Raw genomic sequence first — 72,089 nt, forward strand, 5'->3', positions numbered from 1 at the left:
ATTCACCAGAAAAAATTAGTGGCCAAGAAGAATATTATTAAGAAATTGGTGAAATTGTAAACTGTAATAAGGTCTGTAAAATAGAAGATACCATTACAGCAATGTTAAATTTCCTGATTCTGATAATCATATTTTGGATGAGTCAATGGGTGATGTTATATTATTCTTAAGATTTCCATGCTAAAGTATTTTGGGGTAAATGTACACATTAATAATGTACTCTCAAATATATATATTAAATAGCTGAGGGAGGGAGAAAGAATGATAAAGAAAAATAAGGCAAAAGTTAATAATGGGTATCTAGAAATTCTTTGTAATAACTTTCAATTTTTCTGTAAATTTGAAATTATTTATGTACAAAAAATAGTCTCAGCCTTTGATATCAGATTGCCTGTATCTAAATCCCAAGTACAGCCACTTACTAATTGTGTGTTTATGGGCATGTTATTTAACCTCTGTGTCCCTCAGCTTCCCCATCTGTAAAATGCAGATGTTAACAGTGCTGTCCTCAGGGTTACGATGATATTAAATGTTGATGCATGTAAAACACCTCAGAATGTATTGCACATGGCACATACTGGAGAGGTGGTGGCTACTGCTCTCTGTGTCTAAGAGATGAAATCATGACCACTAGGAAGGTGAAATGAGGAAATTCTCCTGGAGACTCTGAATGAGTCTGCCTAAGGACCCAAGCAGTGCTCGGGGAAGCACCTGATACCCGCCCCCCGCCCCACCCCAGGCCTCTGCCCCACCTTACACTCAGCACTCAGTCTGGGAGTGAATGTACGACTGAAGTGGGACCAACATCCTACTTACTGCTGTTCCAATGAGACCCTGTGTCTATTTCAGAGGACCAGGAAGGCCAGCCAGCTGCTGAAGTGCTGTTCTGGAACGCTGCTCGTTTAGCCCAGCTGGTGAGAATACAGCATGTTGTTCCCTCTGGTACTGGCCCAATGCCTGATCTGCAGCTGATGTATCTGGCACCTGAGCATGACCAGAGCAGGGGCTTGTCCCTAGCAGTGCAGAGTGGAGTCCTCACTGCCTTTGGATCTGCCACCATCTAGCTGGAGACCTGACACCTCTGAGCTTCAATTTCACCACTGAGGAAGACCAAAGTTTGTCACCCCAAATACGCCTTTTGGGATGTTGATTTTAAGCAGGTTGTTAAGAAACAAAAGACTGAGAAAGAACCTTTGACCCTTCCCCTTTACCTGCGGAAAGGAATTCAGATAGAAAAACCTGCTCAAAGGAAAGCAGCATCACTTTATCATATTCACTTTATCACATATGAATTAAGTGCAGCAGACCGGGAGAAATGTAGCACAGTCTGTTTGTTGGACTCCCCTCTGTGTTCCATGGTTTCTGAGTGACCCAGCAAGAATTTGTTTACCACATGTTAGCTCTCTCTTATCTACCTATGAATTGCCTGCTTTTCCTTTGAAATTCCAGACCCCTGACTCCCTCTTCTTTGTCCAGAATGGCATATAAACCTCAGTGGTCCAATGTGTACTTGTAACAGGGCACAACCAGGGCTCCCCCAAAGAGGGTATTTGTAATGAGGTCAAGAACTTGGGATGTCCAAGAAAAATATAGGATATTCTCCCACCATCCCCCACAAGGTGAACTGCCATGGGGGATGGGAGACATGGAGCATGGCCATTGAGAGTTACTTTGCATGTCAGTAACAGCAGGATAGCTTCATAGCTCATATGCAAAGGTAATTATTTTGCATATCAATAAGGTTAACCAGGAAGGTTTGCATAACTTGAACCCAGGTTGTAGCTGGGAGGCAGCTTCCTGGGTTACAGTGCCAGAGAGTCAGAAATGGGGTTAATGGGGAAGATTCCCGTCAGGATTTAAACCCAGCCTTAGCAGCCAAACTAGAGGCTTTTGACTACATGGCTTAGGAAGCAGGGAAGCAAGATGTAGCAGCCATACACAACTCCTCCCTTGGTTACAGCACATGTGCGTGAGAGCTTGGAGATGGTTTGCGCCAGGTAGCGATGCAGGAAGGAAAAGGGAGAAAGGACTCTTGCTAGTGGGCCAGGAGAAGGTGCCACATGGGTTTGGATTAAGAACTGGAGATTGTGGTGACACAGTTGATGGTGCTGGGAACTGTGAGAGGCCTGCCTAGCTGAGCAATGGACTTATGTTCTTTTTCTTCTTAAGGACGGTACCCCTGACTGGCCTGACTGGGCAAAGAGGGGGAAAGGCAGGACTGTGTGTGTTGGTGGATGTTTTAAAAGTATTTTGAGATTTAACCATTTAACCAGTGACATTTAACCATTATTCAAAACTTGTATAACTTTTGAGTGAATAGTTCCTTTCCTTTTCACCATTCTCTGCCATTGAGAGCCATAATTTTTAAGGGCAGCCGGCAAAAATCCTATAACAGAGGGACCCTGGGGAAGAAGGGGGCATTGTTCCAGTAATAGCATCTGGGGCTCCCCCCACAAGGGGTCAATTATTTAGTAACATTCTGGGGTCTCATATCCCTATATGTACATACAAGTATGTAATAAATTTTGACATTTTCTCCTGTTAATCTGTCTCATGTTAATTTGATTAGTCCAGCCAGAAAAACATACAAGGTAGGAGGAAAATTATTTTGACTTCCATAACATCTACAGTAAGGATTATAATACCCATATCTAGCTATGCACTGTAGCAAATAATAAACAAGTAATATTTATGGAGCATGTTGATTGTGTTGGGCATTTGGGGTGGATTATCATTTAACGTTCAAAACAAACCTCTGATGTAGATATTATCATTATCCCAATTTCAGACACAGGTCCTTAAAGCTTAGAGGAGTTAATTTAAATGCCCAAGGTCAAACTATTACTGAGCGGATCAGGGACCTATCCATGTAGCTCCTTGGTGAATGACCCAACAATTAATGCTGGAAGGAGCAGACCTTTATTTACAACATTCCAACCTTGAGGGGGTGGCTCAGAGCATCTCAGCTCAGAGCCCTCCTTTCCCATGAGACCCAGTACTTGCCATGGTTCCCACAAGTCAACTAGCCAAAAGCATCCCCAAAAGTTTCTCATGCCCTTATCTGTACGTGATCCATCAAATGGTTGCCATCAGCCTCCATATAATAATCCAAAAAAGCATGTACTGTGTTACTCTGGATCATGGTGAAACTCAGGAAAGGCACAGGTCTTAAAATCCAGGTAAAATCCAGGTGCAGCAAGACAGGATCTTGCAAGGGAGTCCTTCGCAGCTCTGGAGTCAGTTAAAGCAGGCACCATCACAGCAGCAGCATGCCCTTTCTTATTAGTCCAGTCTCACGGCCTCCCTCCTCACTACAAACTACACAGCTGCTTGTTTACTTCTCCCTCCTCACCGCTCTTTTTCAAACTGCATGGCAAAAATCCCTTACTACAGACAGCATGTCTCTTCCTTCATTACTACTCCCCACAGAGCCAAACTGCCTCCCGGCTCATCACGGGTTAAAGTCATGCCCATCTCCCTCACCCAAGCAGACAGGCTCAGCTATTTAACGTAACTATGAAGCTAGCCGCATTGCCAAAGATGCGCATAATAACTCCCCAGTGCTGGGCTTTTCCATCCCCTAAGCCAAGTTAGAGGGTTTTTTTTTCTATATTCTGGGGACTTCTCAGTCTATACCCCATTCTGAACCTTGTACCATACCCATTGCAAAACGGCTAGTAAGTGGTGACTAGATCCAACCCAGGCCTGTGGGGGTAACTATTACGTTATCATCACTGAGAATAATCTTTTCCTTACTTCTGAATATTTTTATCCCACCTCTTTCTTTTTCTTTTTTCTTTTTTTTTTTTTAAGAAAAGAGGAACAATGTCAAGAAGGATAAGTTACTCTTTTAAAGTCACAACTGTTCAGTTTTGTCTCAACATCGGCCTGCTGGAGAATGCTGCAGGGGGTCAGGAAGGTGTCCTCTGACTTGGCCAGAACATCAGTCCTGTGGTCCAACATGTGGTCTAACCATCAGTTCCCTGGTGGTCAATCTCCTGTGACCTCACCCCTGTGAGGTAGGTGGTAGGTTGGAAACAGACCCCCTGGAGACTCTCAGCACAAACCAGAGCTTCCCCTACCCTACCCTCAGAGAGAAGCCTTACAGTTGGAGTAACTTCTGAGGTCCACATAAGCACCTGAGTGAAGGGCACCAGGTTTGCTGACTCACCCGATGGGCATTAAGGCCTTGTTCTTCCATACCCAAATCCAGACAAGCAGCTTAAAGAGGAGCTGAGCAGTTCTCTGCCCCCGGAGCCGGGCAGAACAGGGAGGGATGGCATTTCAGTTTGGCAGGCCCTTGGCACTCCAGTGCTCTGGGAGAAGCTCTGAGATCAGGGGGGTGAGTCATGTAGGTGTTCAGGACGCACATACACACCTACCCACTCTCCGCACTAGCAGACAAGATTGCTCCTTCCTTCCTCTCATGTACTGACAATGCCACCACAAACCCTCACTGCAAAGCAGCCCCTTCCTACCATGAGGACACAAAAATCAACTTCTTCCCACTTTTTTAGAAAGTAACAATATAAATAACATGAGGCAGATTAGCAGAAGAAAATGTCCAAATTGATTACATATGTACATATGGGGATATGAGACCCCAGAATACATTGGACTGTTGAGGCTTATATGCCATTCTGGACAAAGAAGGAGTAAGGGGTCTGGAATTTCAAGGGGAAAGCAGACAATTCACAGGTAGATGAGAAAGCACACACATGTGGTAAACAAATTCTTGCTGGGCAACTCAGAAACCATGGGACACAGAGGGGAGTCCAACAAACAGCCTGTGCTACATTTCTCCCTTCCTGTGATAGTTAATTCATATGTGATAAGGTGAATGTGCTAAGGTTTTTCTATATGAATTCCTTCAGGTAAAGGGGGGAGGGTCAAAGGTTTTTGCTGCATCTTTTGTTTCTTAACAACCACCTTAAAAATCAATACCCCAAAAGACATATTTGGGGTGACAACGCTCTGGTGTTCCTCACTACTTTTCAGTTTGGCCTGGGAACAAGGATGTTAATTTCTCTGTGGGGTCATCTTCTTCCATCATCTGTTGAGGGCAGGGCAGTGTGGGAAGTCTTCCCACCCAGGGCCCAGGGTGGCTGGCTGATGCTGCCTGCTTGCCCCCAGTTTCTGTCTCATGCTGGGCAGGGCCAGGGAAGAATGTTCTCCAACTAGTGGGGAAATTGCCCATTTACTTGAAGACTGTGATGATATTTCTTAAGGGTGAGAGTGACTGACACCCAGGGGTCCAGCAACTGAGCCAGGGGAGCAATGCTGGGAAGAATGGTCAACATTTGGGCTTCTTGAGAGTGTCACACACTGAGCCCTTGATTAATGTCAACTCCTTAAATCTTATGGGTGCTGGCTGCTTCTTGACTTTACATAGGAGGAAGCTGGGGCTCACACACTTTAAGTGATTTGTTCATGGCCATCCATTATCAAGGGGACCCCAAAGTCTATTTCCACCTCTAGACCTCCTGAGTTTGGGAGGTAGGAGTGGGGTGGGGAGAAGGGTACACACCATTATCCTCCACATCTGAACCCAGCAGGAGGCCCAAGAAGTAGATGGAGGGTTCAGATGGCAGCGAGAAAGACGTTTGCCACATTTAGAACTTTCCAAAAGAAGTGACTGCCTCTCTCCACCAGCATTACCTGGCCAGAGGCTGGCTGGTTAGGTATGAGGGATTTACGAGAAACAGCATCTACTGGAGGGTAGCATGTTAGACACTCAGTCCTTTATATTTTCATGAGAATTTGCTTATCAAACTGCAGGTCCTATTGGTTTTCCCTCCTAGATATCTCTCACATCTATCCTTGTTTAATTCCAAATTCACCTGCTCTAAGGGGAGTGCTGGCCCTGTGGTTATGGTTTCCTGATTAATCTCCCAGGTTTCTGCTTGGCCCTTTCTTTGTCCATCCTTCTCCATTCTTCAGCTGGTGTGTTTGCTTCAAAACATGGAACTAATAGTGTCCCCTTCTCCTTTCCCTGCATGACCTCTTTGCATGCCTCTTTGTCACTCTTAAAGTCCCCACAAGGCTCCTATGGCCTCATCCCCTGAGCAGCCTCACTCGCACGTCCTCCTGTGTTCCTATTCTTCCATGCTGGCCTGTGGGACCAGCTGGTTCTGGTGCCGTCTCACCACAGGGACTTTGCACATGCTGCTCCTCCCTCTACCACCTGCTCCCTTTCCATTTCTCTTGTTAACTCCTACCCAGCCGTTAACTCTGAGCTCAGGCATCACTTTCTATGGAAATCTTTTGGAATAACTACACCCCCCCAACTCCATTCTGCCCTTAATTTTACTCACATCTTGTTTTAATTACACACTGTTTATACAATAATTTTCTCTCTCTCAAGTCTGCTCTCTCTCTCAGGTTGTGAGCTCCATGAAAGCAGCCACCAGGTCTGCTCTGCTCATCACCTCTCTCCTGCTGGCAAAAGCTTGGATACCCTAGACATACCTATTACATAATTAACTGGAAAATCCTTGGGCAATGACACTAAAGAGAAGGGAGTTTGAGAGATGAAGGGCTAGCCTACCCATGCTGACAAGAAGGCTGTCCAGGGTGCATCGGGGCTGGCTTCCAGCAGCCAGTGATGGCAGAAGAACCCTGGCATGGGTAAGCCTCTAACCTGGGAAACACCTCTTCCCTGGGAAATGACTCTCAGCTCTCTTCAGTGTAGATGTTTGTGAATGCTAGGAGTAAAATTACAGGAAAAAGAGGGTGGGCTCAGACCCAGGGACCAGGCAGATGCGTCAGACTCTGCACAGCTTAAGTGGCTTTGGTCTCCCTGGGAAGGTGTTTACTGATCGACACCTGAGCAAGCTTTAATTCTTGCTCTGCAGGTCTTTAGTATTTGTGTAACCATGTGTTCCTTCATGTGTTTGGCCATTCATCAGTTTATTCCTTCTTGAACATCAATTATATGGCCAAGAAGAAAGAACTGTGTTTATTGAGACAATATGCGATACATGTAATGTTAATTTGGATAAATATTGTTTCCTTATAAGAATAAAACAATAGTTTGCCCTTACTAAAGATGGTTTGATATTCAGCCATAGTTAGAAACCAAAAACCTTGTTAAACTGTTTCCCTTGAACTTGGCACCTTATATGTCTGGCTGATAGAAATGTGGTCTCATGAGTTACCTGTGTTAAGACCCCAGATTTACTCTGACTTGGCTGGTCTACCCCAACTAAATATTTAATGCCCATCTAGCTCATTTTATCTTCTAGACCCCAATATTTTACCTCCCATTACAATATAGTCCAAACCTTCCTTTATTAAAGGGGCTTCCTTACAGAGCAGAATGCTTGTGTGGACCAAGTAATAAATACAGAGCAGTGCTTCTCAACACTGTCAGACCCACTACCACCTTCACAGAAAATGTGTCACACTTGCTTCAGTTTACTGAAGTGAAGTTCAAAGATAGAATGACTTATCTGTACACATGATATTTTAAAAAGTCCATAAAGCCTTAACCATAATAACTGTAGTAAAAAGGAGAAACAAATGAAAAGATATCTATAATAAAATGCTATATATTATAATATGTAAATGTCAGGCCTCGCTCTGTTAAAAAATATAATTAAATTATCAGATGTTTGCGCCTATTTAAAATGAATAAATGTGGATGAGGAGAAAGCAGACACTGATTTTGTTAAAGATGCTTCTTTATGTTTGACCTTTGAAAATAAGGGCTATAGAAGAATACTTATACATGGAATGTACTTATTCATGAGGATGCTATGACAACCACAAATTCAGATGTATCCAGGTGTTTTGTGCTGGAGATGACTCAAACACATTGAAGGGCATTGCCATTGTGATAGAATTTACCTAAAAGAAGAGCAAGGGCAAGGAAAATAAATGAAAAGTAAAAATGGGACTACACCAAACTAAAAAGCTTCTGCACAGCAAAAGAAGCCATCATCAGAGTGAAGAGGGAACCCACTCTATGGGAGAACATATTCTCCAATGATACATGTGATAAGGGGTTAATCTCCAAAATATATAAAGAACTTATACAACTCAACACCAGGAAGATAAACAGCCCAATTGAAAAATGGGCAAAAGACCTAAATAGACACTTTTCCAAAGAGGACATACAGATGGCCAATAAACATATGAAAAAATGTTAGGTGTCACTAATCATCAGAGAGATGCAAATTAAAACCACAGTGGAACATCACTTCATACCTGTCAGACTGGCTACCATCAATAAATCAACAAACAGTAAGTGCTGGCAAGGATGTACAGAACAGGGAACACTAGTGCACTCTTGGCAAGAATGCAAACTGGTGCAGCCACTGTGGAAAGAAGTATGGAGTTACCTCAGAAAATGAAAAATGGAGCTTCTTTTTGACCCAGTGATCCCACTTCTGGGAATATATCCTAAGAATCCTGAGGCAGTGATTGGAAAGAATATATGCACCCTTATGTTCATAGCAGCATTGCTTAAAATAGCCAAGATATGGAAACAACCTATGTGTCCATCGGTAAGTGGATAAAAATGCTGTGATGCATTTACACGTCGGAATACTACATGGCCGTAAAAAGGAAGGAAATTTTACCTTTTGTGACAGCATGAGTGGATATGGAGATTATTATGCTCAGTGAAATAAGCCACTCAGAGAAAGACAAATGTCATATGAACTCACTTACATATGGAATCTTATGAATAAAATTAACAGATGAACAAAGTAGAAATGGAGGATGGATACATGGAACAGAGTGACAGCTATCAGAGGGGAACGGGGAGTAGGGACTTGGTGAAAGGTGAAGGGATTAGCCAAAGAACATATATGCATAACCCATAGACACGGACAACAGCGTGGTGATGGCCAGAGTGACGAGGGGCAGTGGCTGGGTAGAGGTGGGAAACATGAGGGGAAAATAGGGGCATCTATGATAGTGGCAACAATAAAAATAAATAATAAAAAAGGAGAGCAATTCCTTCCTTGATTCACATGATGATTGCATTTGAGTATTCAGTATATATATGAAACTGGGTAAATGTACTTTGTGTCCATATGTAAAATGATGTAAAGTTCAAATAAAAACAGGTCTATCATGTATAGAATGTTCAGCATGTTCAAAAGTGGGTTGGGATCTGTCCATATACTGCAGAAGGGCCACCCATCATATCGATAACCCCAAGCACCTCCAAAGTTCTAAAACACTCCTAGGGGTAGTAACCCCTATGTGTAGAACCACTGATGGAAAGAATGGATGTCAGTGCTGCCCAGAGGAAACAATGCCGGGGCAGGGGGTCAGAGTTTCTGCCTCTGCATCTGTCTTTGCCCCTCCTGCTCTTGGACAACCCATGTGAGCAATGTCAATAATAGGATTCAGAGCACTCAGTACCTGTTGGCCACTGTGGTAGCCACTCTACATGATGTGGGTTAAGCTACATGATTAAATCCCTTAGGTTTGTGGTGTTATTCCCATTTTAAAGATGGAGACACTGAAACTGATGTTGGGCAACCTGCTTAAGTTCTTAATTTCTTACCTTTCCAATGTATCAAAAGAGGTAAATGATCTTTATGTATTTTTAACAGAGGAGGAACGAATACATAGGTATAAATGCTTTTATCCCAACAGGCTGTGGAAGTTCTAGTGTAGGTTGATATACAGGGTTCAGCACAAATAATGCCCTTTTCATTACAAAATCATAAGCATGTAATTCTGTAACATAACAATATCACACTCAAGCATACCATATGCCACTTTAGATGAAATGTTCAAATTAAAACTATAAATTATTACAACCATATTTTCACCCTACCACCCACAGTTAAGCAGGCATTACTTCTGCTGGACCCTATATTTTAGGCATGAAATAATTTGAAAGTAAGTAATTCCCTCCCATGTGCAACCACTGGAGACATCTACTAGTAATCAAGAAGAAGCATAAAAAGATTTACGTTTCCTATTATAATCAGGAAATGATGCTTGTGACCATTTGGAACTTAAAATCCTCTCCCTGTTTTGAGAGAAGCAGACGCAGTGGATAGTGCCAATGGGCTGTGGAAGAGTGAACCATTGGTTTGAAGAGACAGGGAGCCACAGTCTTGCGGAACGATGCCCTTGTGAAGACAGCAGCTGGCTGCACATCACAGAGCCTGCTGGGGGAAGGTACCCTGACAAATCCGATTGATCCTTCAGGCTGTGTTTTGACCAAGGACATAGGCAAAACCTAAGAAGGCTCCTTGATTTGTAACAGGGATAGTAAATTAAAAGTAGATGCTCAAGAGGTTACCACCCAGAGCACACTAGGAGTCAAAACACTCTTTATAAACAAATGCTCTTTCTTTGGCAGCCTCTGTTTAAGTGTCCTTATCAGGTCTTTGGGTACTGGAGGCCCATGTAAACTAGTGAAAGTCATTATTGAATGTGTGTGTGTGTGTGTGTGCATGTATTAAATAAGATATTCTAACTGACTCAGGTGAGGATTCCCTTTGCTGGAAAGACAGAAGACCCCTTCTTGGGGTATTAGATGTGGTTTTGTTTTCCTCTGCTTACTCTTCTGGTTCCAGTTGAAGGCGCTACATGGAAGATTCAAGGATAAACAGAAAACATATTTATTATCAGCTGGATAGCAGCCCCACCCCCCTGCCACCCCATGCTATCCTCCTGCCATTCCTCCAATGCACGAGCTTTGATTATCAGGGCCAGAGCACAGGGCTGGGGAGGACCCAGCCCTGACAGGAAAACATGTGTCCTGTAAAAGGGCTAATGGTGAGCCCTAAATCTGTCACATTGGAATCCCAGGACCACTTGGACATGGGACACAAGAGCTAAGTGATGTCCTGAATGAAGAAATATTCCATCACAGCCCAAAGATCCTCCTCTGGGATCTGAGTGTATGAGTGTACGTATACCCAGAATGGACAGCAGTAGCAAAGTTTTGATTCAATCTGAATGAAGAGGCTTAGGGGAAGCCTTGTTTTCTGCTCCAAGGCCAGGTTGGGACAGCTAGACTTTGAATTTTAGATGTGAGGGATCTGTTCTGGTTTTCTGGGGTGACAAAAGAGGAGTCTCAAGGTATATTTGGACTTGGAGGAAAAAAGAAGTAATTTCAGCTGTGTGAAAAGTAAAAGGTGGCTAAAGTGTTTCATTACACATTGAAGTCTGGGAGGTCTGCCTATCTTAAGCATCCTTGGAGATCTGTAACGTTGGCAGGAACCTCTTGATCACAGGATGGCCTCAGAAAGAGAAGCTGGAAAATACTGTCCAAGATCACTGCCAGGGCTCTGGATTGATGAACTCACCCATGCACTATGACTTACCACAGGGTGTGCCTCTATTGTTCCTATGATTGCAAACCAATAAAAACAACCAAACCTCATGCACTAGCAAAGAGATGCGAAACTTTCACCTTTAAACTCCTCTGTGTGCCCCAAGAAGTAGAAGGTGCTTTTTAATTTGCTGGTGAGAAGCAGGGATACTGTAAAGGGCTCTGAGCTCAGGTGTTTAGTGCATGGCTAGGGTTTCATGTCTGTGCACACTTATTCGACAAGCATTTATTCAGCACTCACACTACCAGGCATTGTGTTAGGCAGTGACTTCTTACTTGGGAGATAATTCATATTTCTTCCATCTTGTGAGTGAGGCATCAGTTGTTCTTTGTTCTGGACAATCTTTTCTAGGATGTTTCTATAGCAAGAAGCCCTGGAAGATGCAGAGAGTTAGTTCCTCCTGAGAAGAGGGCAGGCACCCTACTGCCTATCAGAAGAGACTCTGGTTCTCTTTGTACAGGACTCCTCTGCTGGAACTCAACCCACCATGTGGGCAACTATCCACCTAGGATCATCTATAATGTCCTCCAGGACTTGGGGACAAGGGGAACAGATCAAATATACTTTTATACTTTTGCTGTGCTGTGAGTGATAAAGTCCTCTGTCTCTGAGCAAAGAGTCCCTGTCTTCTGTCATCATCTACTGAAGGGTCACAGGCCAACTTGTTACCTCACAAGTGGAAAAATCTTAATGCCTACAAACTTCCTGACAAGCTTATATCCTTATTGAATTTTATACTCAAAACACTCTAAAATTCAAATATTTTATCTCCATTTGTTGATTACAACTGAAGCAGAGAAGTTAGGTAAATTTTCCTAGGTCACAGAGCTAGTTAGTACCAGAAGGGATATTTTTGTTCAAATGTGTCTGATTGCAGAATCATTCTCCTTCCACAACATGTGGACACATTAAATTGTAAACAAGAAAGTGTCTGTAGTTTTTTTTTTGTTTTTTTTTTGGAGAGTACACTTTATTTTGCACTTAATTGAATTGTTATATATGTGAGGTCACCGTTGTCTCCTAGCCCTACGTTTTGGTTTCTGGCCATTGAAGCTTATGTATTTGTTAAAGGCGAGCAACTAAGTCTACTTTTGCCATTGGCTTTCCAAATGCAGCCAGAAATGTGTGGGCCACAAACCAGGGCTTCATGAATGCTGTTAATATCTCTCATGACAGATTCTTTTTTTCAAATTTTATTTTTCAATTGCAATTTACATTAAATATTATTTTATACGAGTTTCAGGTGTACAGTGTAGTGTTTAGACAATCATACTTTAAGGTGTCCCCCCTGATATTTCCAGTACCCATCTGACCCATGCATAGTTGTTACAATATTATTGATTATATTTCCTTTGCAGTACTTATATCACCGTGACTATTTTGTAAATATCTATTTGTACTCCTAATCCCTTCAGCTTTTTCACCCAGTCCCCCAAATTCCCCTCCCATCTGGCAATCATGAGTCTACTCTCTGTATCTATGAGTCTGTTACTATTTTGCTTGTTCATTTATTTAGTTCTTTAGATTCCACATACACGTAAAATTATATGTTATTTGTCCTTCTCTGACTTATTTCACATAACATAATATCCTCTAGGTCCATCCATGCTGTTGCAAATGGTAAGATTTCATTCTTTTTTATGGCTGAGTAATGTTCCATTGCATATATGTATCACACCTCTTTTATCCATTCATCAATTGACGGGCATTTGAAAGTAACTGTAGTTCTATTTGTGGCATTAGGCCAGGTAAAACCCTGTTGATCTCTAAATCATCTCTGGTGCTATGATGATAAAACAAGCTCAGGCAAAGAATGAAAAACAACGGAGCATTTTCTCCTCCAAAGTTACAAAAACAGGATACACTCATCTGTAGTTCTTTCCACTAAAGAAAAGTTCTCTAATGTGAAGGTTGGCTTGAAGCCTGACCTACTGCCCTGTGTTCTGGAAAGGATGAGATCTCTTTCTCAGCAAGCAGGATGGGTTGGGTAATGTGAAATCCAGACTAAAGGACAAGGAAACTAAAGTAAGGGGTGTGCCCCAGGATGACGGATGTCTCCACCCCTTGGCAGGGCCGCCACCATGACACACCTTTAGCAGCCCCCTGTACATTTCCACAGTTATTTTCATCTTGTATCTTGTCTAACTTGATCATTTCATAGTTTTATGATAGAGATTGATCTGTTCCTCTAGTGGCTCCCTATAGCCTGTAGGATAAAGTCACATTTCTTAGTCTGGGGCTCAAGACCCTCCATGGTCCTGTCCTAGTCTACTGTGAAATGATGCAGGTCTCCCTTTCCCTCTGAAGTCTTCTCTAAGTCCACCTCATCTCCTGGTATAACTGCCTCTCTCTCCTTGATATTCTGCACTGAACTGTGCCCCTACTCACACAGCATCTATAAAACTGCAGGGCCATGGACTTGACGCATTTACCTTCTCCACCAAGCACAGCGCCCTTGAGGCAGGGCCTTTTCTATTCAGTGAAGCCACCCCCAAACTCAGATATGTACGTAATACATGTGTGTGGATTGCAGCTGTATAATCAGACACATACAGGCATATGGTCTATCTGTCTCTGGATCTGAAAATTCATCATTAAACATTTTTATTTTGGGGTTAAGCACTTTCTTAAAGCACAAATCATCTAAGAAGGGTCATCTAGCCAATCATTTTCCTTCTTGATAAGAGTGACTGGGTGGCCAGGTCATGGGTTCTTGAGATGTGGATGAGGTGTGACCTAACTGAAAATATTTTACCCTGCTGACCATCCCACCAAAGGCCAATGGCCCAGGACTCTACTTGGGCACCCATTCCCACCACTCTGAGCAGCCTCTGCCCCAGGCCAGCCCTCAGAGAATGGGGATGTTGGCACGGGAACCCAGGTCATTGTTGGCCAGGTTTGGGGTGCTCTGATCCCGACACTCGGTCATTCCAGTGTCCCCGAGTCCTGGTGCACTTGATCCACTCCCATGAAGAGCTCCTGCTGATTTCACTGCAGACTGTGGAAGGAAGAAGATTCATCCCACTGGTCTCTTAGAAGGTATGTGACCTCCAACAAGCCCTTCAGTCATTCTGAACCTCAGTTTCTATAGGTCAAAAGGGAGGCTAAAGTCATCCACTTGTGAGGGTTACTGAGAGGATAAAAGGAGGAACTGTGTGCAAAGAGGCTGTGATTTCACCCAGAGGGTGCCAGTTCCCTCCTGGGTAGCATAGGACTAGTCACCTGGGACAATTCAACCCTACCGCTTCCATGTCACACTGCCTCTGATTCTGGCTGGGCCTGGGGACCCAGTGGGCTGGGAGAAGGCTGTACTTCCATAGAGTTTTTGTACTTTCATAGGGCAGGTGAAGGAGATGAGGTAAGGGGATAGAGAGTCCATCTCTCACGGGCCAGGTCTCAGATAGAGGGCTACTGGATGAGCGGGGGGCGGGGGGGAGGGAGGAAGGGAGGGAGGGAGGGAAGAGGGAGAAGTGGCCTCCTTCCCCACAAAGATACTGGCCCAGGGGCTCTGGGCTCATCGTCTCTCCCTAGAGCCTTTCTTAAAGAAAGGCATGTCTGTGTGTGGGTTCTGGGTGCACTAGACAGTGATTTATGCTTATAGTCCTTGAAGACGAGGCCATATGCCCACTTATTCTCAAAAACCTAAAGTGATGTCGCAACAGGAAGGATTGCTAGAAATTGTTTAGTGTTTCCCAAACAGGTTCTGAGGAACTCTTGGTCCACAAATTTTTAGTAGGTATTTGGAGAAGAAATGGGGTCTCTGGCCAAAGACATTTGAGAAAGTCTGTATTAGGATCCCTACTCCTCATACCTCAAGTTCTAGCACGCACTGGAACACTAAATATCCTGGGAAGCCTTCACTGCTTTAACTTAACTTAATATGTCATTTTCCAAACCTATTTGCGCCTGAAGCATCTTTTCTGTTTGGGCTGTTTATTACCATTTTGCCAAGCAGCATTCAATAGAGTGGTTTGGGACATGTAGATAGAGCCAAGCCCTTCGTTTTATAGATGAGACAATGGAGGGTCAGCAAGCTTGGGTCACCGAGAGAACTGCCTCACCTTTTGGCCAGCTTAATTTCTTCTCTCTGTCTCTCTGCGCTATGACAGCCCTGGGACTTCCAGATCCTTTGGCTGGTGGTTGGTCAGTACTGACTGAGTTTGGATCCATCATCTGCCTAGGAAGAGTGACTGGGGACGTTTTTGCTGATTCCCAGTTGTAGATGGTGCACCCTTCCGAAATCTGTGCCCTAGGGAATTCCCAGTGGCCAGGGAGCCGTCTTTAATCTCGGATGATTTCTGGGTGATTGCTGAGCTGCTGGTGGTCTTGGAGAGATTCTCATGAAAGAGGGTGGTTAGTAAGTTTATCTTTCTTTTCTGCTATTCATTTTAAATTATGATTGCTATTCAGGAAGCATTTAGAAGTGGTGCAATGAGGAATTTTTGTAAACCTACACATGCACAGATTATATCCAGTACCACATAATGACATTAAAAAACAACACTGAGCACTTGGCATATTTGTTACTGCCATCAACCCTGAGAGTGGGTACCATGGGTTGTGGGATGTCCACAAGAGGGACAAAAACGTTGAGGCCATAGAGGTCAAGCCAGTTCCAGGACCAGGGAAGGGGAGCCAGAGTCCAAACCCAGGGAGCCTGTACTCCAGGCTCTGTTGTTATGGGAAGGATGCAGTTCCCTCATATTTGTTTAAGAGATCCATTTTTTCTAATACTGTATTAGAGAATCAATGCTTCAACCAGTGCCCTGGTGGCATGGACAATCTATTTCTAAAGGGACATCCTGCCCTTACATTTGTTTCACGAAGCTAGTGCCTGTGTGGGGAAACGGAATACTGGTCATGGTCCCTCCCTCCCCTGATGTGCCCAGGAGCTCTGTGCATCATCTCTTCTGGGACTGGCAGTGGAGCCAGGAGTGGACTGTGCAGCCCCATGCACACAGGCATGCATGCAGACTCTACCAGAGACACACAGTTGCATTGGTGAAATGCCAGTCCTAGGTGGCGTTTACTGTTCCCCAGACAATTATGGTAATGCTGTTTGACTCTGAGTGCTCAGTTACATTTCAAATTTATTTCCATTCATTTACAGCTGGATCAGTGGAAGACTAAGGTGTCTTTAGCCCTGTCACTTGCTGTTCTCCTGGATGTCAAGGACTGACATTTGATGCCATTGTTCCAATCAGCATAGTGCCGACTTCCTTCCTTGCTTCCCCAGCCCCCAGGCCCACCCACCCCACTCGGGCCCAGCAAGGACTTACACACCCCACTGAGGACAAATTGCATTGCCTAGGAAGACCCAGACTTTCTCCCCCTGGCAGAGCAAAGGCTGGCCTCATGAGTGGTTAGTGTGTCCCTGGAGGAGGATTCTCCACACTGAATTCCTCCTTTCCTCCCAGCTCCCTGGCCCAGCACCCAGTGTTCCCATGTCTTTGGCTGAGGTGGGTGCCCTCACGGTCTGCTTGGTGGTGCAGGTGGTGGAGTGAAGTCATGGAGTAGGAGGAGGCGTTGGGGGAGGTGAGGTCTCGTGCCCCTCAAATAAAGTACTCCTTTCTGCTGTTGTCACCAGCATCTTGGAGAGAAAGGTCGTCCTGCAGGGCTGCGTCTGCGGTCTCAGCAAACTCTGTGCCCTTGTCCTCATTGGTATGGTAAGTGCCCTTGTGCCGGTACATGTAGTGTAGCATGAGGAAGAGGAGGCCAACCAGGAAGAAGGCCACAGCAGTGATCACTCCTGCAGGTGGGAAGAAACGCAAGGCTCTGGGTGAAACCAGAGCAGGGGACCAAGACATGCGGGGGTTGTGGCAAGGCAGACTTACTGCTACATGAACACTCTCAGATGGGCTTCCCTATTCCTGCCACTCTTCTCCCTGCCCTGTGTATGCTCACTCTCGTCAGTGCTCATCTGAGTCCCCCCTTCTCTCCCTTCTTTCCCTCCTCTCTCCTCCCTCCACACTTCAGCATTTGGCAGACACAGGCTGGGACAGTATTCCAGACTTGATCCCTGCTCAGGAGCAGGTGCTCACAGTGTACCGACCTACGTGCATTATTTGTAATTTGTATAATGCAACTGTGTGGGTTTGCCTAAAACTGAGGGGTTCAGGGGACTCAGAACTTTCAGTTTTAAAACAAGAGGTTTCCTGGGACATGAGACTTAAAGTACTAGAACCAGAAAGATGCTGGAAAATGGGGTGGAGTTGCCTGCCTGGTGTGCACTATTCAGGGGGAAAGAGCAGGCCGATGGACTGGGCTGAGCTTGGGCCTCCCAGGACAGGATGGCTTGGGTAAAGCATGGCTTCACTGCTCATCGCCCCACCCAACTTCCCTGAACTGCAGTAGGGCAGGGGTTGGTCAAGCAAAAGACTAAGGCGGGAGGGGATCCTGAAGGATGTGTGTGAGGGTGTGGGGTATGGGGAGCAGCTATTCCTTCATTTGGAGTCAGGATGGGTTGAGAGATGAGGTTTGAGGGCTGGTCAGTAGATCCAGGCCACGGTGGGCACTGGGGTGATGGATGAAGGGGGAAGACAAAAGAGTTTGAACAGGGCTAATGGGCAGCCCCTTGTAGGGTGGGGAGAAGGTTTGTGAATACAGACATTTGCTTTGAAGCCACAGAGCAAGCCTTCTGCCTTAACTTAGAGTATAGGTTTATTTGTGGGCTTTGAGGGATGTTAGTGAAACTATTTCCAAGTCCCACCTTTGAGGAACAATTTCCTAACCTTCCTGCTGCCTTCAGAACAGCACTTTGTCTTCATGATGTTAATAATACTGCCCAAGGAAAAGAAGGGTTCAGGGTTCCAATGAGCTGGAGAATGTCAATTACATACAACCTAGCAGGAGTCCGAGGGCCTGCTTTTTCTTATTTATATCTAATAGTGAAGTCCCGGATCTACTAACGAGCTGGGGAGATGTGTGAATCTCAGAAAGAAACAACAGGCTACCCCTCCCAAACCTAGTCCTTTCTGAAGCATAGTTTCGGGTCATAACCATGACCAGTGGGACCAGGGCAGGGTTTGAAGCAAGGCTAGATCAGGGTCACATTTATTTATGAGGGAAGGATGTGAGTGTGGAACCACGACAGGGGATGGGGTGAAATGAGGACACAGAAAAGAGTTCAGGGAGCCCTGGTCCATCCAGGCCACCTCCCCAAGGCAGCAGCTCTATCTCCAGCCCCTGACCTCTGTGAATCTGCAGCCCCGTGAGGACCCTGACATGGTGCCCTTGGCACTGCTATTGTCTTACTCTCACCCACTGGGACACTGTACTGGATGCTTTTACAGGACCAGACTCTTCCAGTCTACATTCAAAACCGTCTTTCAGAGAAGGAAGGCACTGGCCATGCCCTGGCCCAAGTCCTCAGATGAGCTCTCCTCTGGGTATTTTCTCTGACCCTCCTGACTACTTGAAGGGCCCCAGGACAGCTCACCTGCAATGACGGCGATGTCTCCTGTTGTCCAGGCCATCCCGGGGTCAGGGTCTGTGAACAGAACAAAGGAGCTCCAAGTTGAGAGAGGAAGTTCCCCTACACTGGCAACACCTCAGTCCAGCCTGCGCCCTCTGCTCACATGTGAGTAGCTCTGTGAAAAGGCCCAGAGTGGACAGGAAACAGCATGTTGCATGGGCAGTCCTCTGGCCAGGGGTGCACAGAGAATGAGAAACTCCAGTGAGAGCCAATGAGAACTTTTCATGACAACAAAGGTTCTTGTTCCTCCCCCCAGTAGCAGTGCTCCTCCTGAACCAAAATCAGTCTCACGCAAAGGCATCGCTACCTGAGATCACTTGGTAAGGTGACCTTTCTGACCAGACCTGTGGGTTTCTTGGCAGATCACCACGTGCCAAATGTGGCTGCCACTGCATAGCTATCATGGACACCGTGTCACAGAAGGAACTCTCCAAGACCTCATGATAATCCTCCATTTCCCTTCATGATTTTAAGACTAAAATTATTTTCCTCTTCCTAGAACACCCAGACCTCCTAGTCTGAAGCCATCTTCACTCTCGACTCAAAAGAGCTCACTCTCCTGAGTCCTTGGCCCTGTGCTCTGGCTGGACTGCGTGGGCAATGGGAACCAGGGTAGTGGGGACCTCCATCTGAGGCAGAAGGAAGAGCCATTAGAGGTGTGTGGGAAGTGTGAATATAGAGCCTTGCAGGAAAAAGGAGAATTTTCTCTCACAGCTTCATCTGAAAACATAAGAGCAGGAAGGGTCAGTTTGCATCCCTGGGACCAGGGCCTGATCACTGCTCTGTCATCATCTGACAAATGCCACTAACCCCTTCCCCCAGGCCCCAGCTGCTGCTGACATCTCGCATCCTGTCAGCTGCATCTATGCTTCCAGCTGGAGAGGAAATGTCGCCTACATGGGAGGACAGCACTGTCTGCCCTGCTGCCTCCAGGAGCTGTTTGCCTTTGACCAGAAGAGAGGCAGGCACTGGCCACCCTGTGAGCGTGGAGCACCAGGAGAGATCTGACTGCAGCTGAACTACAGATCGCACAGGCAAAAGCCATCCCCAGCCCTGGCAGTGGGTGCTATTGTGCTAGGGAACCTCAGGTTAAAACACAGGCTCTACCCTTTCTTGGCTGTCAAATTTCAACAAGTTACTTGACCTCTTTGGGCATGCATTTTATTATGTGTAACTTAAAGAAAGGGAACACTTCCATTTTCCTGGCTTGCTGTAGGACTGAATGAGGGAGGTTAAACGGCAGCTTTACCCAAGGCCTGTGTCTACTAAGTGCACAGAGAACCAATGCAGTACTCCTCCTCTTCCTTAGCCCCCAGGACTTCCCACACTGGAATTTCCTGAGGCCTCCATGGTTGTACCGGCCTGCCTCCACACTCTCCTCTGCACCCATGAGTGTAGGAGCAGGACAGTCCCTCCCCATCTCAGCATCCACTGGAAGAATCTGTTGTCCCTGCACTTGGCCGTGTGGCCCTGGCCCTGACCTTGTGGTGAGGTCTGCAGCTGGATGTCCAAATTGGGGGTTCAGAATCCCCGAGCCGTGGCACAACTCAGCCACTCTACTTCCATCACCCACATTAGCTTTCTCCTGCTTTGTTCTCTATCTCCCTGCTCATTGCTTGATCTCTTAGTTGGGTTTCCCTTGAACAAAATGCTGTAGGACTAAGGATTTGGTTTATTCCCTCTTATAGTGTTAATGTCTGAATCAGGGCTCCAAACATGATGGCAAGTGTGCTACTCAGAAACACCATTTGCATTGTTACTCGGGCCCCTATGCTTGTGGTCTGTGTGCACAAGTAAAATCAAAGCTCTATCTAACTGTCCCCCAGCTGCATGAGAGGGGTCCTAATGCTTTCTAAACTACTCTCTCTGTCTCTCCCTCTCTCCCTCTCCATTCTTTGTATCTCTCTCTCTCCTTCCCTTTGTCCCCATTCTTGGGCTAGAGTAAAAAACAATGGAACCATGGCAGCATTTGTAGCAATGTGCTGAAATATAGTAAGAATGGCACAAATTAACATATTTACCATCACTGAGTACAAAGCACAAGGCTCCACGGAGCAAGGAATTAAATACCATCTGTAGACTGATTAGCTTCCTTGAGTGGCAGCGTATTCCACCTTACCCATCTTGAGGTGGGTTACACCTATGGTGTCAAGAGGAATTTCTCAGAAAAGTTACCTCAACTCTGCAGCCTCCCTTTCTTCATGTGCAAAGCAGAGACACACTCCAGCCTAACAGCGTTCCTATGAGCTGACAGCTGAGGCACTGTTCTCTAGCTTGAGGGTGCATCAAAACTGGAGGTGTCTTACACCACTCACTGGACAACTGGCCCCACTGCTCCAGAGTCTGAGTCAGCAGGTCTGGGTGGGACTGAGAACATGCATTCCTAACATGTTTGCAGGTGATGCTGCTGGTATAGGAGCCCCCTCAGAAAATTATTGCACTTGTGGCTACAAGAGTGGCTACAGGCCACATGGCTCAGTTCAACTGCTATTACACAATATCCTTTGCAAGAACTGAAGGGCTTGGTACCCCTTCATCAATGACATTAAGAAGTGACAGTCACAGCTGTCCCCAACACAACTCTGAGCTGTGTCCTTTCTTTGGGAGTAGCTGATATAGTTGGAGAGCTGGCACAGTGAACGCCAAGCACTTATCATCTCTGTTGACTCCCCTGCCCAGCTCCAGGATCAGTGGGTGAGGGGGGAGGGGACCCTTCACCAGGGTCTGATACGGGCACCTGCCCTCTGATCAGTGACTAATCAGGGACTGCTGTCATCACCAGGGTATCAACTAAAAGATCCTAATGTTTCCAATACCTAAATTATGTCATGAGCTATGCCTGCTTACAGGAACTAAAAAGGATTCCCCACCACAAAGACCAAGGTGCTGAGTGCAAAAACAAAAATGGCAACAAGGGCATTGTGTGTAAAAGGACCATTTGCAAATTAGCCAGGTGCAACAGAAGAATAACTAGGCATGTCTAAAAGAATTTAATTGCTCCATAACACAGGCTATAAAAACAGAAGGCTCTTTCCAGTGTAGGAGGTGCCATTGGAGCATGAGCTTACCCTTCTCCATTCCTTGATCAAAGAATAAAGTTTCTTCTCTGCTTTACTGAACTCAATCTCCTTCTATAAGTGCAAATGACATTGGGCAGAAGGACCTTGTTTTGGTTCCCTGACCTGGAAGGTTGAGTAACACAGTCTCCTCAGCCTGGATCTTTGGAAATCCTGAATGGGTTTGAGGTGCTCTCAGATGACCCAGTGTTTGCTGAGTGATTTCAGTGAGACTGTGGAAGGAGGAACAACCACTGCTGATTTAAGCGTGCCTGGGCTCTGATGGTGCAGCTGGAAGTGCAGGAAAGTGCTTTTGCAAAGGAAGATATCAGGGGCACCAAAATGGCAAAGCAAATGGATACCTGAAGATATTTTGGGGATCCAAGTGTGGGGTTGTGTATCCCAATCAATGTTTGCTTGGCTTCCCAGCTCTGAGCCCCACTGGAAGTGGCTGTAGCACAGGACACCCTGGACGTGCCTATTTCTTACCTCGGCTACATTTCAATGTGGAGAGAGTGAGGGCATACAAGAAGCCCCGTCTGCCAGGCTCAGGGCTGGGTATCTGCCTGCATATCTGTGCACCTATTGTTGGCCAGGTATGGAGTGCACGGGAGAAAAAGTGAGGGCAGAGAAACCCAGCTCCTTACCACCCTGGACTGTCTTCGGGAGTGCCGTAGCCTCTCAGACCTTTGCAGCATTGCTACTATGTTGGGTCCTTATGAGTATGTGGGAGCATCTAGTGCAGTGCCCACATAGGCTGGCTGTTTGGATATTACTTACTCATATTACTGTCATTTTTGACAGTGTCAGCCTCAGTCAAAGTGGGATTCTCAAAAATGGGTACCTTTAATGCTCCGGTACACTACTTGGCATATGTGTCACCCTGAGAACCAAACATTTTCTTTCTAGTAATCGGTTCTAGAGAAATAATCTGAAGTGGAAAGAAAAATTCATGCTAAGGCAAGTATATTGCAAAATGGTTTAAAGTAGAAAATAAAAGGAAGAGAAGAACCTAAACATTCCACAGTAGGGAACTGGTTATATAAATTACAATATGCCTATATGATAGAATATTATGCAGTTATTGAAGCGAGGCATGGGGAGTCTTAGTGACAAGAGAAAATGCTTACAGTATAATTTAAGGGAAAGAAATAGGGCATTGTAAATATAAGTTAATTATTTAAAAAAGCCTTAGAAAAAAGAATGAAAGGAAATACACTTGAGATATTGAGGTGGTGGATTTGAATGGTGGATCGCGGTTATTGTGGCATTGTTTCCTTCTAAGGTACAGTTTTATGTGCTTTCCAAACCTGGAAACATGTGTCCCTTTTAAGGATGAGGAGTAGGAGTGGGACTTCAGAATTGGCTCTTAGAACTGACCTCAGACTAGAAGTCTATGCAGGTTCTGCCTAGTCTGACCTGCCTGCCCAATCCTGTGCCCCACTGGCTGTCTCGCACAGGCCATCTGGGCCGTCACTGGACAGTGGGACTGTGGCTGCATTCTCTAAACGATCCGAGTCTTGTTTTCCCATACGCTTTGCCTGACCTGGTAAAGAGAATCTTCAAGTAGACATTTTCAATTCCAGTAACAAAGTGCACAGTGGGGAAAGAACTGGTGCACCCAGTGAGCAGAACTCCTCTTTTGTTTCTCATGGGCTGTAGTTGTGGATGAGGAAGTTGAGCTGTGGTCTGACTCCAGCAGTTCTGACCTAGATTCTTGTTTCTGCAGGTGGAGACAAGGGGAGGATCTGGACTCTCAGGAACCAGATCCAAGGTGCATATTAGAAATCACAGGGCTGCTGGCCACAAGTTTGCTTCTCTGGTAGTTCCTAGAGGTCATCATTAGTATCCTGTCCAGTGGCTTCTTAAGGATCTCCAGGTTTCAGTATCTTCCTACTGACACTAGAAAGATCCATCTCATTTCCCAGACTGGTTGAGAGCCCTGTGGCTAGAATTCTCTGAGGGCCACACTGTCCTTCTGATTTCAGTGTCAGGAGAAAGAATCTTATAGTGGGAATGGGCAGATTCAGTTTTTCTCCTCCTGGCTTCCTGTTTCTTCATTTCCTCCATTTCTTTTTTTTTCTTCATCCCTGCGACCATCTTCAATCTCTTCTTCCTTATCCATGTAGGGGTTCAAAATGAGTCATTCTGAGATGTACCTTTTTGATATGCAGATTATTACCAAGCCAAAGGCAACCCAGATGCTGCAGGCTTAAGAGAAACTTCTGGTCGCTTTAACTAACCAGGAGAATTTAAATTAGGGACCTTTCCCATAATAAGAGATTATCAGTGATAACTATTTTGACCTATCTATATAGGGCAGGGCAAACTCCTAATTACTGAACATCTGCTCAGTAATTGCAATCAGACTTCCTTCTCTCTGAACCCCAAGGTGCCTTACATCAACCTTATCTCAGAATTCCATATATACCATTTCCCCTTTTTGTCTCTGAACCCCTATGTATGTGGGGTTCCCATAAGCATATATGTAATTCAATTTGGTTATTTTCTTTTGTCAATTTGTGTCATGTAGAGTTCATTTTTAGAATAGCCAAAAGAACCTTGGAGTGTAGAAAAAACGTTCTTCCTCTCCCATCAATGATTTTTTCCCTACCGTTTTTGAGTCTGTGTCTATTTCTATATTTATAGAGAAAAAGCTGTATTTGGCCTCTAGAAGCAATGACCTCTGCATCTCTTGCAGAGAGGTGTGCTACGCCGAGTGCGTGTCAGAGAAGTCAGGTTAGAAGGGTCCTTGCATGCCCTGAAAGCCAACCACTGTAACTTTAGTTTAGTTGAGTTTGCACCTTAAGGTCACAGGTTTGGCTTTTCTCCTCTTTCAAATGTCTGCAGGAGAGGGGTTGGAGGAGTTAAAACCACCTGTTGTTAATGCTGTAGTGAGCATGTGCTTATCAGTGGCTGAGATCAAAGCAGCTTTGGGTTGGAAATGACCTTGAATGCTCATTCTGGCCATCCTTGCCTGGTTCTTCCATTGCTCTACAGCCTTCCTGACCACAGCCTTACACCAGGTCCACAGCTTCCCTGAGGTTATCAAACCAGCCCCGAATTCTAGCTCTTTCCAACCATAGTGGTTGCTCTGTGCCCCAGAGACCCAGCCCTCCATAGGGCCCTGTCTGAGTTACATTATCTGTCTACCAAGGCTCCATGCACTGGCTTGGGGCTGCCACCGCTACTTTTCATGTTGTTTTTGGGGAAAATAAAATACAAATGGATGAAAGCAAGGCTTTATTAACAAATTTATTTTACACATTCCCTTACCAAATTAAGGGCATGGATATGCAAAACAATTATTTGTTCACAGTTTCATTTCTATCCTGGTCTCCTACAGCCATGCCTGCAGAGGGGAGGTGCTGTGATGAGCAGGAGCAGAGAGGAGGGCTCTGTGGTAGGGGAAGCAGCTGAGGAAGAGGAAGAAGCCCTACAGGGGGGCTACAGCTTCTCTCTACCCCTCCTTGCTGTCAGAACATACTGTGTGTGTCTGTCCTTGGCAGAGAGAGCATGGTGGCCAGGTTCTGCCACTTTCCAGTCCCTTTCAGAAAGAGAAAAGCCTAGTCAAAACAAAAGCTTTGGCCTCAAACCATTTTATAGCTCCTAAGGGACAAGCTAGTCATAGAAGGAGAAATGCTGCATGGTTCCACTTTGATGAAGAACTAAAGTAGTCAAATTCATGGAACCAAGGAGTGGAAGGGTGGTGGTCAAGCGCTGGGGGTGGGGGAGGGGAAGGAGAGTTGGTAATGGAGGGGCAGAGTTTCAGTGAAGCAAGGTGAATAAGCTCTAGAGATCAGCCATACACCACGGTGTCCGTATACAGTCAAATATAATGGATTGTACACTGAAACATTTGTTAAGAGAGTGGATCTCACATTAAGTGGTCTTTTCTTACCACAATAAAACAAAATTGAAAGAAGTCCCTCCTGTGCTCAGCCCGTCCAGCAGAGGAAAGAGGGTCCGGCCAGCATTCCTCTCCTCACCCCGCCCTCATTGCCAGCTCTGAGCTCAGGCCCCTCCTGGGCTGCAGTGGGAAGGGGACACCAGGCAGGAAGGAACTTTCTTTCTACATAACTGGTGACATGGTTATCTCATCTTGGAGGGAATGCCCTTGGTGTGCAGGCTCTTTCTGAAGGCACAGCAATGGACTCTGGAAAGAATCAGCATAGGAATGCCCATTCTGCACCGTCTCTGTCCCACGTGGCACTCAAGCTGCCTGAGCCCTCACTGGCCCCCTGCCCAGCCCCCAGGATAGAGGACTGGGCTCTATCGAGGCTGTGCTCTGAAGACGCTTCATGCCCCTCTGGACCTGCACAACAGAGGCTGCTTAGGGTCTGCAGCTGCTGCCCTGACCCAGTCTCCTGGCATGTGCCTGAGAACTTCTGACACCTCCCAGGAATTTCCACGCATCTGGGCACTCCTTGGCGGCAACAGGAACAATTACACACTGTGAATGGAGAGCCATTCTTTCCATTCCTGCTTTCTCTGGGGGCTCTCTCAGGTCCTTCTCACTTGTTTTGAGGTGGAGAGAGGCCCAGAGCAACTTGGAGAGGCAGGGACAATGCAGTATTGTCTTTCCTACCATTGCCCTCAGGAATGCCCTGTGTGGCAGCTGTCTAGGACAGCTTATGGTTGATCACAGTCGAGCCAGTGTGAACTCCACTCAGGACATGTCTAGTGTCTGTTTTGAATGTGAGTGTACTTACTGCTTATCTCCATCAGCTTTGAGTCTTTCACTGACTTCCTACATCAGAAGAGACCCATTCATTTTCCATTTTGTTCACACGTACATGCACACATTTTCACACACATACATATATGCATGAACACATATGTGGCCTTCTATATCCTGCAGCCTTGACAATGACTTCTCAGGGCTGAGGCAGGCGCATCTCTAGGCACAGCCTTGGCACTTTTGGCAGGATTGTGAGTACCTCAGGCCCATGACTACTGTATCCCAGCACAGGGTCAAGCCCATGCATGGTGGGCAAGATCCATGCATGTCAGGAAGATACTTCTTTAAGGAGCTGCTGTGCCTCTCAGTGAGATGTGGAGGCCTAGAATGTCTGCTTGATCCAGAGATGATGGGCTAGGGTTGTGCTCCCCAGTACTGAGTTCTGGGTGGGGAGGACCTCTCTAGCCTCGGATAGAACAGAGGTCAGTGTTATTACGCATCTCCCCGGGGTGACCGTGGACACCTGGCTGCCTCTGAAGCTTTACCTGGAGACAATTTCCCCTCTACCAGACTACCATAAAAGCAGGACCTCCACCCCTAAAGTTGTCTGTGTGCCCTTTGTTTACTTTCCCATTCATAATAACCTGAGGCCTTGCAGCTCTCTGGCCTCTACTTCCCCAGTGATCCCTATTGCCTGAGGATCTCTCTTCCCACTGAACTCCCGCTTTCCTGGTGGGATAATGATGCAATTGCCACCATTTAGGGCTCACTTTATAATTTTACGTATTGCTCCAATTTGTCAGAAGAAAAATTGAGATGGATGTTGTAATGCCTTTTACTTTACAGTTGAGGAAGCTGAAGACTAGATAGGTTGGATAACTTGCCTGAAGTCACACAGTGGTTATGGGTGGGATTGAAATTGGGTCTGATTTTAAAGCTCATTCTAGAATCATCTATTCAACAAAAGTTCTCCTGGGGCCTATTTTGTTTTGATTTAGAGCCTGAAGGTCTTACAGTGGACAGTACAAAGCCCCGTCCACAGGGGCTTCCATTTTTAATTTTATTTTTTTTCAGTTACTGATGTAAAGTACAACATAAGGGAATATAGTCAATAAAATATTATAATAACTATGTAGGGGCTTCCATTTTTAGAGGAGGAAGCAAGCAACAGGGAGTAAATAGTGTGGACCCATGATGCAGGCCAGGTGGTGATAAATGCTATAAGACATTAAAAAAAGAGAAGGGGAAAGAGGGGCTTGCTTTTTCAGAGGATGACCAGGGAGGCTTCTTAGAGGAGGTGCCTTCTGGGCTGTGTTATAGACTTAATATTTGTGTCCTCCCAAAATTCACGTGTGGAAATCTGGTCCTCAATGTGATGGAATTAGGAGGCCATTGTGAGGTTATTAGGCCATGAAAGTGGAGTCTTCAAGAATGGGATTGTGACCTAGTAAAGAGGTTCCAGTTACCTTACCCCTTCTACCATATGAAGACAGAGTGAAGATGGCCATCTATGCACAAGATACTGAATCTGCTGGTGCTTTGGTCTGGGATTTCCTAGCCTCACGAATTGTGAGAAATAAATATCTATCATTGAAGCTACCCACTACAATATTTTGTCACAGTGACCTGAAAGGACTAATACAGGCTGAAGTGAGGGAGGGAATGAGCACTGCAAACTTCTGAAAGAGGAGGTTTTGGGAAGATGTCCGCCAGTGGGGAGGCAGTCAGGGTGGGCTCTTTGTGTTCCATGTGGTCAGAAGACCATGTGGCTGGAGCTGAGCAAGTGAGGGGCCAGGAGCTACACACTTCATGAAAGCACCGCAGGCCGAATGATGTAGGCCTGGAGCCACAGTATTGAGTAAGCTCTTAATTCCTCTGGGAGGCACGGGAGGCCAGGGACAGTCTCCAGCAGGCACAGTATGAACTGAGTGTCCGAGCATCACTCTGGCTGCTGCACTGAGGACAGACTCTGGGTAAGCAGGGAGAAACTGTGGCAATGGTCCAGGCAAGTGCATGGACTAGGGCTGTTGTGGTGCTGGTGATGAGGAACAGTAAGGCTGTGGATTTATCTGGAAAGTGAGTCCAGTAGCATTTGCTGGGGAAATATATGGGAAGTACATACAGAGACGCTTGAAGGTTTTGTCCTCAGAAAGAAGGATGGGGTTGCAGCTCATGGGGAGGGGGAGCCTGGGAAGGAGTCTGCTGGGGACACTGAGGTGGGGGTCTCTGCTGGGTGCAGGATATGTCATGCTCAGGAGCTTGTAAAATGTGAAGCACAGGTGCAGTGCCGGCCACCCAACATCAAGTCTGGAGGTCGGAGGGGAGGGGAGGGCTGGACACCTGGCTGGGGGTGCCCAGCATCTTCATGGCTCTTACTACCATGGGTGGGGACAAGACCCTAGCCAGTATGACTGGGGAAGAGAAGCAGCAGAGCTGAGCCTTGGGCCTTAGATACAAGGGACCCAGGAAATGGAAGGCCAGGTATTGAGACCCAGCCAAAAGAGGCAGTGAGCCAGGATGACACCAGAGACAGCGGTGTTTGGGGGACTGCATTGTGCATCCCACAGGTTTCCCGCTGTTCATGGTTTCTCTGTGCCCCCAGGACCTCAGTGTGTACATGGGGTTCCATCTCCTCTCACATCTTCATAGACCTCGCTACTGAGGTTGCCCTCTCTCCTGTATCACCCCTGACAGCATTCTATTCTCCAAACTTAAAGAAAGAAAAACCTCCCTTGATGCCTTGTCTCTCTCCAACTCCTGGTTCCTTTCTCTGCTCCCCTTTATGGGAAAGCTTTCCCAAAGGATTTCTGTACTCGCTATTGTTTCAAATGCTTCTTTTCAGTGAAATAAGCTGACACGAAATCTTCTTTGGAATGCTGGTGCTCAGAGAGAGGGGAGCAGGAGGATGAATTGAGCAGAGAAAGGTGGTAATTTGCTGGAGAGTATGTTTGGGTTTGTGATCATGGCTCCGAGGTAGGACCAGTCAGTGTAAGTATGAGCGTGCGCGTGTGTTCACGAGTGTGAGTGGGCTGTATGTCCAGGCCTGGTTCATTGTTTGAGTTCAGGTACATAGGAGGAGAGACAGGTGTATTTATTTATCTAAGCCTTGGGCATTAGGAGAGTGGGAGAAGTAGTTAAGAGAGTTCAACTATCCCCAACCCCCAAACACACGCACAACACAACACACACACACACAAAAACACCTAGGGACACAGAAGAAAGTAGAGTGGAAAGTCCTGGTGCTCCTGGAGTTTACAATAGAAGGAAGGAATACAGAGAATAAAAAGGAGAAATAAATAAGCTATGTAGTATTCTAGACATTGATAAGACAAAAAAGAAGCAGAAAAGAGGACAGGGACCATGGGTGGGAGATGCAGAATCACAAAGAAGGTGGCATTATACGAGACCTGAAGAAGAAGGCAATGAAGTATGTGGATGTCTAGGAAGAAGTGTTCCAAGCAGAGGACAGCAAGCGCAAAGGCGCTGGAGGGGGAGTGGCCTGGTGTTTATGGAGCAGACAGAGGCAAGGGCGACGGAGTGAAGTGAGCGTGGGGGAAGTGTGAAAGACACAGTCAGAGAGTTACCTTAAGTGCGCTGTCTGAGCTCATTTCTAACGCTGAGGTAGACAGGAGCAATGATGGGCTTCTGAGCAGAGTGACATAAACTGATTGACTCATTGACAGGATTGCTCTGGCTGCTGTGCAGAGGAAGGGGACCAGCTTGGGGGTGGGGGGGGGCGGGGTGTCACAGTAAAATTCAGAGAAAAGAGGATGGACTTCAGTGGAAGAAATGAGGAGTAGTGGGTTTTGAGTATATCTCCAAGGCATTGTGGACAGGAGATGAGGACATATGAGGGACCATAGCGATGGACTGGGGAATCAAAGGTGTGCAGGGAGGAAGTGAGGAAATGTGGCGTGTGGGACGGTGGGATGTGGCCAGACTACTGGATTTGAGGTACCCATGGGCTGAAGAATCGCAGGCATAGTGATATCGGAAGTTGTCAGAGAATAGGATGGTTGAAATGGAGACTGTGGAAGTCACAGGCAATGTCTTGTTCTAGTGAGACTGCAGGAGCTGGTAGCTGGTGGTAAATGGAAGAACTGAGATAAGTCCCATGTGTGTTGACAGGTCAGGGTGGTTGTGGAGGTATTTTTGAGAGAGAGAGAAAGAGAGAATAGTAGACAAATTTAGAGGAGGACACAATGTGTGCTTTTGGAAGGAAGCTGCTTTTAAAAGGAAGGAGTGAGTGTCTTGGAAGTAGCCACTATCTATTCTGCACCCAGTGATACCAGACTGTGGGTGGGAGAGGAACAGCCACCATCTGAAAGAGTCAGCAGTGTCCTCAGAAGCCAGGCTTCCACCGTCAGCAGAGGATACCCTTTCTGTTCAAAGAGCTTGAGGTAAGGGGGTTGGTGAAATGATCTTGGTCCCAATGGGCAGAGCTTTTAGGGGCCGAGAGACTGGGTCAACTGGGGATGAGCTAAGCTATTTGGGGAAGGTCTGGGGATGAGAGTGAGCAGAAGGCTTGGGTGTCCAGGTGTCATTGGAGTCTTTGTGCCAGTGCCCTAGGAACTGTTACAAGTTGTCTGTGTGATCTTTCCCCGCTTCATTCAGTTCACAGAACAGACCACCTGGTAATTCAAGGGCTAAAGTCATTGGCATCTAGGCCACAAGGGGCCTCGCACATTGAGTTTTCTGTCCCTTCCCACTGTCTTGGTGCTTTGGGGCAGGCTAGCCGCATCTGGCCAAAGGGCTGTTGGTCCTTCTGCGAAAGATCTAGCCCAAGTTCCAGAACCTCAGGCTCTCATAGCTCTCACTTCCGGCATCCTCCAAATTGACCTTTCGTCATTGTTTCTCATGTGCTGGGCTGCTGCTGGAAAGAAGCCCCTGGGAGGCAGTGGTGCTTCACCCTACTACAGAGACTCTGGGCCTTTGTAAACTCCTGATCTGCTATCGAGTTCAGGGCGCATTACCTCCTTCAAGAAGCTTTCCCTGACTTACGCACAGGGCTTGCATGTTCCTTTCAATGTTTCTGTAGGACCAGCACATTTTTTCACAAACATTTTAGGCTTCACAGCCCACATATGGTCTCTGTTGCATATTCTTTGTTTAATTGTTTGTGGGTTAGTTTTTACGACCCTTTAAAAGTGTCAAAACCACTTAGTTAATTGACTGTACCAAAAGAGGCCACAGGCTAGATTTAGTGAACTGCAGGCTACAGTTTGCTGAAGATCTTGTTCAAATCACCATTACAATGCTTTGCATACTAATTTTTGTGTTCCTTGAGGGCAAGGACTGTATTTTATACCTCAATATATGACATAATGCTATGTCAATGAATTAGTGATATAGAATAAAAAATCCTCTCACATGTCCTAATTTTATCATTATTTTTTCTTGATACCCACATCTCACAAGTTAAATAAATACCCTAAGACCTTTCAAGTCATCCATTAAACAATTGCACACTGGACTTCCAAATATATTGATGGTTATCATTTATTCAGTTCCTGGTACATGGCAGGTCTTTTTAGGTTCCTAAGGATACAGAAGTAAAGTCAACATTGTGTGTGTTGCGTGTGTGGGTATGTGTGTGTGCACTCACACATGTGGCTCAAGTACACACCACTCAACCTCTGTGTAGCCAGGGTCACACTGACATGCTTTCTGTGGTCTCTGCTCTCCGGCTGGCTCACATGTGTTAATCCCACTTCTCTGGTGGACTTAATTCATTTAAACGATCAAATAATTACATTTTCAGCATAATTAGGTACCTAATTACGTGACTACCTCAGTCAGGCCGTTTGTGTAAATAATGATGATTTAGATAGTCACACTTTGTTATTAGGTTTCCAGAAGGATTACCAGTTGGCAAATGGGAGGTGGAAAATGTTTTTCTCCTTCCTTCAATGAGTTTGACAGGCAGGATCTACAGAGCCCTGTGTCCTGTTGGGAAAGCCAGCATGATGGTGAGGGCAGCGAGAGGTGGAGGGGACTGTGCTGCCTTGGATACTAGTTCAAAGCCTCAGGTAGCCCTTGTCAGATGAAGGCAGTGAGTTGAGTGCTCTCATTCTAAAGACAGACATGGCACTTGCCCACGGGGCATGCTAGTCCCGCCTGAGTGACCCTGAGACAGCAGGAGCCCCTACTTAGGACGGTAAAGATGCGCTGAAGGGTCCTGGCTGGAAGAAGAGCCAAAGGAGCAGGAAGCCAGTGAGGGGCCACATCAGGGATGCTGCCTTCTCTGTTCCTGGGAGGAGGGTGCTGAGCTTCACCATTCCTCTATGTGCAATGGAACAATGCAGGAACTCACCTCACAGGGTGGCTGTGAGGCTGTTATGAGATGATGCATATGGAGGGAGTGGTAGAAATTTACACACAACACATGATAGCTGATCTTGTGAGGATACTACAGTGATTTGGTTTTTCTGCTGGAGTCATGTTTGAGAAGATGCTAGGAAAGAGAGAGGCATTTTGATTTACATATTGGGAGCATACTGCTTGGGGAGGGTGGTGATGAGAAGGGAAGATGCACATTAACAAACTGCTCTTCACAGAAATCATCCTAAAGCACTGCCAGTAGCATTCTGATGTGCAGCTTGGGGAGCACAGGTTGTAATGTCAGAGAGATGCCTGTGAATCTTGGCTCCCTGCATCCCAGCTGCCTTCTACCCTCTCTAAGCTTGAGCTCACTCATTTTTAGAAAAGGATGCACCTGAATGGCTCCCAGAGGGCAGTTCCCAACCCATGAAAACTCTTATCCTCAGGTATTTAAGGACAAGCACACCCCCACTACACCATATCCCACACACAATACACATACACTACACACACACCACCAGCACCAGCACCTGCACCACCTTCCCCCACACAGGGCCTCTGAATTCTGGGTCTCTGGAGGGGAGGTGCAGGCAGCCAGTTCCTGTAACTTGGGGGCAGGGAGCACTTGTTTATTTTCTGGAACAGCTGGGCTTCCTGAGCACTTCTCTCTGTGTTGTTAGCCCTCCTTTGTTCTCTCGATATCAGGACAGGGAAGGAGCTTCAGGAAATCACTTGCTCACCTCGCTTTGTATCAGTCAACAGAGCCAGGAAGTTGCCTGGTCTTGGTTCAAGACCCTGTGCTGTCTTTTTCCTTGGGGAGGAAAAACTATTTCTCTTCACTGCTTCTGCCCCGCCACCCCTTGGCCCCATCCTTCCCTCTTTTCCTGGCCAATGGAGATACTCTATAATACGTCCCAATCCATCACCCAGGCACACCACTGCTCCATCTCCCCAGCCTCCCTGTCCAGGTCCTATAACAGATACTTCCCTCACATGAGTATTTCAAAAGCAAAGAACCCATAAACACATACATAACTCTTCTTCCCATCAGTTGAATCCCATGATGCAAATCAACTGTCATTTAAATTAAATGTCTCTTTCATAGAAAGTGATAAATGCCATGGAGACTAATCAAAGAGGGCCAACAAACTGACTTGTTTTACTTCACAATTGTGTAGTGATGTGGTAAAGGCTTGACAACTGGTTAGTATGTACTGAGCAAGAGGTGAACTGGCACTCTCCTGCTCTTTTAGTGCAGTCAATACAAACAGGACTCTTTGTCCATCTTCCTCATCAGTGATTTTAGCACTTCAAAAGCAGGTTTGAAATCTAACACGTAATCCTAGGGGGCGAAGGGTAAGTACAAACACAGTTTTCTATTCTGTCAGACTGGTGTACTAATTTCTTAAGCAAACCAAGAAACAGTGAAATCAGAGTTAACAAAAAAGACATTCGCCATCTATACAGTTGGTCTGTTTGGGTGATCAGGATTAAGGACTCCCAAATAAGGCAGATGGTCTAACAGACTTTAAATAATCTTATTCTTTTTAGTGTGAATGCTTTTATATTGAAACAAATGCAGTTTTTAAAAAATTTTACACCTTTCAAATAACTATTATGAATTGTGTTTTGGGAAATATAAAAGCTGCAGTTTTAGGTGAAGGAAGGAAAAAAAATGACTAAATCCAGTGCATATCTTGAGTTTATTTTCCTCTTTTCCTTTCCTACCATCACTACAACATTTACTATCATTAATAAACTTTATTAATTATCTGCTTGGTGAATAATGGGCAATGAAGAGCATTAAAGATCATGTTAGAGAAGCTCAGGCTTCTCTTGTAGGAAATGAGCAGGTGAGAGATTACAGAAAAAGTAATTCTCTAGAAAGTCTGAAGTAATACAGGATTGGAGAGAAGTAAAGGCTTTCAAGTTTCGAAATGCACTTGCGAGCTACCCAGAATGGATCAGCATGACACAATGAGAGACCGACAGAGCTGTGGGCACGGAGAGGGAGGTGGTGTGAAGTGGGGGCTCCAGAAAGGAACACCTGATGAGGCTGGAAAGCTTGAGGGTCAGAGAGTCTGAGGTTCTGGCAAGAGTGTAATTACAAGTTGATATGTGTGATGGAAGTGATTAGGAATTTTGTGAATAATGATTTATAATCATTTATTAGTTTGTATTTAAATATAGTCAGTTATTAAATCACTTCCATGATTACATTATTTATAGTAATTTTCCAATCAGTTACTATTAAGGTATGTTTCAGATTTTCAAACTTATGTAAAAATAAATAGGTTTTTAACCATTGTGGGAGGCATTGGTAGATAAATGGAAATGATGACTGAGAATGAATCTCAAAAGCTTCCCTGGGAGGCTTTTTAAGACTAGCAACGGTCCACCTATGCAGAAGTCTTTGCAGCTGGGGACCTGGCCTGGGGCTGAAGTAGGTGGGATGTCTCACAGCAGCAGCACAGTCTCTTGCTCATGGTTCTCAGCTCTGGCTGTACATTCCAATCAGATGAGACGCTTTGTAAAACAGCCATACCCAGGTCCCATATCCTAGTGCTGCCAGATAAAGTGCAGGACACTACTTATATTTAAATTTCAGATAAACAACAATTATGTTGTGTAAGTATGTCTTAAAAATTAAATGCCAAAAAAACTTTAGTTTTTTGGGTCAACTCACTAGACTGAGAGTTTCCTTGTAGGGACACACCCAGAGGACATCACTAGGGTCTCCTGGTCCTGAGCCAAAGCCACAGGCACGGCCAGCCCGAATCCCACACTGTCATCTCACATGTTCACATCCCACCTGTCCTACAGGAGCACCATATAGGTCACACAGTCTCTGATTCTATTTCACATTCCACAGCTCTGTCCTGCTGGTCCCTCTGACTGAAATGCCCACTTCTGGCCCATCTGGTGAATGCACACACATCAGTCCACACTGGTCCAGCTCCATCATTGGGGGATGCATGTTCTGACCTTCCAGCAAGAGCGGTCTCCTGTCACTGCGGACAGACTCATCAGTTATGTCAGAATGACACCTGTCATTGCAAGAGGTGGTGGAATCTTCCTCCTGGTGTTCTAGCATTTTGTAAGGTGGCTGGCACATATTAGGTGGTTGTCAAAAGCTTACTGAGTGAAAGCTCCTCTCAGCAGTGCAGTGAGATGCAGCAGAAAATATCATCCAGGTGAGCAGTTATGAAAGTAGGCATTTGCAAACCAATGGACTTGAGCACCTATCAGGTGCTAGGCAGTAAAAACCACCTTCTGTGTTCATCTCTCCACACTGCAGAGTTTGTTACATATACTACGCCTGTGACTCTAATGACTATCAATGGTGCTCCTCCTGATTCCAGGGAAGGGATTTGAGAAGCTCCATGTATGCCTTCCTCAGACACCAGCTCAGGTGAACAACCACCTGGATGGGCCTCCTACCCACCCCTTCAGTCTGCCCTTTCTCTGGCTTCAGCATTTGTCAGCATTGGTGTCTGGGAGAGACTCATTTCTCAGTACTTCAAGGGCAGACCACCTGCACGGTGCTATCTGAGTATCTGAGTGAGGAGCTGCTCCCTGGCCATGCTGCCCGCCTTTCCCATAACATCTGAGTCGCTGAGTTGGCTCTCCAGCAGGTCCTCTGAAGGCAGGACTCATTTTCCTGTATCCATCCTGCGGGTCACTTCTGGGTGGCAGCACCTTTCAGGGAAGGCTCCAGTCATTAGGCCAGGTGCCTTGTGGTCCTGCCTAACCCACCCTGTGGGGGAAGGTTACAGTCTTGGCTTTGCTGAGAGGGCCCTTGGCCTCTATACATCTGTGTGCATCAGAGCCTGGGCATAGCACAGCCAGGAAGTCACTGGGCACATGCTGGCTGCTTTTGAGGCGTGTGCTCTCTGCCGGAGCTCTCCCTGCATCTTATCACATGGATGATGCTTCTCAGCAAAGCCTGCTTTTGGGGGCCACCCCAAGTCTGTGGTACCTCTCATTGTCCAAAATTGCCAGGCAATCTTGCCAGCAGGTACATCCTTCCACACTTTATATTGGAAAAGATTCAGGCTCAGAGATATAATCACTTGTCAAGGACAGAGTCAAAGTGTTCAAACCCAGACTTGCACCCACAGGTCCACTGCTGCCACACTGTGGCCCTGTTCCTGCCCTGACTCCTAGAGTGAGACTGAGCTGGTGATGGAGTCCTTGTGGCCAGCAGTGGTGATGTGCTCTCCACCTGTGGTTCCTCGGGTGCACTGGGCACAGCAGCAGGGATGACCAGCCCATTTTACAGACTGGACAACTAAGGACACTTCCTGCTTAGACACCTGCTCAGAAACAGTCTGCTAACCCAGTCTGTCCTACCTTAAAGATGGGAAGTTTAACAGTGACCTGAGCCTAAAGGAAAACAAGAGTTAACTTTTGAAGGTAGAAATTCTATTTTTCGCTGGGGTGTGCATGGTGTGCAGGGTGGAGGGCAGGGGGATAAGTTCTTTGATCTTCTGATCAGAGCCCCCAGAAGGGACAAAAGCAGCTAGGGGGCCAGCAAACCTGGCTCAAACAGTATCACACATTAGACAGAACTCCTCAACACCTTCTATTTCCTAGACTCAATGTCCTACCCATACAATGGGATCACTAGTGTGTGCCTCACAGGGAATTCTGAGGGGGCTCAAACCACACACAGTCCTCAGACACCCATGGGAAGCACAGCTCCCATTGCCCTGTGCAGAACCCTAAGGCCTCTTGAGACCCCTTCTCCATCAACCCTCCTTGCCAAACCTTTGTCCCCAGTTGCTCCCCATCAGATCCTATTGCTTGTGGCCACCAGAAGCCTTCTTTGGTGTCTAAGAAAGTAAAGAAGCTCCCTCAGTATCCCTGTCTATTCTGAGGGTTGGGCTTCAGGGATGGGTCTAAGAAATCAGCTGCTGAGTGGCTGGGCCCAGGACCACTTTATCAGCACCAGGCCCACCCAGCGTGGGCACCAGGTACCCCTGCAGCTCTCTGATAAGAGGCTCAGCCCTGCTTTCTTTACTGTGGGAGCCTTATCAGAAGCTGGCCTGGTGAAAGAGCCATTGCCATCAGCATGAACAACGCTGAGGAGAAAAAAGGCCCCTGGAAGAAATATAATGCCCTTGCACTCAGTCAAACCGGCTGCCTGCCTGTGAGGCACAGATCTGCACTCAGACAGGGCTCAGGACTAGGCACCCATGCATCCCTCTCAGGAGCAAGTGGAGACCATCACAAATGGGTCTGAAGTTCACAAAGACCTGAGCTGAAATCAGAAGCTGGTTCTCTAAGGGTGCTGACATTTGGATCTCCTCATTATGTGTGTGTGTGTGTGCACGTGTGTGCACATATGTGGTGGGGGTGGGGCATGCAGCGCTTAAGCATGAAGCCCTTTGTCTCCTTAAAACTGTAGCTCACAAAGCTCATGGCATCATTGACAGGAGGACACTGGCTGCCTGTAGGTGAACCTGTTGGGCGCAGAGATTGGGGAACGGAATGACACTGAAGTGCAGTGCTGGTATTGCTATTTACTATTGGTGTGGCCTTGGGATAGTTTCTTGGACACCTTTCCCAGAAACACCCAGGACACCTAGCTGTATGAGTGCCCAGACCCTCTTCTCAGCAGGTGTAAAATAGCACATTACTTCTGGTGGGCACATGAAGAGCTGCTCTGGCTCCCTGGCACAGAGAGAGCTCAGTAAATGCTAACACCCTCTCCACTCCCTGCCCTCTCCTGTACCAGGCTGCAGTGAGGATCCAGTGAGATAAGAAGTGTGAATGTGTGTGAGACTCCAAGTACAAACAGATGCCCAGGTGGCCAGACTTCTATCAGGGCCGTCGGGTAAAGGTGAAGAGTCACAGTATCAACTGGATTTCCATACTGGGATCATATCATCTGATCTACTTAACAAGGCACAGAGGGAGCTACTGTGCCCTGTTAAGTGGCTTTGACCTCCTAAATGGACTTTCCTAGGACTGCTCACCAGACTAAGCAGACAGGCATGTGAATTTATAAAGCAGGTGAGAACGCCCTCCCAACCCCCTTCAGTCCGAGGAACCTGACTGCTCCTGCAGCTTACCCTGTGAGAGTCATGTCCATTGTCACTTCTGGCAGGGGTGTGGGGGAGAGACTGAGGTGACAGCATCCTGGTTCCTAACCTGGGCTGCGGAAGCCTGAGCTGGTCTCTTTCATCTCCCTGATTTCCGAAAGAGGAGCCTGTATTTTTGGGCTGTGCTTTCATTTTGCTGGGAAGACTGGGGAAGGCTGAGCGTGGTATGATGGCTTCCCTCCTTGGTAGGTGGCAGCTTGTACCCCAGGAGCAGCAGCCAAGACCACTCTTGTCCACCCTTCCCTGGTCCTCTCCATGCCGGCTCGGCCAGCCCCTGCACCCCCAGGGGGAGGCCACTCACTATTCCATGCTCTCTACTGGGCTGGCACCCCCACCCTACATGGGCCCAGAAAGTGAGTGAAGGACCAATGCATATTCCTCCAGCCCATGTGTCCTCAGTCACATTCCCAGCTGCTACCCGAGAGTCCTGAGTGTCCTTTGTGCTGCAGGTGCTCACACTCATTCCCTGTAGAGACTAGCACAGCCACACAGAAAGGCTTCACCCACAAGGTAAAACTAGCAATTGTCAGGGAGGCTTCTGGAAGCTGGCGTGGGTGTATGTGCATGCACACCCACAATTAAGGCATCTTTCAGGACCAATGAGAACAAATTGGACCTTTGGTGAAGCCCCTCCTGTCTCCCACTCCCTGCATTTCAGGTACCCCTCAGGAGTCCTTCACCATCCTCTTCCTTCCACACAGCTCCCACCACAAGGCATGCTGGCCCAGACCCTCCTCTCAGCCCCTTGCTAGAGAATTAGCTGAGATGCTGAAGGGCTCCTATCTCAGGGTCATGAGCATTCTAGAGGTCATGAGCAAGTGGCTTGGAGGACCCATGACACAGGACGATGATGGAGTTCCAGCAGTTCCAACAGGTGCTAGGAGGTAGTCCCCTATGTCTCCGCCACCTCACCTGTCTGACTTCATCTCCTGGTTTCTACTTTCTACCCTTCTCCCCCAGCCACCCTAGCCTCCTGGCTGTTCCTGATCAGGTCAGGCCTGTTTCTGCCTCAGGGCTTCTACTTCCTATATTTTTTTCTCAAATATACCCATGTTTGGCTCCCTGGCTGCCTTAAGCGGAGACTTCTCTGGCCATGCTCTTTAAATAGTTCCCTTTTCACCCCTCGGCCTTCTCCATCTCCCTTCTTGGTTTGATTAGTACCATCTGACAACTGAGGATTCTACCCATATTTCTTGTGTCTCTCTGTCCGTCCCCACTAGAATATAGCTCCACTTTGGGGTTGCTGATGATTTACCCGCTGTCCCATCTCCAGGGCCTCAACCAGGTCCTGACACACAGTTGGTGCTCAATGCATGTTCATGGAATGTGACCTGGGCCATAAGCTTGCTGGTGCCTGTGGCAGAGGCGAAGAACAGGGCCTAGATGCAGAGACACGACGGTCAAACTCAGGACCCATTTTGTAACTGGTATAATGTGGACACACTTCTTCCCCTGAAATTCCATTTCCAAACCAGAGAAGAGGAGTGAGGTCTCAAAAGGTCAAGTGCTGTTCACCTGGCCTGACACTGCTGTGTGGAACGGTATGTCCTCTTGCCTGGGCTCCAGGTGATAAGTGCTGTTCTTTGTAGGCAGGAGTGAGCTGGCTGGCTGTCTCATTGCAGGGCCAGGGAAAGCCTGTCTAACGTGTGACCATTCTTCCCACACCTGCCAGGCTGAGGTGAGGACTGTCTGCTGGTCAGCAGCAGTGCCCCAAATGCTTGTATTTATAGAGAGAGTAACAGGAGGGCAAGAGAAAGAGAAGACTACAAAAGGACCCTCCCCTTGGTAGCCAGGGAAGCTCAGGTAACTGGAACTAAGGTGCTTCGTGTGTGCCCAGGTTAGCCAGGCCTGACTGAGTGGGCCTCATTGGCTGCTTCCTGGTCCCTGACCTTGGCTCTGGGTCTTTTCTCCATGGCTTCCTATCCATCCATGAAGCTATGGTGTCCCCAAAGAGTGGTGCAATGGGGCCAGGTACGCTCGAGACTAGAAGTTGAACCATGAGAGAGTCTCCTGTTAGTTTAAGTCAAAAGGTGGCAAACTTTTTTGATAAAGCGTCACATAATAGATAGTTTAGGCTTTGTGGGCCATATGTTCTTTGCAACAACTCTGCCATTGTCACATGAAAGCAGCCATAGACACATACAAACAAATGGGTGCAGCTGTGTCCCAATAAAACTTTATAAAAGCAGGCTGCAGGCTAAATTCAGCCCGTGAGCCTTTGTTGCAGGCCCTTATTTAAGTCTCTGTGTCACTGACTCTATCCCTTCCTTCTGAGGCTATTATTTGCTAAGCGTTTGCTGCAGCAAGGCCTGGGCTTTCACGAACACCTTCTCATTTAAGGTGCCACTGCGTGGCTTATGTGCACCTTGAACACAGGCCTGTCATACCCAAAGCCTATACTTTCAAGCCATGTGATGCTCGGCTACTAGAACACAGGCACACTGTCCACAGCTGTGCTATAGACTACAGAGTGCAGCTGCACTTGCGGCTCACTGCATCCTGAGTCTCTCATGAAGATGGGAGGACACAAGAGTCATGGAGGCCAACATGGGTGAAGTCACATCCCAAGGAATCAATAGAGTTGCTGGTGAGGTGGCCTGGGTGAGTCCTGCCTCTGATTGAGACCTTGTGTAGTGTAGAGGTCAGGGTTGGGGCCCCAGCCTCTTTGACTTCTCCAGCCAACCTATGACCTCACTGTGTGCGGTCCTGGCACAGAGGGATTCTCCAGGGGATCCTGAGATCCAGGCCATCTCATCCCAGAATAGGACAAATGGCTTATCCAAGTGGTCATAGTCTGGCTATACTAAAGGTTTGGTTCAGGGAGCCTGGAGGAGATCCAGGCAGTGTTTTGCAGCAGTTCAGAGGTCCCCAAGTGAAGGCTGTTGGCTGAGAAAAGACAGCACAAACCGAGGCTGAGGAGAACGCCACCCCCTGCCCATTTCTACTTGGGGAGGGCCCCACTCAGGGAACTCAAAGAACTTTGGGGACCCAGAGGCAGGAGGCAGGGCAGTGAGAGGTCAGCCTTTTATCTGCCCAGACAGTAAGCCTCTGTTCCCAGTCAAGGGCCAAGGAGGGCAAGATATGGCCAGGAACTCAAATAATTGTGCCTTGGGGCAGTGCAATTTCAGAGGCAGCTTTTACCAAAAGCACCATCCTGGACACAGAGGGGAAAGGACGGTAAAGAGCTGGGCAACAGAGATCAAAGCCTCAAGAAATGTATGGCCCAGAAGTGCCCCTGAGTGGGAAATTCAGCCTCACAGAGAATCTAAACTTTGAAGGAAAACCATGGATTTCATCTGCTTTTGACTGCCATGTCCTCAGAGATATACTTTGACTTTTTCCAGCATCATTTTCTCAGTAACGGACAAATATTTCACTCAAATGAGCTGTTTTAAAATAACATGTTCCAGAAGGTTTTTTCAAAAACTCCATAATTTATAATAGCAAATGACATAGGGGTAATTACCAAAATCTGATATAAATAAGTGTGGTTAAAAACCTCATTTGAACCAATTTCCTCTCACTCTTCTTGTGAAGGAAAATTCTGTTTTCCTTTGAAACTTCCCATTTCCTGCACATGTGAAAGGTGGGGTGTGTAGAGGTTAAGAGATGGCCAGAGGCTGGATGGAGCAGTTGGGCTCAAATCACAGCCATGCCATTCACAACCAAGTCCTGGGTCCTGAAGACAGAGATAGGGAGGATGGCTGACAGCGAGTGACTGCCATTGGTTCACATTTCCTTGGCACCTGTGACAGGCTCATCATCCCTGTCCACAGCAGGTACCCGTACATGTGCACCTTTCTTCCTATTTCTACATCCTTGCCTCTTGTCTCTACTTAAGTCATCCCCCAGAGCTAGGGCATGTTCAACAATAGCATTGATCACTGACAGCTTCTTCAGCACAAAATCTTAGTTCAACAAGATAAACCTATATCTGTCAAGAAGAAATTCACCATAATTTAATATTTGGGGGTATATAATCTGAAGTTATTTATACATGTGGATATCTATTTAGCTATTTCAGTGAATCATCACAAGACTTGAGCATTTCAATCCAAAACCTGAAGTTGTTTGAAAAGACATTTCTCATTAGGAGGACGGGATGTATTTTATTCCTGCCATGGTGTGTGTCTTTGTGCCCCAAGAGCCCAGTGATGCTTTGAGGGCAGGGATCTTGTTGTATGCTTGGTCTCCTCTTTAATCCTTGGGACAGAGAGGACAGGAGGGACACACTGTAACACAAAGTGTTTCTGTTGGTGAATCAGGGGTGTGTATGGTGGTTAGTAAGCATTTGTGGATTAATGGTTTCATAATAAAATTTTCCATGCAGTTTCCTTCCCCCAACTATTCAGATTTCCTTCATGGAGTCTGGGGGTTCCCGAAGTTTGATAAGACCTGTCTCATGTAATTAACTGGTAAAGTGATTGACAGCTGGGTGTACCTTACAGTCTGGCTACAGGAAAACATTTAACCACAGTGAGATCATTTGACGGCTTCACGTGACAGACATGTCTAGTATGAAAGGATCCTCTGAGATCCAAGCCCCAGGGTGCCATCATTGGTGACAAAACAAATAGCAATTGGGTATCAGTGAACCATTCCTGAAGGTGCCAGGCAGGAGTTTGCAAACTTGGTAACATGAAGCCCTCAGTGTCCGGAGATGACTTTACAGAGAACCATCAAAAGGGGTCCTTGGAGTGTGGTCACCAGGCCTCTCATCTCCAGTGAAACTGCATCAGATGGCTTTTTATTTCATGTGTTTTCAGACTTTATCCAAGAATTGATTTTGTAGAAATGTCATTTCTGATGGAAATAATTGCAGTGGAAATTTGTAGCTGTGACACCACTTTTTGTGTACGCTTTCCAGAGTGGGGACCCAAGGTGGGAAGCCACTTCTTTTGGACATTCAAGAATACATGGCCTTCATTCCAGAGGGGAAGAGCAGTATTACCGGCATCTGAGCCAGGCGTGCCCACTGGCCTGGAGGACCAAATGGCTCTGAATGATGTTTTGATTGTTTTTGTCTCCGATGTTCTTGGGTTTTGCTCCTCACCCCTCATGAGGCTGACCCTTGGAAGACAAGGTCTGTATCCTGTGTCTACTGTGCAGCTCTTGCACATGGGAGGTGTTCACTGGTTTAAAATCAAAGTGTGTCAGACTCGACTGTGGCAACCCAAAGGTGGCACTCTGGACTGAATTCACCGGAAGTGAGCAGAAAGCTGAAGCCTTCTGGTTTGCACCACTGGTATCGAAGATGTCCTTGGAAGCTTGAGACTTATGAAGTGAGCCCAGGTTTTGTAATAGGCTGGGAATGAAGAGGGGTGTGTGTAGGGTAAAATCTGGAAAGTGGCCCAGAATTTAACTACTGGTACCTCATTGTGCTGCACAGGTTACCTGCCAGAGAGTAGGTTGCCTTTATTAATAGACTTATTAATTAATTTGCTGTCTTTATTAATAGATGTGTGGGGTTCAGTGGGGGAAGGCATGGGAGAGGCAATGCTGAACCCAACCTTAAAATAACCAAAACTACCTTGCTGAATTCTCCATATCTGTGTGCCCGGCTCCTCTACATGAGGTGAAAAAGGAGTCTCGCCTGAACACCACACTGACCTCAGGTGAAATCAGACAGAGGGGCTTTGAGAAGCAAAACACAGTGCCAATAGCCAGGCACATTGTAGACTTTGTAGACTGAGGTAAAGAGGCAGGAATGGTGCCTGAAAAATGATGGTGTAGAAAAGAGTTTTAAAAGCATGCCCAAGGCCAATGGTAGTGTAGACAGCAGTTCTTCTGTTGTTTCCAGTTATCTCAGGGACCCATGCACCTTCCTGCCCTGCCCCAGACCAAACCAGACCCCTAAAAGAACACCCCTCTGCCTTGAACCAGGGCTGACACCAGTCTGTCACTGAGATATGCAAGAAAGTAGTAATGAGCACGTGGGTGTGTAGTCATATTTCTGTGTACATGCGTGCATATGTGTGAATGCTTGTGTGCATGTGTGTGTGCATGTGTGGTATACAAGGCCTGTCCAGAAAGTATCAAGCCATCTACTATGAAAAATAGAGACATTTATTGAAGATATAAGATACAAGAAACATTGTACATAGGACCATGATGCCTCAGTTCCCTTCAAAGTAGGCACCTTGGGAACTCACACAGTTCTCCCAATCACCATCAGCTGCCCCATCATATTTTCTGGAATCTCATTGATGGTCTGAAATCTCTTCCCTTTCAAAAACACGATTTTAGTTTTGGGGAAATGCCAGAAGTTTCAGGGCACCAAATCTCAGCTGTTGGGGTCTGAGTCACCTGGGTGATTTGATGTTTTGCCAAAAAACTCTGCATGAGACGTAAGGCATGAATGGGGGTGTTAGCATGATGAAGCTGCCAATCACTGTTGCCCATAGCTATGACCTTCTCAATCATCCAAATAGCTTCTGCAGAGGCATGCCCAAGCTTAACACAAAATTTGATGCAGACTCGGTGCTGTACTCACTCAGTCATTTCTAATGCAACGACCACACAGTACACCTGCTACTCAGTAGCATCTCCTGCCCCTACTGACTAGTACAGTAAAGTCATCATTGTTCACATATGTGCATTCCAGTCCACTCTCCTTGGCTGCCAGGTCACATCAATGTTGTGCTAACTGTTTTGGTCATATCAACAATGGCTGGACTTTTTCTGGACAGACCTTGCATATGTGAGTGCCTGTCTGTATGCTGGGGGGCGGGACAGGAAGGAAGGGTGAGGTACAGGTATTTTAGTGTTAGAATCAGTTTCTTCCCTTTGGTGACATGCACTCCTAGCATCCTCAACATCATCCCATCCTGTCTGCCACTTAAGAACCTGATGACTGAGTTCCTGTGGTGCAAACAGTGCACTCCAAAAGTTACCGGAGATCTCTGCATCCCAGTCCTGTCAGTCTCCTACACCTGACTGTGTGAATTCTTACAAGGCCTATAACTTATCTGAGCTTTGCTTTATTTCCCTGTCAAAGAGGAAGACAGTAGCTCTTGAATGAAGAAAGGAAACAGATTTGAAAGTGCCCAACAAAGTATAACACACATTGCAGTAAGATTTGTGAGATTTCAACAAAAGACAAAGCTTTAAGTCCAGGGGTGGCTCTGTGGTGGAGGCATTCCAAGAACTGGTGGGAGCATTATTCTCTGCTGGTGCCCCTGAGGTGACCTTAAGAGGCAGCTGCTCACTGCTTATCCAGGGGAGGGTGGGACCTGTGTGTGGGCTGGCCTTGGCTGGCAGAACTCAAACAGTCACAACCAGCCCTTATGTGGCTCTGTGAGTATCTCATTAACAGCTGCTAAGCCAGCAGGTGGGGGCTGGCAGAGGTGGGCAGAGCCAGCACAAGCGGCTGGAGTGGGGTGGATAAAGAAAGGCTTTTTCTTCTGAGGTGAAGAGAGTGACCTCAGGAGTGCATGGGGCTGGGTAGAAAGGACAGAGGTCATGGCAAGTTCTTCCCATCATCGTGGCTGCCCTGTCCCAGAGGTGGAGGGACAAACCTTGCACAAGGCTGGACAGTATCAGTGATGCACAGTAACATCCTGGGGAAATAACTTCTTTGAACCTCAGTTTTCATATTTCTAAACTGGCATTAATAATATCACATCCAGTACCACGTATATCCCTGCCGGTGTGAAGCACACAGAGTGGGCGCTCACCAGGTGTTATGCACCAGCCGGCCCTTTGTGCCTGTGCTAAGAGCCATACCACCACCTCTGAGCCCCGATCCAGAGTGGTCAGTGCAGCTCCAGCAGGCTCTTCATGGGTCCTTCTGGATGCCTCCCTGGGTGGCCTCTTTACACTGAGGTCCCCATCTTTGTCTCTGCCCAGATCTCCCACTGAACAGCCTTCCAGCTGTCACCTGGATGTCCCTTGAGTAACAGAGTCATGCTGCCCTCAAAAGAATCTTCCTCTTGGTCTTTTATGCATGATTCTACAAGGAACATCAATCGCTTCTGCCGTAATGAAACAGGGCAAAGAAAACTTATTTTTAAACTTTTAAGTGAAGGGCAGCCCAATTTCTTAGCATAAAAAGCCAAGAGAGTAAGAGAAAGATTGAGATAGAGGTAGAGTCAGAGATAGAGATAGAGAAAGAGAGAGAAAGACAGAGGGAGTCCTAAGTGTCCTCAAGCATTTACTTTGACTCTGTGAATCTTTCTAGGGCAAAGGTCAAGGCAGGAATTAAGAGCAGCCACTGCATCTGCCCAGCCCAGGAGTCCTAGAGAATTGGGCAAGGAGTTTGGGGTATGGCAGCCATGCAGAGCAGCATCAGAGCACCGGGAGCAGGGTAGAGTAGGGTGAGGAGATAGATACAGTCTGGGGACCAGTAGGCATCCAGCTCCTTGGACTTGAATGGGCACAGACAGGGCTGCAGTGTGACCTTCATCAGGCTAGGGGCTTTGCCTTCATGGGTCCCTTCTCCCCCAACACATTAAAAATTGTTTTTTATAGTGGTATTGGTATAAAGAGAAATATAATGTTTAGTCTTAAAAGTTCACTTTTTTCCTTTCAAGTTTAAAAGAAATAAATATTTGTGCGGGTCTCTAAAAGCACGGTAAAGCACTGTGCCCAATGTGCAAGTTAAGCCTGGCTGAGCCCTTCCCAGAAAACCCCACTGTATGTGCACATGAGCAGGCGGAGTTGGCTATGGCTCTAGGCAAGTCACAGTACCTCTCAAGTTCCAGTGTTATCACATGTAAAATGGAGATAAAAATACCTCCCGCAGGGCTGCTCAGGGTGAAATGAGATAACATTTGAAATGAAGCTTTGAGCCAGCGAGACAGTCACCAGAAGAGGAGAGTGGGTCAGGATAATTTATGGAATTTGTAGAAAAGGAAAAAAAGAGATTGGGAAATTAAAGAAAAATAAAATTGACTACTCTAGATTTCTAGCCATAGCTGAAAACGATTCACTAAAATGAGAACTTAAGGATGGCAATTCAAATGACAAGTCAGTCCCAGGGCACAGTCACAGGAAGCACAGCTTCTCCCCACAGAAGGCTAGGCATGAGGTGCAGGCTGGGCAGAAGGGAGAAGAGACCCTTCCAGGAGAGGGGGCCCAGCTTTAAAGAGTCCCTGAGACAGTCCCTGCTGTAAACCTGGTCAATGGCAGTACCAAGCAAAAGAAAAACATGACCGTGAGAGAAGATGTAGAAAGGTGGAGGGCGTAAGGGCCTGGTGGGAAGGGAAGGGGCTCCACATGTGCACAGGGTAGGGCGCGCAAAGACCACTGGACAGTGAGAGGTCAGTAGGCTGAACCAAGGGGAGATCAGAGGTCAGTATAGGTCGCTGAGTGGTGGGGTTTTACTCTTGGCTGGGAGGGGATTCAGGTGAATCCCGGACCCATAGTGCTCTCTATATAGATCAGGCTTTGTCCACACTGGTTGGAAATTCACATTCATTCATTCAGTGTTTTTAAAGAGCCTTCTCTTTCCTATGAAGAAAGGGACAGTGAGACCCCTTTTAATAAGAGGCTGGTATTCAGGTGAGGCTGGGGGAACAAGGATGGTTCGCCCATGGTATCACGCAAAGGAAACTGCGCTGCTGAGCCTTTGTGTGTTTCCTGGGCTGCTCTGCACATATTGTTCCCCTTCCTTGACAGAGACATGAAGGGGCAGGCATGTTGGAGGCAGCGCTCACTCAGGACCTGGGAAGACTGTGCCATCTGTCATTGGGTAATATTTCCAGTGGCAAATGGGCTAACAGAGGTAAGACCTGGGAACAAGGACAAGCAGGGCATACTCAAGACTCAGTGAGTCACAGTGATGAACATGTGCGAGGCACTATTCTAAGTGTTTTATCTATGATGATATGTTTAATCCTCAGAGAAAATCCTGATGTAGAAATGATTATTATCCCCATTTACCCAGTGAAGACTAGCTATAGAATCTGTGGGGTCCAGTGCAAAATGTAGGGCTCCCTGTTCAAAACTTAAGAATTTTAAGATGACAACGGCAGAGCATTACATCTAGTGAGTGTGGGCCCTTTGTCACATGCCCATGGAGCCAGCCCTGTCCTGGACGATGAACTGAGACAAAGAGGCCAGGCAATGTATTCAAGGCCAAAGCCAGGGCAGTGTGGATTCACATTCAAACCCAAATTCTTGAACTCTAAAGCTGATTGTTCTCACCTCCTTGTCACTAACAAATTGATGCAAAGTGTGTTTGGACTAAATGGTTCAAAAATGTACAGAAGATAAACCTGAACTGGAAGCCTCTACTTGTGTAAGGTTGTAGAGGGAGTGTTTGACAAGCACCTCAAGAGAAAGTGCCACTTCACAGCCAATGGACTTTGCTGCTTGGTGAACACAGATGGCACAGACTGGGGTCCAACACAAGAGGCAGGTGTGAATGCTTTATCTGGTTCTGATCTACAACCATAGTATCCTTCCCTTTAAGGTTCTGTTGAGAAGGCATGTGCCCACAGCTATCAATAAAATGTGAAGATTCTCCTTTACAGAGTCCAAGAGGGACAATGGCAGAGCTGGGGCCTTGTGCCAGCAGACAGCTGCACAGTTGAACGCCTCACAAGAACATAAGAACGTGCATTTACATGCAGGATGAGGGGGGCAAGGGCTTCTGGCTGTGCTCTCTGCAACTGACCTGCCAGTCGGTAGACCTCATTTGAAGTGGAGATACAATGCCTTCATCAGGGTGTGACAGATGCCAGTGAGATGACTGGGCAACCTTGCTTAGGTTTTACCCCTTACAAGCACCTTAGTTTTAGCAATAAGAGAAGGGACGTGTAACTTTAACTTACCCAGTTTGCTAGAGAAGCAGTAACAAGGGGGAATATATAACAAAATGTCAGAGTGATTCATCATCGTTGTTTTAAATTCTGTTCAATAATTCCAACAACCCGGCCATGTCTGCTTCTGAGGCTTGCTCTGTCTCTTCACACTGTATTATTTGCCTTTGGTATGCCTTGACAGTTTTTTGACAACTAGAGATAACATACTAGATAAAAGGAACTGCTGTGATATGGTGGAGGTCGGGGAGGGGACACACTCCACAGTCCTGGTATCAGGTCTGTCTTTAGTGAGTCTGTGCCTCTGCATTGTGAGCTTCACAAGTGCTTCTCAGTTTTTGTCTTGCTCCTTATGTGTGACAGGTGGCTAGACGGGGGCAGGAGTTGGGCGTTTCTCTCCTACCAGGTCCGTTAGGCTCTAGTAGATACCCCAGCAGATCAGACTCTGGTTAACTAGACTCCCTGAGGGCACGGCTGATTGAGAACAGCTGCTCTGGCACAATTCTGTAGGGTTCCTTTCCCCTTCTCTTGCCAGAAGCTGGGGTGGAACATAAGGCAGGTGTTTTCCTCTGAGAGAGGGAAATATATATATATAAATTTTTATTTTTAGAGAGAGAGAGAGAGGGAGGGAAAAAGAGACAGAAACATTAATGTGTGGTTGCCTTTCGAATGCCCCCCACTGTGGGCCTGAACCTTAACCTAGGCATGTGTCCTGACTGGAAATCAAACTGGCAACCCTTTGCTTTGCAGTCCAGCACACAATCCACTGAGCCACACCAGCCAGGGCATTTCTCTGATATATATTGTGGGAACTTGGTAGAGCTCCACAAGGTAAATCTCACAATATTGTGGAGCTTCCTGCCCCATGACGGGTCTCATGGAATTTTAAGGCTCAGAGTTTTCCACACTGAGCCTTCCCACAATTTGTCAATGTTAAAGAGTCATTAATGAAAGGTGGTAAAGATGTCTGGCCCGAGGGAGAGCAGGGCTTCAGAGCCAGACAGGTGGCAGCAAGTCCTGCTCAGCCCCAGGCAGGGCAGGCCCGTCTGCTCAGGCCCAGTGGCCCATCTGTGAGGTGGTGATAACCACACAGGTTCTGTGGCTGCAAGGGTGGGTGGGGGAGTGGTGCAGGGGCCCTGCTGAACCTGCCCGACCTGTGACGGATGCAGTGTTCTGGGCTCCATCTCTTGCTGGCATAGGAAGAAACTGGCTCTTGTCAGCATCTGCCATTTGCACACTAACATTTATTCTGGAAGAATGTACAAAAATGAAAATTTATAATAACTAAGGGAAGGAGCCAGCATTCCCTCAGAACTTTGGATTACATAAGGATCTGAATGACATCCTAGGCAAAGATGGGACCAGTGAGGGAGGCAGGGAGAGGAGGGGCAGGGAGGGAGAATGTAAAATAGGACTTAATGCTGAGTGGGAAGGAGGGCTAAGTGGTGACTGCTGGGGCCCATCAGCCGTGTTTATAGAATCCATTTTGGTTTGACTTTCTGTCTGTTTTAATTTATTATTTACTAACCTCCATTAATATGCCAAGTTCTGGACTAGGAGCTCTTGAGTGTATGGTTTCTAAAGGGCGCTTTGGTATTTGGAATGGACAAAGGCCTGGGAGTACTGAGCTTTAGGTCATCTCTGCAGTCCTACATTCATTTCCAATTCACTTCCTGAGGATCAACCTATGCCTATCCACACATGACAGGGAGGTAGGACATGGAGACCTTTGAAAGGTCAGAATCCTATCAAGGCGGCAGATCCAGGGATCTGTCAGAGCTCAAAAGTGTCCCCAGGGCCATGGTGGGTGGTTTTCTAGTGTCAAAAGTGCCCAAAGAGGTGGGGGTGCATAAACTAGGCCTGAACTGACAAGCAAGTGTGAGCCAGGAAGACAGTGCATGTGTGCATGTGCGTAGGGGTCGGGGGGTGAGGCAGGCAGTTGTGGGAGTGAAGCTGGAGAGGTAGGGTGGTACAGACATAAGGAGGAACCATGAGAGGTGACTCCAGGGCCAGCCTGAGCTGGCTATGCAAGGCAGAGTGGAAAGCAGCAGCTGGCCAGTGTGGGTCAGGCCTGACCACAAAAAAAAGGAGTGATGGCTGGCAGTGGTGAGCCCAGGGACCACAGGGCTGGGTGAAAAGCCACGGGTTATTAGGCGGGTTCTGAGTGTGCCACACGCAGTCTCTCTGGGTATAAAGCCACAGCAGTGGTGTTGCAGGCACAGGTCCCACAGTGGGAGGGCAGCAGAATGCCTCACTTGGTACACAGGGACAGGGACAGCAGGTCCTCATGTACCCTATGGCCCCCTCAGGTTGGCCACTGGAGCTCTGGTGTTGGCAGCCTGTGTTGGCAGTCTGTGTCCACAGCCTGGCTGAGGACTTGGTACTTGGGAACTCTGGAGTAAAGTCGTCCCCCTGAGTGTCTGTTCTGCAAAACAGCTAAGAAAATGCCCATGAGATCAGGCTCTGAAGGGTGACCAGCGCAAGGCCCACCACAGAAGCATGACATAGAGGTCCTGCTGCTGTCGTTATTGTTACATTGTCAAAAACAAAACAGCAGTTGTCAGCAAGCGAAGGAGATTACCAGCACCTGCAGGTTGGGATTTTGCTGATAAAGTCAGTTAACAACAGCCAGAGATGCCACTGTTTCTGGGCATGGTGCCAAGTCTTTATCCTCACGTGATTCCTGTGAAGCAACTGTTCTTTCTCCCATGTACAGATGAGAAAACTGAGGCTCTGAGGTATTGTATACCTCCCCAAAGCCAGTAAGTGTTGGAGGTGGGATCAAACCCAGGGTGACTTCACAGCATGTGTGGGATTAGGGTCCCTGCTCTGCCTCTTGCTTGCTGTGGGCGGGAGGACATGTTACTATCTGGGGCATGTTTCCCGTAAGGGGCAGGACCCTGACAGGACACAGGCAAAGGCCAGAAAGAGGTACTTTCCCAGAAGAAGAAATACACTATCTTCTACGTGTATTTCTACCTGCCCAGACTCACTCATAATTACAGAGGTACAGTCAAAAGTGGGAATGTTTTTTACTCATCAGATTGGCCAAGATAAAAACTGCACAGTGTGAGCGAGACTGCGGGGAAATAGCAACTTTTATTGGCTACTGGTGAGTGTTAGTAATCATGTGACCTTTTGGAGGGGAATTTTGTAGTATCTATTAACATTTTAAAGGTGCATACTCTTTGTTCCAGAAATTAAATTCTGGGGGGAATTTATCCTAAAAGTATACAAACAAATGCATGTAAAAATTTTCTTACAAGAGTTGTCATGGTAGTACTCTGGTTAGAAAAAAATCAAATAAAGACTGCAATACAAGCTAAATGCCCATTTGAGTAGAAATTGGTATAATCTTTACAATATATTCTTAAGGAAAAAAGAAAGATGAAGTAGAACACATAAAATAAGTTTCATTTTGTAAAATAAAAAGTAATTGTATATACATAAAATACTTCTAGAAGGATTCTCATAAGTCAATACAGTAACTGCCCTTGAGGTGGGTAGAAGGTGTCTTCCTCTTTCCTATTATTAACTCTTCATTCGTTGTTTAAATGTTTGTTTTTTGTTTGTAGCTTGTGCTTTTTGGGCCCATCATGTTTGCTCAGTCTCTAGAGGGTGTTTCAGCTGGGGTCTCAGAAGAGCATCTGTCACCCAAAGAAGCAAATAGACTTGACTTGCCAACCTCCCCTTGCTTGCCTGGTGAGGGGCCTCTTCCTACTCAATGTAGATAGGCTGACGTGTTCCCACTGCAAACACAGAGTGCCTCTTATCCCACACACCACTGTTTCTCAGGATATGCTGCAAGTCCCAGAAATAACTGCCCAGACTTAGCACCATTGAAAAAGCCCAGATGCTGACTGTGCCAATGTTACTCCACTAATACCTGGAGAGGTTGAGCAGTGTCTGAGATGGAATTCCATTTATACTTGATGCAATCCCTTCTGTTGTCAGAGGCAGCAGAGTCTATATAAGGCTGCCAAACCTTGCCATCACCTTACTGAGCATTGACCTCTTTCATCCAAGGGCAAGACAATGGAAGCACATACCTCATTTGCAATAACTGTGGCCTTTGGGCTTATGGGGAGCTGCGCAGGGTGGGCCTGGCCTCAGTGGGGACCAGCAGGTCCTCTTCATTCTAGTCTCTGGTTCTGAGAAACAGGGATGTAAACTGAAACACCCTGCCTGAGTTAGCAGCAAGAAATAGGGCCCTGTGGTTCTCCCAAAGCAGAGATCCTGCCATAAATCAAGTCTTAAGGGTAATCTGGAATGGTATACAAGTAGGGGCTGCATCCCCATCAGTTCTAGAAGGGTGGTGTTTGTAGCCATTGGTCAAGGTCTGAAACTTGAATCCCAGACCACCGCTGGGGGAGGGAGCAGGGGCAAGGCTTTGGGGCAGGCATGTCTAGCCTAACCAGACAGGGAATGTGGGAAGGCTGAACTTCCTCAGCACCTGAACAGGAATGCTTACTGTGGTTCTGTCCCATCAACTCCCCGCCCCTCACATACACACATGTGAACTCAGTAGTGTCTTGACTCACACACACTTGTAGACACAGACGTAAACACACTAACAAACATGAGCTAACAGATCCACAGTCTCATGTAAAACAAAGATGCCTGACGTCTCACACCTAGTACAAGTCTATTTTTGTGCTGAGCCATTTACACACACTGAATTCTCACAACCCAATGAGGAATACTTTATAATCCCATTTTGCAGCTGATAAATCCGCAGCTAGGAAGGTGGCTTGTCTAAGGTTGGTCCTTGGCTAGTAAGTGGCACACATGATCCCATTATAGACTGCCAGGCCCCCACTCTGTGACTCCGGTCTGCATACCCAGACCCAATGAGCCACGCAGGTACACAAGGAGGCATATAGTATACAGACACAGGCCTAGCCACACGCATCCACCTGGGTATTAAAGACCTAAAACGAGTTGGCGTCACCAATACTCTTATCGTTACATATTAATTACCTAACGTTATTATCGTCTGATTACATTATCGAACCAGAATGTCTATTCTCTCATAGTTTCTAATGACACAGCCAGGGTGGAGGTAAGAGGGATAAACAGTCATTCTTTTTATGAATACAATTTTAGTTTTTGACTGCAAAGCCCAGAGGAGGAGTGGGAGGGTCCGGTTGTTTTTGAACAGCCTCCCAAAGAATCTCAGGGTGTATGATTTCCTGTCAGCAACAAAAAGTGCAGGTTACGAAAAGAAACAGAGCTTAAAGAATGACAAACCATCTGTGCGTCCCTTTCCAAATCCAGCCGGCCTGAAAGCAAGTACAGAGATGGTGGAGTTGACTTGGAGTTTTCTCCAAATGCGCCCCATATTCCCTGCCTCGCCTTGTGACGTTGTTATTGGGCTGCTTAACGCTCTGCCTCTCCTTTTCTTTTACTTTTAGTAAAAGTTCTTGCCACAGATACTTCCTGACCAGAGAGCAAAATAACACATCGAGCAGAAGCGATGGCGGAGGTGCGCGGCGGCCCCTCTAGGCCCGCGGCGCACAGTCCGCGCGCCAGAGTCGGGGAGCAAGGCGGGGAACACCGCGCGCCGCAGGGCGGAGGGCACAGTGCCTAGGCGTCAGGGTCGGGGGCTCGGGCGCCGGAGAGCCGGAGCGCAGTGGTCGGGAGCTCTGAGCCCCACTCCCGGGCTGGGATTGGGGCTGGGGGTGGGGCGGGGATACGAAGGGGAACCGGACAGGGACTCCACGCGACCTAGGCGCCGTGAGCCCTGGGGCGGCACTTGCGTTCAGGCCTGAACCCGGCAGGCACCTCGACCACAGAGGCGGGGCATGGCCAAAGCACCGTGTCCTTGGCCGCGGCTCTGCCCCTTGTTCTCCTGTCGGCCCAGGCTGGAGTTGGTCTGGGACACCGCGGACCCCTCCCCGCGGCGGGTACTCACGGGGGTGGTTTGGCGAAGTGGTGGTGTTGCTCATCGTCGATGGCGCCGGCCGGGTAGGGACCGAGGGGCCCAGCAGAGCGGTGCGAGGGTCGCACGGGCCTGCTCCTAACCCGCTCACCAGCCAGAGGAAGCGGCCCTTGGGTCACACTCCTCTGCGCGGGCTGAGGGGAGGGGCTCCGGCCCCAGATAGGCAGACTTCATTTATTTTTCTGTGCAGACTTGGCTGGTGGGGTTTCCACCCTTTTTTTTTTTAAACGCACAACCCGCCCACTTCTGAACTCTTCCCTGCTCCAACTTTCCTGCGCAAGAATCACATTTTTCTATTTCTGTGCCCGTCTGCAGCTACCAGATACAGAGGTTGTGGTTGAGAATTCCCCCGTGTGGACTGAAAAACTCCCAGATGTGACACAACGGCCCACCCGGAAGGTGTCTGGGACGGTGACCAAGTAGGGACAGGCCCGCGTTTGAATTTTAGCTGATTTCTCTATTACTCAAATGGTGTGGCCTCTCCCAGCTGAGGGCATTTGTGTCCAGGAAAAGTTCCTGCCTCGCTGGCCCATCAGGGGCGCTGTCCCAATTCACGGGCTAATGTCTGGGAAAGATTCTTAGAAAAAAAAGATTGCTGGACAAAGGCTATGTGCTTTTTTTGGATCACTTTTGTCTGAGGCTTCCAGTCAGAGTGGAAGTTTATGGGGAATTCGCTTTACTTAGACAAGTAAACATTCTACTTGGATTTTGACACAGTCGTTAGTTTAATGGAGTGTACCCACATCCCGCACAAAGACTGTAGTGTTAAACGTGGCAGTATATTCTCCTGCCCCCAGAGAAAAGAAGGGGGCTTAGACTATGTCGCCCTTGTGTAAAGTCGCAGCCCCAGGAATCACTGTGTTTCTCACTCTGATGTCTGATCTCCCTGTGGGAATTCCCATTGCCGTTTACCCAACAGTCCTCAATGCATTGCTGGAAACACCACCCCACCTTCTCTAATTCTGGGGCATCTTTCCAGCTCTCTGCCCAAGGTGTATGCTGGGGGGAATACCATCCATGTTGAACGCAGCAGGAGGCTGCCCCCTGGAGGTGTGCGGTGCACATACCTGCCCGGCTTCACCTGGGTTGGACCAGCTCCAGGCATCATTAATAGGGGCTACCTGTCTGGCATAGTGGGAAAGTATTCATAATGCTCTTTTGTTCTATAATGAAAAACCTCACATTGTTTATGAATCTATAGTGAAACGTCTATGCTGGCCATGTACATGTGGACTTCAAGTGAACTATTTGCAGAATGCCTCTGGCGAGGTTTGGACACTTTTGATTTGTTATAGAAGAGCCTTGACTTCCTCATCTATCAGGTGGAGAAAAGAACACTTACATTCCAGAGTTTTACAGAGCAATATCTCTAAAATAACAGTGGGGTAGAAAAGGCATTTTATAGAAACCAGCCATGATTATGGCAATAGTTTAACATATTGTTTTGTAATATATCTAAGCCTGTGTTGGATAACAGTATCCACTGTGTCAGAGTTCATAAATTAAGCAACTTCAGTTATCTGGATTGCAGCTGGAGAGCTAGAAGGAAGACAAGACCCAGCAGGTGACCAAGAGCAAGTCCCCAGGTCATCATAGCTTACTGTGGGGGGACTTCTCAGAGGCTCACTTACAGCCCATTGGCTTTTACACACAACCATAAGGCATTTCCTTGTTTAGTTTCCAGGGTTAGGACAGGTTAATAGTATCAAAACATAACAAGAATTCCTTAGACAGAAGCAGCCAAAAACCAAATTAACTGCACAACCAAAGTATAAATTTGGATGAACTATAAAGGTCAGATATAAGAGCAAAGTAGCATTTGCTATAAACCAGCATCTGAGCTCCAGCCATGAGTACCGGGTGTGATGGCACCAGGACAGTCAAAAAGTTAAGGTTTTGGAGCTCCATCTGGGTTTGTGTCTTCATTGCCTTGTACCTGGGTAACCTTCAGCATTTTACCTAACTTCTCTGAGCCTCTATTTTCTCATCTATGAAATTGGAACAATCTGCAAAGTTAGGTTGTGGTGAGTAATACATTAGGTAGTTAATAGTTAAAAGGATAATGCAATGTCTTATCTAGCGTGTCAGAGTAATGGTATTATGATACTGATCCCCTTCTTCTTGGGACATTCTTGGTTTACATGAAGGATCTCAGGCCATTCTGAAAAGAAGGCAAATGATGTTTAATGAGTAGTTTTTTAGCTAGCAGGGAAATGCTTGATATATTTTAGAAGATGTAACCATGGAAGTGCCTAATTTTATAGACATGAGGGCTATTTTAAGAAGGTAAAATAATTATATGAAAAATTAAGTTATATTTCTCTGATATAAATCACAGAAATGTATTATTAGCATCTGTTTATTGGATATTTATAATGGAGTAGAAAGAATCCTGCTGTATATTCTAACAATAAAACAGTTCTTATTTAATTCCCATAAAAAAATACCCTCAAAGAGGACATTGTCAAGGCCCATTTTTGAAGGTGAGGAATCTGAGGTTGCGAGCTGTAACAAGAACATGTCCAAAGCTATGCAGCTAGGATTGAAAATCAGCTCTGGCAGGCTCTGTGGTGTGCATAGGATTCTGCTGTTATAAGCTGCTGAGCCCTCCAAGGGGTAGGAGGGCATGATGGAGTCGGAGGGGAACTCTCTCCTCATTTCCAGCACTACAGGGCAGAAGCTTCCCAGAGGATCCCTCCCTGCTTTATCTCCACTCCAAACTAACACACTCAGTGCTGTCTAATTGGGAGAGGACTCATAGCTGTGAGGACTCATAGGCCTTCTAGCTGTGAGCTCTTACAGACTGAGCTGGGCACATTTAATTTAGATTCTCTAAAATTTTTGCCCTTCATCAAAGTAATAGATGCTCTTTGTGTAAAAATATTGAGTGCAGAGGAAAAATAATCCAAACTGCTCATAATTTCTAGCACATTAAGGTATGTTTATTTTAAGTTTTTTATGCATTTTGGATATTTGCTTCATAAACTGAGCTTTTACTGAATGTGTGATTTTGACTGCTGAGATTTTGCTACCAAACATTATGTCACAACCATTTCCCCATATGAAAGTATAAAAGCTCTTTAATTTGTTTTAATTGCTGAGTTGTTTCCTTTTCTTTGCTAGTTAAATAGTGCTGTAATAAACCATGTGAACATAAATATCTGCATTTTGTTTTTTTTCTTAGCTTGTATTCCAACAATGGAATTACTGGGTCAAAGATTAGGAGTGTGTTTCAAACTTAGATACATTCATGGGTTGTGCCTGCAGGAATTTATGTACTGAACAATCAATGATGAGACTTAGCAGTGTGCATCTCAGAGCTCCTTGCCAGAATTAAGCATTAGGTTTTAAATCAATAATAATTATGTAGATGACAAACATTTGAAATTATTTGAGTTTGCATACTCTTGATTGCCAGTAATGTTGAATATACTGTAATATGCCTATTTATAAATTGCATGTTTTTTAGATGAGTGTTTTGTTCGTGCTGTTTCCTCATTCAGCAGGATGGTTAATGTTTTTCTTACTGATTTACTTGAACTTCTTATACACAAAATACAGAACCACCTTTGCATGGGTACTGCAAACATTCCTCTGGAGCCTTTTCCTGTTCTTGTGCATTAGTATTGAAACATAGTTTGACTTATTTATTGACAAGTTGGAAGCTTTTAGAAAACCAAATTGCGGCTATGCATATTTTAAGAGGAGTGAGGAGAAGCATCAGGCTGTCACAGGCTGAGAGTGAGGAGGGTGAGGTGTCAAATGGGGAAGGGGATCCAGGGAAGTGCTGAGAGACCATGGCTCAGGCTCCACAGCCTTGGCCTGGAGGCTCTGTCCTTCCGAGCAGCACACAGATCTTTCTGAGGAGAATTTGTAAGTGAGGAAATGTGAAGGCTGAGAGGCAGCAGACCTACTGTTACCTGCTAGAACTGAACTGCTAGGCCCTCTTTCCTGTAGACTTTGCTAAAGGCTGCTTCTCAGTATGTAGGACCTAGAGGAGGGTGTCCAAAGTGGATAAGGCTGGGAGACCCAGAGCTGCAGCTTGGGCCTCAGACTTACAGTGGCACATTATCCAGGGGACAACCTCTAAGCATCCAGAATGGCCTTCCTCTGGAAGCTCCCACATCCCTAAAGAAAAAGGAACAGCATAGAAACCCAGCAATAACACCAGGTAGGTGGTCTGGGGTAGTCTGAAGTGACATAGGCTAAATCTCATGCTTTGTTGACAGCTCAAAACGCCAACCTGTTATGGACTACATGAAAAAAGTGAGGAACAAGAAAGAGGAAAAGACAGAAGGAGAGGGAAGGGGAGGGGAGGGAAGTGGAGGAAAAAAGAGAAAGAAAAAGAAAAATGCCAGGAGGAGGGCTGGCCTGATTCTTAGGCAGAGAAGAGAGTTAGTCAGGAAAAGGGACACAGCCCAGTGGTCAGCCTGAGAGGTTCTGAAACTTCAGGGGATGTGCGATTTTTCCAACATTCCAACAGGTGTTGGATTATACAGATAGTGACAATTTCTGGAGCACCTAGGATGCGCCAAGCCTGGTGTTATGTTATGCCCTCCCATGTGCAGTTATTGTTGATGTCACAGCACTGCATTACAGAATAGGCGATGCTTTGTTTTGTTTTGTTTTGTTTTTTTCCCTTTTCCCTCTTCTTCATTTTATACAAAAAGGAATCTGAGGAACAGAGAGGTAAAGTAACTGGTCATGGTCACACAGCTACTCAGAGTCAAGAATCTGAGTCAGGTTTGTCCAAATCTGAAGCTCTGATGTGGGGAAGTGTTACCAGTTCACTTTCCTTGGCATCCTTCCTGTGCAACCTGATGGCTCTGGTGGACCCCTGTGTCTCTGGTGTTATTGCTCAGCTTAAGGAGGCTATTCATGCTGAACACAAGGAAAGGAGATAGGGAGTTGCTGAGTGAGTTCCAATGTTCTCATCAAGACATACAGAAATGGAAATCTCTTATTAATTAGAGAGTAAATTACTAACTTCCAGGCAGCCTTATTTGGATCACAGCCCTTTCCCTTTGAGTATAAGTTGTTGATGTGAAACTGAACTAAAATTCACATTTCCAGCTGCTATCAACTGAACTCTGAGCCCTCTAAGGACAGGAGGCAGATTCCTCTTTAGAGCTTTTGTTGTGTTTTCTATCCTCTTTGCAAGGGGAGGGATGAATTTGGGGTATGTAAGCTCTATGACCCAGAAGGGGGAACTGGAATGGTAGTTACATTTGCGAGACTTTTGCAATGAGTTCCAAATGTTTTATCTCATTTAGTCCCCAGAACAGTCTCATGAGCAAGAAAAGAGCAGGAATTGGAATGTGGCCAACATGACTTCTCTTTTCTGGCTCACCACTTGCTACTTTGCTAAGTGGCTTTGTCGCCAAGTAGTCTCACATGTTAATGACATATACATCTGATGTTCTCTGAAAGGGTTGGTGCAGGGCCCTGTTGAAGGCTAAGTCATTCATTAAGGTGATAAATACAAAGCTGTCATAGCACTGTAGAAAAACTATAAAACTATCATGTGAAATATGCACACACAGACATAGTATGCCATGATCACAACTAGATGTAACTATATTCACCTACAGATGGGAATGGTCATGCCAAGGCCTCAGAGACTTGGGTTTATCTAGTTTTCTCATATATAAGTTTCTTCAAATGTATAGCTCAAGACAACAGACTTACCATATTTTGTGCTTTCTGTCTTTCAATATAGCCCATTACAACTATATTTTAAAGGGATAGATAATGAAAGAAATAAGCTCACTAAGTGAAGTGGCTCTAAAGGAATGCTTCAGTATTTGTAATATTTCAAGAATTCTGGTAAGCTGGACAGGATGTGGAACATGTTGAAGGGAAGCAAGAGAGATGGAGGCTCCAGCCTAGAGGAAGCCCAGGGGAAGCTGCACAGTAGTCTTTGTATGTGCGTGTGTGTTGATGGAGGGCAGGGTGGAGAGGCTAAGCCCATCAGAGCCACAGAGGTCTGGGCTCAGAGATGGCAGGTGGGTGGGTGGGGGGGTTGTAAGTAGGAATGCAGATAGGGAGATTGGCTGAAGATCCATTTGGGGTGGGGGCAAATCCTCCTCACTTCACACCTGTGGGTACGAAATGTCAGGCTGGCCACAGAAGTTTACTTTTAGGGACAAAAATGTGTGGGTGGGTGCCTCTAAGATAATTAAGAAACTGTAAGAGAACCAAGGGTGCTAGTGCTGAAAGGAGCCTCTTTCAGTAAAACTCTCTTCTTTCTGGGATTTGGCTGTCGTAAAGCTCCCCTTCCACTCACAGTAAAGCAGAGACCATATGATCCAGAAACATAGATCTGTCAGGCAGGGTCACTCCCCCACCCCCCAACCCTGGGGGAAAGGCTGGCCAGGAAACAGGCAGATTCAGACAACAGAAGAGGAAGCTCTTCCCAGTCCTTTAGAATGATCAGCATATGTTGGGAGACAATTATATATGACAACCAAGTCACATATAAGAACTAGAACATGGAAAAAAAGGGCCAAGTTGAACAAAAGAACAAACTACCCTCAGTAAAACAAATAATTAAGAAGAGAACTTAAAAGGAACAATGAAACAAGGCAGAACTTTAATATGTTCAGAGATTTGAGAAAATATTAAAACCATAAATGAGTAGTGTCCTATGAAAAAGAAAAAGCAAACAATAAGAAAGAATCCTTGAAACAATGCAATGGCTGAGAAGAAAATTCAATTAAATGGTTGAAAGTTAAAGCTAAAGAAATTCTCCTAGACTGAGAGTAAAACAAGAGAAAACGGAGGGAAAAAAATGAAGGATGACATGAAAGGTCCGACTGTTAGCATAGATAGCTAGATATTAATAAAGGAAGGGAACAAAGGGAGTCAGATATTAAGGAGCCTAATAAACTGGGGAGCTGAATCAATGAGCCTGCTTGTTTCATTAGGAAGTTACAGCTTCACACAATCCCCAAGGCATCCTTTGCCCTCCAGATCTAATCCTCTGAAGCAGACAGGAGGGATTATTACCAAGGCAGGAATAAAAATAGCAGGAGAAAGTCCTCTTCTGGAGCATGCCCAGTAGAAGTCAAGATGGCTGCAGGGGGAGGTGCTCCTACTTCGAGGAATGTGCAGTAGAAACAAAGATGGGAGACATAGAGGCCTGTCAGTCAAGCCTGGGAAAAGGATTGGATAGGATAAGGGACACGGAGCCAGGGAAGACCTAGGAAATAGATTGGTTAGGGGGCAGACCTAACACTAGCCCATGAAAGACTGGGAAGCTGATTGGTTAGTTACAAAGGACAGGAATCCTTCCCAAGCCAGAGATAATATTAACTCAAGCTTAACAAAGCTCCCTATCTCCCTAGCTCAGTAACACACACTGGCCCTGTTTGTTGCATTATCTCTCCATAGCAGCTATGCAGGTTTAGCAGCCACAAGCCTGGAGCTGGACACAGAGTTTGCTGGAGTACAGCCGGGAACAGATTACACTGTGGGTTGGGGACAGACATGAACTAAGCTTAGGCATGTCACGGAACTTTTGGGCATTGTCCTTTGTACTGGGCTTGATGAAGACAAGACTGGATTTTTTCCAAAGTAGAGATGAGACACTGTGAACCCAGGGGCAGTCCTTTCATTTTTGCCTCTACATTAAAGCTTACTAGTAGAGCCTCATCCTCCCGTACATGGGTCTCTTGGAATGATTTCCTTGTGACTCCGTAGAAAAATCCCACTTCCACTGGCAATAAAACCACTTTTAATTAGTATAAGGTTCAGATGAAGCCTATAGAAAACAAACAAATGACAATTGGGATCACTGAACAGACTGCAGCTTTTGATAACATTGACATTTTACAAATCCAGGTCCAGGAGCTTCAGAGGTGCAATTGGTTAGGGTGCAGTACTTAAATACAAATCCAGGTCCTCGACTGACAGAGCGTGAAGGGAGAGGAGGAGAATATGTAGAGAAAGGGAAGAATATGGGTATTCTCACTTCACACTCTAGAGGGCATTGAGTTATCTGTGGCATTAAGGTTGTCCACCCTAAGCTTCATGCTAAGAGTCACAAAGACAATCAACTGAGAGAAGAAACAAATATAATACAGTTCTCTGACATTTGGAGAAAGAGGGGAAAGGATGTGGGAAGTGGTGTCAATGATGACACAGTCAAAAGTAATGAAAGTACAGAGAATTTAGAGGGGCTGGGTCTGACATCCATGGATAAGCACAGTGCTCAGGTGTCAAAGAACAGGGGAGAAACAGATTATGAGAGCTACCCCTGGACAGGGCCCAGTGTGAGGGCCTAATGACAGTTGTTGCTTTAGAGGAACATGGCCCTGCAGAGCCACAGAGGTAGGGCAGCAGCAGGTTGAGCTGTGGAGTGCTTAACCCACTTCTCTCTTCACATGTTTTGTGCTGGGGCTTCTTTGGCCTAACCTAACTGGACACTCTGCTTATGAGGCCCTTATCAGGTGAAATAAATGAAGAGTGACTTTCAGGGGGAGTCAGGACACATAATTAGCAAATAAAAAACTAAAATATCAAAAAGACCTCTGCCCTGGCCAGGCGACTCATTTGGTTGGAATATCATCCTATACCAGAAGGTTGCAGGTTCAATTCCCAGTCAGGGCACATACCTAGGTTGTGGGTTTTATCCCTGGTCATGCTTGTACAGGAGGAAGCTGATCAATGTCTCTCACTTCAATGTTTCTCTCTCTCTCCCTTCTCTCTCTAATATCAATAAACATATCCTCAGGTGAGGATGGGAAAAAGAAGGACCTTAGCTGGCTGAGAAAATAGGCTTGACTTAGGAAAATGAAATTTAGCAGCAATTTATTTAAGTCCCTGCATTTCATTCAAAACAATACACATGAACAGTACCAAGGATACATAACTGAGCTCAGTCCCCCAGCCTTGGCTCTGCCTACAGCATGATTTAAGGGGTATGTCAAGGGCCATATCTCAGTGCCTGTGATCTGCTTGTAGGACTGGCCCTGAGCACCACCCCCAGGCAATTCCAGCTGAGGCTCTAAGTAGAAATGATACCTTTTCTTCTCCTAGTGTACCATTCAGAATACTACTGTCGTACACTCTTTTCTCTTCAGCCCCCATGCAGAGTTCAGGTTCCCCAGTTCCTCCATCCCACCCAGCTCTTAAGTCCTTAGTGGGAGTCTATCACCCATTCCTCCCAACTTTTCAAGCCTTTCCACAGGTGCTCCAAGACTCACAGTCCTACCAGCAAATTTCTCTGTATTCTGTAATTTTTTGTTGAATATTACCTCCATATTCTTGCTCTTCCAAGAATTTTGCTTTTCCTAGTGACATTCCTTCCTCTTCAGTCCTCTCAAGCAGAAATTTTTTTTTTGTTTGTTTTAATTGTTGTTTGTTTGTATGTCTGTGTCTACATCGACATCATCATCTATGTACATCACACATTCTACTCAGGAGCAGTGAACTTGCTGGGTTACAACAGAGCAAGCATTTGACTTTATTAGGTAATGTCAAATTGTTTCCCAAAGGCCAATTTCCATTGCCACCAGTGGTGTATGGAGTTCTTGATACTCTACACCAGGGGTGTCCAGCCTGTGGCCCATGGGCTGCATGTGGCCTAAGATGGCTATGAATGCGGTCCAACACAAAATCATAAATTTACTTAAAACATTGAGTTTTTTTATGACTATGTCTTGCAATATATTTAATGCGTGGCCCAGGACAACTCTTCTTCTTCCAGTATGGCCCAGAGATGCCAAAAGGTTGGACAACACTGCTTACACATTCCAAACACTTGATATTTTTGAGTCTTTTAAATTTACTTATTCTGTTTGTTGTGAGGAGTATTTCATTGCGCTCTTAATTGGCAAAAATAAATAATATATAGATCAGATAAGATGACCAGTGATGCTGTGTACCTTAAGAAACTAGAAAGTGCTCATGGGGAATTAGAAGGGCTGCTATAACCGGCTTGACATTTATCTTTAGTCTGTACTTGTTGACATTGGATTAAGTATTTTCTCTCTTTGATCTATAGCTTTCTCATATGTAATGTTGGCATAACAACTCTCACCTTACAGATCTGTGGTGAAAATTAAAAATAGTGTATAAAGTGCCTGGGACATAGAAGGTACTCGGTAAGTGGTGATTCATTTTCTTATTATCTTTACCCATCAGGGGTTAACTTCCAAGTATTAACTCAGAATGACCCCCTGTAATAACTTGTATTATCGTCCAAGAAATGCTTCTTCTTTCATTCCCCAGGAGGAGGCCAGTAGAGGGGCCTGCTCTATGGATTGGGCTTGGCCATGATATTTGTTTTGGGTAGTGGAATGTGAGTGGACATGACCTCAGTCCCATCTCAACAGAGGCCAGAATGTGCTTGCATGTTTGGCTTGGCCCCTTGGCCTCCAGCCATCCACTGTGGGAAGAGCATGCCCCTAGGAACCACACTGCTAGAAGCCTCATTGGCTCTCACTGTCCACCTCAAAGTTTTGATTCACCGTTGAGAATTGCTGGCAATGACAATCTGAAACATATCAGGATTACATTGAACATGGCAACAATAAAAAATAATAAACATGAAATAGGTTTTATTTTCAGATTAAGACTTAATATGACAGTGAACAGATACTCTGTATTCATCCTTGAGTCTGTTAGTGTCTGCCTTCTGAGAAACATGAAACAATAAGCACGAAATATCTTTCTGCTTTGAAAGAAAGAAACAGCAGCTAAAGAAAACAGCACCATTTTAGCCCTGGCTGGTGTGGCTCAGTGGCTTGAGTGCCAAAACTATGCAGCAACGGGTCGCCGGTTTGACTCCCAGTTAGAGCACATGCCTGGGTTACAGGCCAGGTCCCTGGTGGGGGGCATGAGAGGCAACCACACATTGATGTTTCTCTGCCTCTCTTTCTCCCTCCCTTCACCTCTCTCTAAATAAATAAATAAATGAATAAATAAATAAATAAATAAAATCTTAAGGAAAAGAAGACAGCACCATTTTAATTATAGTTTTCCTTGCACTGGTGAAGCTTACGGTGTAGAAATAAAATCCACAAAACTAGAATCTTAAATGATGGAAAAATAGCTAGATCAGCATGTAGAAATTTCTATAGGACAGTAAACATTAGACATTCTTTAGTACAGCCCTCTTATCTACATATGATAGGAAAACGTTAGTCGTAGATATGAGGTATTCACTTATCCTCCCATCCACCCACCCACTTATCTTCATTTACCCATTCATGTACCCAACCATTCACTAATTCAATGGCCATTTACTAGTTGTCCATTGTGAGCCAGACACTGTGCTAGGTACGGAGGATGCAGAGATGAATCAGATATAGAATTGCCATCAAAAAGAGCAAAGACAAGCATGGGAAAGAAACACTGGATAGAAAATCCCTACATAGTGCTGTAGATGCTACCCTGATGACTGGGCAGAACTCCTTTCTGGGAGGCTGGAGCAGAATGTACTGTTTCCACTCAGTATCCAGACTCTGAGAAGCAGAGACAAGTCTAAGTCTTGTAGTTCTCCCCTCAGCCTACAGCAATGCGTACAGTGGAGCATACACAGAGATGCCAGATGATTGAAAGTAATGGTGTGAAGTTAGTGAAATCTTCTCTCACGGATATCAAATTTGAGGGGCCTGGTCTGCCTAACCCTATGGCTTTATCCACCTGGTTCCATGTCACAGCCTCTTGACCCACCTGACAACACTTTCTGATCTATACCTGGTCTCTCTCATTTAGCCATTAAGAAAAATCCCTCTTATACCTAGTGTTTGAGGCAAAAACAAGCACAATTAGCCTTTTTAACTTTAGTTTCTGGCATCAGCTACCATTCACACTTGGATATATCTACTGAGTCAATGTCATTTTGAGAATTATTTGAGTTAATACACATAAAGCCCTAAGAACAGTATCGGCAAACAGTTGTCAACAAATGTTAATGTTACTATTAGCTAATATCTGTGTTGGCTTTTTTGAAATTTCTGAATGATGTATTCTTACTACTGGAGTTCCTGAATCAAAAAGTAGATAAATTTGAAATCCAGAGAGATAACTGCCAATTAATATATTTTCATTCCCACTTCCATAAGTTATGAAAGACTTAGTTTCATCACCATAGATCAATGAGGTATTATTTTAATTTGTAATTTTTAATGTAATGTATAAAATAGCATCTTATCATTATTTTAATTTGCACTTTCTTGATTAAATGTGAGCCTGTACATCAGAATCATTCTTGTATAGCATATTTATGTGGTCTTTTGAACTGCATGTTTATATCCTTTGTTCATTTTCTTTGTAGTGATTCTCTCTAGTCTTATTAATTTGTTAAAATTCTTTATATGTTATTAATAACTATTATATCTATTTCTCAAAATATTTTATTTTTTAATTGTTCAAATACATTTGTCTCTATTTTCCCACCACCACTTTCCCCTGCCCCACCCACCCTCATGTCCCACCCTCAATCCTTTCCCACCTTGGCTTTGTCCATGGGTCCTTTTTACATGTTCCTTGATTTGACCCTTCCCCTGCTTTTCCCCATTACCCTCCTCCCTCCTCCCCTCTTGTTACTGTCACTTTGTTTATTCTTTCAGTGTTTCTGGTTATATTTTTCTTGCTTGCTTGTTTTTTTGGTTAGGGTCCACTTATAGGGGACATAATATGGCATTTGTCTTTTGCAACCCTGGCTTATTTATTTTGCTTAGCATAATGTTCTCCAGTTCCATCCATGCTGTTGTGAAGGGTACTTGCTCTTTCTTTCTTTCTGCTGCATAGTATTTCATTATGTAAATGTACCATAGTTTTTTGGTCCACTCATTTATCGATGGGCACTTAGGTTGCTTCTAATACTTGGTTATTGTAAATTGTGCTGCTATGAACATTGGGTTTGGTGTTTTGGGATTCTTAGGATATAATCCCAGCAGGAGAATCACCGGGTCAAAAGGCAGTTCCATTTTCAGCTTTCTGAGGAAATTCCACACTGCTTTCCACAATGGTTATACCAGTCTGCATTCCCACCAAATGTGTACTAGTGTTCTTTTTCTCCACAGCCTCCCAGCAACTGTTGTCTGTTGATCTCTTTATGATGGCCATTCTGACCGTTGTGAAGTGATACCTCATTGTGGTTTTAATTTGCATTTCTCTGATGGTTAGTGATGCTGAGCATCCTTTAAAATGTCTCTGGGCCCTCTGTATCTCTTCCTTGGAAAAGCATCTGCCCAGGTCCTTTGCCCATATATTGATTGGATTGTTTGTCTTCTTGGAGTGGAGTTGTGTGAGTTCTTTATATATTTTGGAGATCAAACTTCTATCTGATGTATCATTAGCAAATATATTTTCCCAGATGGTTGGCTCCCTTTTCATTTTGCTGATGTTTTCTTTAGCCACGCAGAAGCTTCTTATTTTGATGAGGTCCCACTTATTATTCTTTCCTTTATGTCCCTTGCCTTAGGAGACATATTGGTGAAAAAATTGCTGGGTGGGATATCTGAGAGTTTCCTGCTAATGTTCTCTTCTAGGGCTTTTATGCTGTTACAACTTAGATTTAAGTCTTTCATCCATCTTGAGTTTGTTTTTGTGTATGGTGTCAGCTGATGATCAAATTTCAATTTTTTGCATGTAGCTGTCCAGCTCTCCCAACAGCATTTGTTGAAGAGGCTATTTTTACTCCACTTTATGCTTCTTCCTCCTTTATCAAATATTAGTTGCCCATATAGACCTGGGCTTATTTCTGGGCTCTCTATTCTGTTCCACTGGTCTATGGGTCTGTTCTTGTGCCAGTATCAGATTGTTTTGAGCATAGTGGCTTTATAATATAGTTTGATGTCCGGTATTCTGATCCCTCCTACTTTGTTTTTTATCTCAAAATTGCTGCAGCTATTCAGGGTCGTTTATAGTTCCATATAAATTTTTGAAATGTCTGTTCTATTTCTGTGAAATACGTCCTTGGTATCTTAATAGGGATTGCATTGAATCTATAAATTGCTTTGGGTAGTATGGACATTTTGATGATATTAATTCTTCCAATCCATGAACACAGTATATGCTTCCACTTGTGTCTTCCTTAATTTCTTTCTTCAGTGTTCTATACTTTTCTGCATACAGGTCTTTTACCTCTTTGGTTAAATTTATTCCTAGGTACTTTATTTTTCTTGTAGCTATATCGAATGATATTTTTTTCTGAGTTCTTCTTCTTCTATTTCATTGTTGGTGTACAAAACTTCTTTTGATTTCTGTATATTGACTTGTAGCATGCTGTTTTGCCAAATTCACTTTTCAGGTTGAGTAGTTTTTTGGTGGAGTCTACAGGGTTTTTAATGTACACTATCATGTCGTTTGCAAACAATGACAGTTTTACTTCCTCCTTTCCACTTTGTATGCCTTTTATTTCTTTTTCTTGTCTGACAGCTGTGGCTAGCACTTCGAATACTATGTTGAATAGAAGTGGTGAAAATGGGCATCCTTGTCGTGTTCCCAATCATGGTGGGAAGGATTTATTTTTTGCCCATTGAGTATGATGTTGGCTGTAGGTTTTTATATATGGCCTTTATTACATTGAGGTATGCCCCATTTATTCCCATTTTGCTGAGTGTTTTGATCATAAATGGGCGCTGTACTTTATCGAATGCTTTTTCTGCCTCTATCAAGATGATCATGTGGTTTTTGTCTTTCCTTTTGTTTACATGATGTATTACGTTTATTGATCTACATATATTGAACCATCCCTGCATTCTGGGATGAATCTCTCTTGATCATGGTGGATAATCTTTTTAATGTGTTGTTGGATGCGGTTTGCCAATATTTTGTTGAGGATTTTACTGTCTATGTTCATCAGCGGTATTGGCCTGAAGTTTTCTTTTGTTGTAGGTTCTTTATATGGTTTTGGGATGAGGGTGATGCTGGCCTCATAAAGAGAGTCTGGGAATCTTCCCTCCTCTTTGAATTTTTGGATTAGTCTGACAAGGACAGGGGTTAGCTTTTCCTTAAATGTTTTGTAAAATTCTCCTATGAAATTGTCTGGCCCAGGGCTTTTGTGTGCCGGACGTTTCTTGATTACTGCTTCAATTTTCCCAGCTGTTATCGATCTGTTCAAGCTTTCTGTTTCTTCCTCCTTCAGTGTTGAAAGATTATATTTTTCTAGGAATTTGTCCATTTCATTGAGGTTTTCAAATTTTTTGGTATATAATTCTTCATAGTAGTCTCTTACAATCCTTTGTATTTCTGTGGCATCAGTTGTTATTTCTCCTCTTTCATTTCTGATATTATTTATTTGGGTTCTCTCCCTTTTTGTATTGATGAGCCTGCTTAAAGGCTTGTTGATTTTATTTATCTTTTCAAAGAACCAGCTCCTGGATTGGTTGATCCTTTGAATTGTTCTTTTATGTCATTCAGTTCTGCTCTGATCTTGATTATTTCCTTCCTTCTACTTGCTCTGGGATTTATTTGTTGTTGTTTCTCCAGTTCTTGAAGTTGTAGTGTGAGGTGTTTTATTTGAAATGTTTCTATCTTTTTTAGGTAGGCCTGTATTGCTATGAACTTCCCTTCAGGACCGCCTTTGCTGTGTCCCATAGGTTTATGACTGTTGTATGTTCATTTTCATTTGTTTCCAGAAACTTTTTGATTTCTTCTCTTATCGCATTATTGTCCTATTCATTGTTTAATAGTGTGCTGTTCAGTCTCTATGAGTTTGCACGTTTTTGAGGTTTCTCTTTGAGGTTGATTTCCAGTTTCAATCCCTTGTGGTCCGAGACAAAGTTTGGTGTTATTTCAATTTTCCTGAATTTGCTGAGGCTTGATTTGTGTCCTGTCATGTGGACTATCTTTGAAAAACTTCCATGAGCATTTGAAAAGAATGTGTATTTTGCTTTTTCGGGATGTAAGGCTCTATATATCTCAGTTAAGTCCATTTCATTTAATGGGTCATTCAGGTCCAAAATATCCTTGTTGATGTGTTTTTTAGATCTGTCCATTTTTGACAGTGAGGTGTTAAAATCCCTTACAATCAGTGTGTTACTGTCTATATCTTTTTTGAAGTCCTCCAAGATTTTCCTTATATATTTGGGTGTTCCTATGTTGGGTGCATATAAGTTTACAATGTTGATGTCTTCTTGATAGATTCTTCCTTTAAGTATTATAAAGTGTCCCTCTGGTCTCTTTTTATGGCCTTTGTTTTGAAATCTGTTTTGTCTGATATAAGTATTGCTACCTCTGCTTTCGTTTTTGCCCATTTACTTGGACTATTTTTTTCCTTGCCTTTATTTTCAATCGGTGTAGGTCCTTTTTTCTGAGGTGGGTCTCTTGTAGGCAGCATATGTGTGGGTCATGTTTTCTTATCCATTCAGCTATCCTGTGTGTTTTGATTGGGGCATTTAGTCCATTTACATTGAGAGTTATTATTGATAAAAACTTATTCACTTTTTCTCTTTGTGCCTGTGTTTTTCTCTTTCTCGCTCT

At 45.5% G+C, this 72,089-nt stretch overlaps 1 protein-coding gene across 1 annotated transcript; it reads right to left on the reverse strand.

The window, feature by feature from the left end:
• Positions 1-15,861: 15,861 nt before the first annotated feature.
• GYPC (glycophorin C (Gerbich blood group)) lies at positions 15,862-55,851 on the reverse strand. The gene is made up of 3 exons (XM_054575029.1): positions 55,626-55,851; positions 18,748-18,798; positions 15,862-17,058 (listed from the first exon to the last, which is right to left on the reverse strand). Exons 1-3 carry the CDS (start codon positions 55,657-55,659, stop codon positions 16,862-16,864), a joined length of 282 nt encoding a protein of 93 aa, XP_054431004.1. The 5' UTR covers positions 55,660-55,851; the 3' UTR covers positions 15,862-16,861.
• Between the last annotated feature and the right edge of the window lie 16,238 nt (positions 55,852-72,089).

This window comes from Pteronotus mesoamericanus, unplaced genomic scaffold (assembly GCF_021234165.1).
Source record: "Pteronotus mesoamericanus isolate MK-2021 breed Mesoamerican mustached bat unplaced genomic scaffold, CSHL_Meso_final contig_27, whole genome shotgun sequence".
In the NCBI taxonomy this organism is placed as follows: domain Eukaryota; kingdom Metazoa; phylum Chordata; class Mammalia; order Chiroptera; family Mormoopidae; genus Pteronotus; species Pteronotus mesoamericanus.

Bases quoted from the DNA above. Each gene is read 5' to 3' on its own strand.
- GYPC (XM_054575029.1), bottom strand. From the start codon at position 55,659: ATGAGCAACACCACCACTTCGCCAAACCACCCCC. The intron at 18,799-55,625 runs GTGAGTACCCGC...TTCTGTTCACAG, and splicing joins CACTTCGCCAAACCACCCCC to ACCCTGACCCCGGGATGGCC. The intron at 17,059-18,747 runs GTGAGCTGTCCT...TCCCACCTGCAG, and splicing joins AGACATCGCCGTCATTGCAG to GAGTGATCACTGCTGTGGCC.